Genomic DNA, 72089 nt, shown 5'->3' on the forward strand with positions numbered 1-72089 from the left:
AACTAAGGTCCTCGGCTTCTGCGGCACATGATTGAAAGAATAATGCCTAACCACAAATAACTTGTGTGACATTATTAGTTCAACATGACCTCCACCAAGTGAATGGACTCGCAAGTCAACTGGCTAAGGAATACTCCACACCAGTCAACAAGACTATGCCATTCTCCTATCCTAGAGTGCACTCGAGTTCGGGTATAGAACTCATCTCACAGATCACCAAAGCAAACAACAATTGTATATCAAGCAATTCACACATTACAATCAATACAGTGATCCCAAATTGTACAAAAATATGTCATATAACAAATAACAGTATAGCACAACAAAGGTGAAAAGTAGGCACTACCGCCAAGGATGTGTCTTGTCCCCAGCAGAGTCGCCACTTTTCTGTAGCGGTGTATTCGTCGCTATATGATTTATCGATTAAACCATAAGCAAAGCATACAATGAATTTTCGAGTCGCCACCGCACTTTTATTTATCCAAAGGACTGGCTAAAAAGCGAACAAAAGCCTAAGAAGTTTTACACGTAGAAAACTAATAAAAAGATCAGAGAGTCTGGGTAAGAGGTAAATTACGCAATGGGAAGGTGTTAGGCACCCACTACGTCCTAGGTACTCCTAGGGAGCCCTTTTCACACTTGTTGTAGTAAATTGTTATTTGTTATGACATAAACATTGTGCAAACATGATTGGGATGATGAGAAAAGAATATACAATTTTATTATTGGGTTTGAACGGATGAACCCGCTGCCTACGTACCTTCCATCAAAGGTAAGGATCAAAACGCCGTAGTTCGGCTAAAAGATTTCCAAAAGTGGGTGGATTCAATTTTAAACACAAGCACTGAGGCTTTTCATTATCAATGGGAGAAAACTCGACCAAAACCAACATCCACCATGTGAGGATAGCTTCGACGCACTAGAGGGGTTAACCCTGTTTTCAGTACGGAAGTCTTACTGTCGACTCACTAAGGATAGGTAAGATTTACATCAACCGCAATGATAATTGAAACCTATGGCTAATGCATGAAAAGATTAATGGACAAAGCCAAAACAAGTGAATGGGTGAAGTTAATTGATTGTGATTATGAAAGTGGAGTCAAAGTATAATTAAGATTGATTCAAAGGAAGTGTTATGAAATGGGGTTTGAAAAAGGTCAAGGACTTGGGTCCAGGTTTTTTAATTTGAAAACATGAAGAAGTTTGCGCAACATCTATGTCAAGTTTGAGTTCAAAGTGTGAAAAGGTTTAGGACATAATGGGGATGAATGAATGAGGATGGATTGTAAAACTTCTCAGGAGGTTCACCTCTTGAAATCATATAGGAGATGATTCAAGTGTGTCCTTTGGAATGGAAATAAGAAATAATAACATAAACAAACAAATGATACCGGATGCCACTCAATGGTCTTACTCCAATCTCACAAACAAAAAGCGGATACCGGATACCAATAGATGGATTTACACCAATCTCCTAAAACAGAAATGGATATCAGAGGCCACTCAATGGACTTACACTAATCTCCTAACAAAATGAAACTTGGATACCGGATGCCAATCTGTCTGGACTTATACCAATATCCAACATATGATCATAGGAAAGCAAATGCCAACTTACAGGGACTTACAATTGCATCCTCACAAACAAAAGCAAGACATGGATGTCAGATGCCAATCTGTCTGGGCTTACTCTAACCTCCTCAGTATGGTCCTAGGAATACAAATGCCAACTTGCAGGGACTTACAGTTGTATCCTCACATACAAACAAACAAAGCAACATATGATCATGGGAAAGCAAATGCCAACTTACAGGGACTTACAATTGCATCCTCACATACAATCAAATGCATCAAGCAAAGATAAGATGAGTGGCCAAGGTGATGGTCTTATACTCACTTCCATATCATAGGAGCAATGGCCAATGAATGGTCTTACAATTATCCTCAATGGGCAAACAACAATGATAATGTCACAAAGGCAAATGAGATGATTATGTATTGATGAGCAATAAATGATGATAAATGCATAGAGCATGCAAGCAAACATGTGCATATGAAGCAAGTGATCAATCAATGAAAGCATTCAGCACACACTATAACCAAACAAGGAGGCTCATACAAGAGGGTTAGGCACTGAGGCCAACTGGAATAGGGTCAAAAGTTGCTCTTAACCTTGCCATTGAGAGGCTAAGGTGAAGCAGATGAAAGGATATGAGGGGTGTGCCTCATTGCTCTTATCCCTGATCAGGGAGAGCATTTAAATATCAGAAAGTGTGGGAGTTCAGAAAGTAGGAACTCTCTCCACATTATTGACTCGATTGATCTTGGGTTTTGATCTCAATGCTACAACCATGTAATGGGAGCAAGGAGAAGACTCACAGAATAGTAGGGGATAGGTTGCTTATCCCTTTGGTCTACCAATTGCCTTATTTGAAGGACTTTTCCTGCTTGGGACAAATATAAACACACACAAGCATTGCCTCTTAAGGAGGACTTCAGACAGTTGCCTGGCCAAATAACAGGCCAGGTCTTCCAGACTACATGAAGAAAAGGAATTATACCTCAAAGCAAATTGCTATTAAAGCAAAGCAAAGCAAGTTCAAAGAACTTAAGCAACTAATGGTACCTGAAATAGTCAAACAAATCAGTACACAGTTCAACAGTTTAAATCAGAAGGAGATAGAAACCAAAAGTCAAAACAAACAGGCAAATGTGCAAAGCACAAGACTCAAATCATATGAGTCAAGCCACCTACAAAACAAAGGGTTAGCTCATGATAAACAATCAAGCTTAATCAAATTGGATTGTTCTCTTTGAAGCATTGTTGCTTAACCTGAAACAAATGAACTCAACATAAGCCAAGAGACCACTAGGACAAGCCTAGGGTCAAAAACAAATGAGAAAGTCAAAACAGCAAATGAAAGTCAACCAAAATCAAGTTCAAACATTTAAGAAGCAAACTCAATTGGTCCCACATTCATATCATTCATCATCATGATTTCATAAGCAAAGGAAGTCAAAGCATGGCAAATGAAAGCTCATAAAAGTCAACAGCAAGACTTAGCTCAAAAGCAATCATAATCAATTCCAAAAATCAGCAAATAATTCATGCTCAATAACAATCCATAACATGACATGCATATAAAATTTCAGCTCAATTGGATCATGGGAAGATAGCCAATTAAAATCAGGAAGTCAAAACAATTTCAAGTATGCACAAAAAGGTCAACCAAACATGTATCAACTTCAAAAAATCATAACTAAATGAAAACAGATGATAAATGAATGGGATCAACACCAATGCAAAGCTCAAGATGTCTAGTATGCACATGTAAAATTTCATGATCATCCAATAAAGTATGAGAATTTCACAAAGGAAATGGCAAGATGTATCACACAAGTCAACATTTTGGTCAAACAGGGGATAAAATCTCAAACAATTTGGAAATGCCATAATTAATTCCAGGAAAAATCACAAGTCAACTAGACATATAAGAGAAGGTTCATGCAAAATTTCACATTAATTGGAGGTCAGGAAGCATGTCAACAAAAATCATGAAATTGCATATCATTGGTGTGACACAAATTGTCACACCCTACTTCAAAAATTCATATCTCACAAACCACATGTGATAAATTCAAGAACTCTACATCAAAACAAACATGAATGAGTGCAGATTAACCACAAAAAATTTCAGGGTCATTGGATACATCCTCATCATTTCACAAAAGGATTGGCAAAAGGTACAAAATGTGCATACATGTCAAGAAACCCAATACCATTTAAAATCCAGCCAACCAAAAATTCAGCAAAAATCATGATAAAAAAGTAGACATTCATGTGAATATGATGAAAAAAATTTCATGAATTTTGGAGTTGAAATGAGTGAATTAGGAATTTTGTAAGTTGAGTAACAATTTGGAACAAAATGAACAAAGTAACATGGTTCAATGGTCAAAGTGTTGACCGAGTGGCAATTTTGTGAATACCACACACACTAATCCAAACGCACCGTTTAGGGCCACGAAATAGAATGTTTTGATTGGCTGGTTCTCAATGAAACAGTAACATACACAGAAGTAACCAAACGCGTTTTGAAAAAAGAAACCCTAGGGCTTGTTACAGCAGCTGCATCATCTTCATGTTCATCAACATCAAACGAATTTCACACAACATCACACAAGCAACATGGCAGTGATATAGTGAACTTCATGCAACATTAAACATCAGCAAACAAACACAGTTCATGCAAATTTCTGAGCAAATCCTAGGGTTTATCTACTGTAACTTCATCTTCAACATTTAAACATGAAAAATCAATTCACCCAGAAATCATGGATATGCATACCAATAGAGTCAGCAAACAACATACAACAAGAATGTAGCATTCATTTTCGCTAAATCATTTCAAGCAAAACAAATCGAGCAAAAGTATGTTTGGTCACAAAATTTGAAATCCAGATTTATCATGCATAACACAACCATTTTAAGTGAGACAAGTTGCAATGGATTCAGCATCAAAAGACCTACCAGAAACATCTCATGATTTTGGAAAAAGAGAGGGTCGAAATCTTACTTGGATTTGAAGCAAATGGCAAAACAGTGATGGATTGATGATGCAAGCTTGAAACAGGTCCCCCTTATGCTTTGAAATGATGAATACTTGAAGCTATTTGGCTCAGCAAGGCTTGGAAATGTTCAGATCAAGTTTCACCATTGTAGTGCCTTGGAGAGAAACAGAACGTGGAAAGCCTTACAGTAGGAGGATGGAGCTTGAAATGGTCTCCAAATGATGTCCAGATGATGGAACAATGAAGAGAGGCTCGAGGGTTTTGAGAGTTTTGCTCAGGAATTCCAAATCGTGAAAATGCCAAATTGAGAGAATGAGAGTTTTTCTGTCGTGCAAGGCTGCTAGCTAGGTTTAGAATGACAGAAAACTTCCTTTATATTTGCTGTTTAGCATTGGTTAATGAAGTGTTAAGTTTTGTTAACTCAAAATGAAGCCAAATGCCAAATTGCTAATTTTCAACATAAGCACATGGAGGGTGTAAGGTCCTGCACGAATTGGGCCTCAAGCAAGTTTCAAATATCAATTAAAACAAGTTCCAAATGGCCAAATGTGCTGAAAATGTTTAATTCCAAAAGTCAACTTTTTCCACACTTGAAATTTAATGAAGTCAAGTCCAAAAATGGCATTTTGCATGGTGAGGTTTTGGTGCATGAAATTTACATTTTTGGAAAGAGGAGGTAAAATGTGGTTTGTAGGAAAAAACCCCATCAAAATTGGCCAAATGGTTCATGAGATATGGCCTTTTGAAGTTCAAAAATTTGTGAAAATGAATTGATCATATCTTGCCAACCATACATGGGAATTGAGTGTTCTTGGACTTTTTGGAAATGGGAGAACAAGATCTTCAACTTTCATGTTGGGCAAAAATTCATTTGGAGCTTGTATCATGATGTAAGTTTAAGATCAAGAAGTTTCCATTTTTGGTAGTTAAAATTACAGGTCCAGTTTCTATTTTTGGAAATTTTCTGATTGGCTTCAAATTCTTCAATGATGTTGATTGCCATGATATATGAGGCCTATTGGGACATGAATAAGCTCTCTCAAACCAAATCCATCCATCAAAACCATAAAATTAACCACAGTTGACCAAGTTTGACTTTCTAGGGTTTTTGACTGATGGTGCATGAACTGATGACTTCTGAACATCCAACCCTTGACTTAAACACTTCAAATGGACCCCCAAGTCATGTGAACATGTTGGACCAACCCTAGGGCCTTGGCTCCTTGAGAAACACACTTGCTTGCTTGGTTGACTGATCTCCTGATCAGTTTGACCTAATTTCTTGATTTGCTTGCACTTGAGGCAAAAGAGGCAATGCAATGCTATGCAATGGACCATGTTATGCTATGACCTAATATGAGAATGTATGTACAATGATAGGTGCAAATTTGAGGTGCTACACATTGTTTTGAAACAAAGCACCTTTCGTTTGAGAAAAGGTTTAAGAGTCAATCGCACGGCGGAGAGAAAAATAAATTGATTGGTTTGATGTGTTTTGAATAATGGCGAGATCTTGGATGAGCAAGATATCCATCTCGAATCCTAGTCTCAGGAGTGTGTGGTATCCACCACGTTCCATTTCCATCTTATTTGCAAAGAGTGTTTAATAAGGATTAAGTGTTTTGAATTTGATTGAGAAAGGATTGAAGAAACCGCATCGACAATTTTGGATGATGGCGAGAGCTAAGATAGGCGAGGCATCCACCTCGAATCTTAGTCTCAGGAGTGCGTGGTATCCACCACGTTCCATTTCCATCTTTATTAAAAAAGTATTAAATAGGAATTAAATATTTTGGGTTTTATTATGAAAATGACTTGACATTGGATTAAGCATTGATGGACGTTAAAGATAAATTTTTGAATGAATGTTTGAGAGAAACATAATAGATAAGTTTGGATGATGGCGAGAGCTAGGGCAGGCGAGACATCCATCTCGAACCCTAGTCTCAGGAGGGCGTGGTATCCACCACGTTCCATTTCCATCTTTATTGAAAAGGTCTTGAATATGAATTAATATTTTTTGAGTTTTTATTATGAAAAATGGCTTGACGTTGGATCAAGCATTTGATGAAGGTTTGAAAGAAATGGAATAGAATGGGAAGAAGAAATGGATTGATTTGTTTATTGAGAAAATACTCGACGTTGGATCGAGTCTTATTTTTGATTTTTTGGAAATGGTTGATTTTATTCTTGTGTTAGTAGCTAACTAAACAGTCAATCAATAAAAGGAATAAAATAGTAAAATTATTACATGCTAGGGGAGTGGGGGTACATTTTATCGAATGGGGATTCAAAGTACTGGAATAATTAAATCGGGCCCAAACAACAAATAATGCAATGTATGAGTGTAAGTGCAAGAAAACTGTCTCATTATAAGAAGGCCCAAGAGTAAGCCACGTGAAGAAAATAAATAACACAACAAGTTATATTTACAAAACACTCAAAAATTAAGTTGAAAGAAACAATATCGGGACGTGCACGAATAAAAATCGGGATGCGAGGATGTGAATCAAAGTCGCATAACGCAATGACGTGCAAGACAGATGGAAATTGAAAAGCAAATAAGAAATCTAGATAATGTGCTCAAAGTCGGTTTGCACATATTGACAATAATTGAAATGTCATATGTGATTAATCAAAACGCGGCGAAATAGTATCGATGTATCGATAAAAATAATCATAGATAAACAACATGGAAATTGTTGAATCCATAAATTAAAATCGATATTTAACAATTAAAATAAATAAAAGGGGTAATAAACATTAGGAATAATGAGAGGATTAAAAAGAAATGTGAAATAGAAATTAAAAAATGCTGTAAAATTAAAATATGGTGCATCCCTTTTACCAACTCCGCCAGATAGGCATCCTTGTCATATGATTTCAAGCGCTAATACATAACATAAAAAAAAACGGACCACGCCTTTTAAATAAAACACAAAGTTGAAAACACTAGCGGAACTCAAACAAATTCATCTTAACGCACATAGATCCTGTTTCTTTCCATTTTGAACATCAAAGATTTAACGGCAAGATAACCACACAAATGGAAGCTTCAAGGAAGCTAAACGGAGAAATAGAAATAGAAACTCGAAAAGGAAACTAACCGGTTGCTGTGAGATTGACCGACGGACGTAGGTAAGGTTCCGTCTGAATCGGTTTTTGATCTTCTTGTCCGCTCTTCACCACCAAGAAAAACTATGGTTTTCTTTTCTCCTTGCCGTCGACTCCTTTTTCTCTTAGTGAACAGTAACGACTCCTCTCCAAAAATTAGGGTTTTTTGTGAATAGTGATTGCTTTTTTATATATGACTCCTCTCCTCTCTGCTGTGTTGCTGTGTTTCCTCATAGTAGTGGGAAATGTCTGTACGGAAGACGTTTGGAATTTTGTCCTTATTCCAGCTTGTGGTCCCTCTCCTCACGTCAACCTTTGTGTTAGTAACAATTGCATTTACCACTGTGAATTTTTGAAAATGTTTTAATTACACCTCAACTAACTGTGTGCTAAACCAATGTTGCAGGGCCTGTTCGGGCACGATATCGTTAACTTGGCTTCACTATGGTAGCCTTTGATATAATGCTTTCTGCATCAGCAATGGGATCTGCAGAGCTCAACCTCAACTTCTGAGCTACATCAGCCAGCGAGATGCGAGAATATGATATACTGATGTTGCGCAAACAAGTCCTAATGACATTATGACGCAGTCGAACAATCAAATTATTGGTCCCGTCTGTCTTGAAAGTGGTAGCATACTTCTCTGCAACATTCCGAAACAGCTCTAAATCACCAATCCTCACAGCATTGGTAAGTTCAAAGTATGGCCTCAAAGCTTTCTCCATTCCTTTCTGCACGAAGACAGTCTTCTCAGGAATTTCTCCTAACAGTAAATGAACTATAATGGCCCACTTGTTAACAATGAATTCGAAAACCCTGTGCTGCAACTGGTGCTTTACGAGCAGCCTGCAGGAGAGACTCATTTGCATCGGTATACTCCAACTGAATAGTCCGAATTTTCCCAAGGTAGAAGAGATAGCGACAAAACTGCTGGTTTGAATGTGCCTCCAATCGCGGAGCCTTAGACCTCAGCTTCTCTGCTTGATCATATAGGTTGTAGTGGAGGTAGTTACGTAGTAACAGATTAAGAAGTGTTTCCTGACCAAGTTCATCATGGCGCAGGGTAGCAATTCTGTGCACTGAAAGAGGTTTCCACGAATTTCAGCAAGATCTCCAGTAAGCTCATAGCTATATGAGTAATAAAAGTACAGTCTTGAGGCTATAACATCAACAGTTCTTCTATTCAAGTTCTTGAGCCGGTCAATGCTAGCTGAGGAACAGGCTTTGGCCTCTTCATATCGTTTCTGATCAATAAGAAAAAGAAGCAAAAGGAAGTAACAGTAGATTTCTAGCTCAGGCAACAAGTGTTTGGCTAGGGTTTGAATAGCTGCAGATGTTGCAGAATCCACTTCCATCTCATGATCATCAACCTTGGGATTGGGAAGATAAGAAGATAACCTAGAATGAGACTCAGAAGCTGTAGGAAGAACGTGATCGATGAACGATGAGAGAACCGGAGCTGTGAGTTTGGACCTCAAAGCAATAGTAAGGCGCACGGCACGAGAAATTCTGCGAACTTCCTTAGAGTTTGAACCAGTTTCAATGATTGATGCTATTTCCTTGAAATGATGCAATGTAGAAGGAATAGCTGCGGAAACGGAGTGAGAAGGTGTAGGGTGAGCACCAAAAGCTGAAATCATATTGAAGGGCTCATTGTCTTTGTCAATTGCATCAATGTTCATTCGTTCTTCCATAGTTAAACTTTCAACGGTTGCCAACAAACTCCATATATTTGTAAGTTGCACCGGCCACAGATATTTCACCAATAATTTACAGAATTAAATCCTTTGCAAGCAAATAAATTGGCATTCCTCCATCCAATACAAATCTCAGAGTTGGAGGCATCGCACTACTCTTTCTAGCATTATTCATAGCAATTTCATGAGCAATCTTCTGCATCTTAATGAGCTTGGCATAAACTCCATTTTCACCTTTGGAGAAAAGCTCGTCATGAGTCCCAATTTCAAAAGCACTTCCTTGTTGAATCACATCTATGAGGTCAGTTTTGTGAATTGTGGAAAGACAATGCGCAATTACAAGAGTTATTCTGCCAATCATAAATCGGTCAAGTTCTTCTTGCACCAGCTTTTTTATGACCAGTCACTGCAGCATTATAAGTTTCCACCGTTACTGCTCCTTCCTCGGCATATCTTACGGCTTCCCGGCATAGATTACTGTACCTCAATGTCAGAGACTCCTGACTATGTAATTCAGCAATACGATCATCTGATCCAGCACTACTTTTTGCAGTTTTTGTCCACCGTCTTAAGATATAATGGGATGGTAATGTAAGTACATTTGTCATAGTGAAAACAGTTAAAATGTGCCTGCAAAGAAGGCCCGAATGCTCAAACATTTGGCAAGTACAGTTAGCTCTCAATTCAGCATGGTTGAATGCAACAGTATATGCCTTGTCAACGTCCTCAAATTTTGCTCGATGATTTCCTCAACTGAATAATTATCTTCACCTCTAGGCTTCTTGCTTCCACTGAATTGGGCTTCGTGACTAACACAGACGGTCAAGACAACAAAAAGTAGACGGGAAGAGAGCTCTACAGAAGCACACGATTCTAGAAAAAGTGAATGAACCATAGTGCGAAGTTCTGCCACAGCAAGGTTTTTAGAGGCTGAACCAATGCCAAAGAGGTAACTTGCTTTTCTGTTTTGTTCTCTACTGGATTCGGGTGGAAATGTTCTCTGAAGAATGGCTTCCACTGTAGCAGCAAATATTTTCATGAGACATGCTTCTGACGGGCTTCCACGAGGAAGATATTCCAAGACCTTAAGTAAAGGTATATACAAATTCCACGACAGTATGGGCGGTTGGAGGAGGAAGCAATAGTGCAGGAAAAGCAGCCGCTGTTAAAATAGCAGTTCCATTGCGAGCAACTTCATCATCACAAACACTTAATATAACACCAGCGCCATTAGCAACAGCCCATCTTGGAGTCGAAGGCACGAGTTGAGGATGTTTCCCAGAACCACGGGAAGAGGCAGTTGACGGAGGCTTGAGTTCTCCAGCAGCATATTTGCCCATAACACCACTGCACCACCGGAAATAGTCACTTCTAATGCCTACAGGGGCAGCCAACAACATATCGGTAATCCAGGGGGACAGGGGCCTAATAGGTTTTTTCTCTTGTGCCAAAGCACTGTACCCATTAAGAGGCTCACTAGTTGTTGCAAGGTTGCCACTACTCGATTGCCTTTCCATTTTGTAAATGGGGCAATTGTAGTGAGTTAAAATACGCAAAATTTCACCACATGCCAGAGCCCACTGTTCTGAATATTCGTTCTCATTTTTAGGGCAGACTAAAGATATCAAAGAAGCAAATGGAGGACTAGTCTTATCATAGACTAGTGTGCCGTCGATAATACATGAAATAATTGGAAGTACAACTGCATGCCCATGCTCTGGATGATGAAGGACAAATGTTGCCAAAACATCATCAAAGAGGAGAATTTCCTTCGACGGGTAACGGTTGCGGATCAACTCAGCAATATCGTCGGCAAATTGCTCTGATGTAAACTGAATCAAGTACTTAACATATGCAGCAATTTGATCCTTCTTTTGCTGACCATCTTGTGGTGGAAGCCAAAATAGTGAGGAAAATTGAAGACGATCAATCCATCTTTCACTAGTAGCAGCCATAGTAGAAGCCATCAAAAGCTTCCAAATCTCAAACTATTCCCTTCTTGTTTTGCTTCTGATTATATATGAAAAGCAATTTTATCCCCAATCCATCCAAAACATGCTACCAATCAAGTAAGAAAATAATATAATTCACCATTCCAATCCCTATATTTAGAGCTAATTTCTGGAGAAATAATGAAATTCCTGAATTAGGAGGGTTAAGAGATGTAATAGTGGAGATGAGAATACTTGCGATTGTTCGAGGGTTCCATTGATTTCTTGTGCTGTTGTTGCTGCAGTTGCTGTTGAAATCGTTCCGCCTGCTGCTGCTGATGATGAAGCCGCTCAGCCTGCTGATGATGATGAAGCCGCTCAGCCTGCTGATGATGATGAAGTCGTTCAGCCTGCTGCTGATGATGAAGTCGTTCCTTCTCTTGATCATCAACTGAAGTCTTGGAAGTGGATGAAGAAAGTTGGGTTACATTTTTATCATGAACATCAGTAGTTCCACTGCGTCTTGGCATGGAACCGTCACTACCGGGCTGATGCCAACTTCTAAGCATCAATGTGAAAAACATGAAGACTAGGATCGCAACTTCCCCAAGAATCTCATCCGACATACCGTTAAAATTGTTGTCGAAAAACCAACAGTTCTTCATATTAGCATTATCCGGAACTGAACTGGAAGTTTAAACGGTGGTGGCGGTAGAGTGAATAATGAAGAGATGAGGAAGCAATTATCTACTGCTTCACTTGATTGATGATGCTGAACTATTTGCTCTATGAATGTCAAGATCCATTTGACAGAGTTTCTCTGTTCAATGATTCTCAGTGTCAAGCTACCAAGGATGCTGGTGTTATTGCTGGTCTTAATATCATGCGAATCATCAATGAGCCCCCTGCTGTTATTCTCAAACTTAGAAAACGCTTTTAGCTTGACCACCTTTCTTGCAGCATCAGCAGTGGAAAAATCCAGAGATAAATCCTTTGTTGAGACTGGTTTTGCGGTGTGCGAAGAAAATGAAACACGACGAGCCTTGCTATACACAGTAAAGGCAGTCTCTTTTAAAATAACAAGCTCACTCACTGATGGACTTGTGACTCTGAAAATGGCATCGACTGTAACTATCTGCAAGACCAATTTAGGAATACTAAACCCAGAAAGCACAGGGATATTAGACCCTGAAGCTTCATCAACAGTTGCCAAGCCACTCAATGCCTTTACAACCTGACTATGCAAGCTAGATCTTCTCTCTCTATCTGACTGTTGGATAAATTCTTGTTTGACAGCAACACTGTCCAATGAATCTGTCAGACTTGGCAAACTAACAATGGGAGTTGCATTCCCTGAATTTAGTTTAACAGATATTCTAGAGGGTTCCTCAACATGCTTCTGAACATTAGATGAAGAAAGACAAAGATCAGGTGAATTCACGTATTTATACTGCTGCCCATGCAGCAGACCTGGAGAAGTAATGAAATCATTGTTCTGACTCTCTTTGCATGCTTGCGTTACAGATATAACACTTATTGGTGCTGACAAATTCTGTGCAGGTATTACAGAAGGATTTTTGGGTTGGTGAAAAGCAACATCCTCAACAGGTTGAACATTGATATCTATAATCTGATGCCCTTCAGAGCTACCCCCACCAAGGGGAATATTCAAGTTCAGGCCTTGAAAGCTATCATAGAATGAGTCCTTGAGAGAAGCATCAACCTGTATAAGGACCCAAACCCGTTGGCCAAATTTATGTCTGGAGAGAGATGCCATCCTCCAGTATGATATGTATCTACCAGGTGACTGGGGTGCGATAAAATCAACTGCAATGTCAAGCTCCATCTCCGCGGATATACCAGAATCGGGAACCTCCAAGTCAACAGAATGTGATTCACTTAATTTGTCCCCTCCAAGTTGAGTTCCCTTGGGCCACGCTATTGTGCCATTGTTGCGCATCTGCCAGATCTTCGTGAACGGAGTAGATGGAGCCATCATTGTACCATCTATAACATTGACATCCAAAATGAACCGACTATCTAGCCTTGGCCTTGCATGCTTCCCAGCTATTTTTAAAACATGCGGTGGTATCTTTGGTATTTTCCAGCTGCAAATAGCACTCTGACAACAGACCAAATACATAAGCAAGGCGAAGTTTGTTGCAAATTTCATCTTGACATGAGCTGAACTGAGTTGGTTTTTGAATTACAGGGGCTAACTTCTGGCAGGATAGCAGTGTAGATCAGTGGTATGCTGCTGAAGTAGTCAAAATGCGACTTTTGCATTGCAGGAGGTTCATGGAGCAAGGGTGACGGATCAAACTGCTAGGTTCCTGATGCATTACTTGGCAGATTGATGTGTGGTTTGTGCCGCTTTCGAGTTTTAACTGAGGCCTGTAAGCACAATGGTCAGTTCAGGAATTTAACCGTTTTGAAATGACTTTGGTGGGTCTTAGTATGACGGTAACCGCACATATATAATCCTGTATGATATTACTAAACACTTCCAAACTCCTTTGCTTTGTCAATAAGACCAGCCCTTCCAAAGAAATGGACCATACAGGAATAATGCTCAATCCTTGGATTTATTTGCATAGACTTCTATCATTTTTCTGAATAGCAATTGTCCTTGTGCTACAAAACCAGAATGAATGCAAGCTATTAAAACTGCTACCATTGTTACATGATCTGGTTTAATATTATTATTCAACTGATGTACAATTTATTTTGCTTGTTTGGAAACCAAAACCTGCAGGTTTGAGGCCTGTTTAGATGCCGGCTATCAATGAGTGAAGGTCCTTCATCTAAAGAGATGCAAGTAACAACAACAAGCTAAATCATCCATGGCTTATCTTTTTGGAAATGGAAGGTTAGAAGGATCCTATCAAAGTAAGTAACATCGAGTGCTGCAGTGAGAGGTGAAAAGTCATAATGAGCATTGACTTTAAGCATCCATTGAACAGTTTCACGACGAGGTTGAGAGAGAGAAACAAAATCCACGGCCTTTTCTCAGATCCTCGTAATATGTTTCTTGTTGTTTCTCAAGTATTTGATACATAAACGAAATCTGGAAATGAGAACATGTATGACTGTAGTGATACTAACATGAATATGATGATTTCTATAAATGATGATCTTGATGTAATTTGAAAACCATAATCATATTTGTGAAATCCAACCAATTCATTTATCCGTTCTACGTAACCACTTTTGATTTCTCTAAAGTCAGCACAAGGAGATTGATATGCAAGAAAGAGGATGGTAACAACGAAGTTGTACATCCTTAAATACCTAAAGACTTGATTTCCTTTCTTTAGTATTTTTAGCCTCATTCGGTAGAAAACTAGAGCAAAACCAAGATAGCCAAAATGCAGCATGTCATATTCAAGAGTTCTTGTAATCAAAATTAATGAAAGAACGAAACCTAACAAGTGACAATAACCATAAAGCCTCAAGTGGTCAAGAATTATCCAATATCCCCTTGTTTCAAAAGAAAAAACACCCTCAGTACAGGTGTAGACTTCCGTTGCGACAGTATTTTCTGATATATATATCTAATCCATTGAGAGTAGATGCTTGATTCCAGCGACGACCATGATTGGCCCCTCTTGAAAAACTCACATGATAATGACTCTCCCTTAAGACATGGTAAGTCACTCTAATCCAAACACAATAATCCTTGAATTTTCTTGATTACCAACGACGCGGAATGTGCCTATGTATCTAAATATGTTAACAGCTGAACTTCGCCTTGAGTGCGCAAAATACAACAAGGTGCAACAATAACATAAGAGGAGACCACTTGATGCTCACGAAAACAAAAGGGGGGACCATGTTAGAGGAAACAAAATCGTGAGGAACAAAGAAAATGAATGAAATAATGATATGAATATCAGGGTCAAAATCGGGGTGTGACACACCTCAATCGATTGGCTAGTTCAGAAAAGTATTTCCAATTGATTGGCTTAATGCCCCATTCGTTTGTATAGTTTTAAAAAACTTTTAAAAGAAAGTGGATAGTTTCTAAATATCTTGGCTTGACTTTAAAAACATTTTTAACAGATTAAAAAATCTTTAAAAGGACTTTTGAGTGTGTGTCTGTGTGAGAGAGAGACAGAGAGAGAGAGAGAGAGTTACCTTAGTATCTGTCGCATCTCAAAAAATATGACCTTACGAGCGCATCGCACGCTCGCGGATGACTAGCAGAGTCGCCACTGAATTTTATTTATTCTAAGGAAAGAGAAAATAATGATAAAACCCTAAGGAAAAAGGATAAAATGACCATTGCGACCAATGCGGGTTCAGGAGTCGGTTATGGGAGAGAAATGTATTAGCACCCTTCGCATCCGTTGTACTCAACAGGAACCTCCTTATAGCTAGGGTTAAATGTTTGCTTAAGGAATGTTTGCACTTGTCTTGTTTATTAAAAATATTAAAAAAAAGATATTTATAAAAGAAAGGGGGAAAAGTTACTTTTTTAATTAGTGTGCTTGACAAGGTTTCAAAATTCTGTGCCTACGTTTTCTCACAGTGAGATGAGAAAATAAAAGCTCCGTAGTTTGTGTAAAAAATGTTTGTGGGTTGATTAAGTTTAGAAAATAATGTTAAATCGCATTTTAGAGGTTAAACATATGTCTGCATGCTCACGCGATAGATGCTTAGGTGTTTGTTTGTATTCACGTTAAATGGATCAGACCATCCTTTTATGAAAAAGAGTTTGATTTTAGATGCACAAGGATAAAAAGGACTTGATGAACTGTGATTTATTTTATGTAATGAAGAAAAGAATGATCGACTTGGGCCAAGCGTACTCTATGCCTTCAATCACTCAAATGAACGAATGTGCATTCGTTCATTTTTTATCCTAAGCTATTGTGAAAAGGTGTTTGCGGTAGACAAATGATAATTAAAACAAAAGTGTTCGCTAAGCCCTAGATCATGAACGGGTGAATGTACATTCACTCATTCTTCCGTATTTAATTAGAAGTATTTTAGGAATTTAATTTAAAATAAAAGAATTATTTTTTATCTTATTTATAAACTTTATTTTTATTAATTTTTGTTATTTAAGAAAATAAATTAAACAAACTAAAAAATGATTTTTTTTTGGCATTTTTATTATGATAATTAAAAACTAACTTAAGTTAAATTAGTGGAAAGAAAAGACTAATAATTAAAATCCAAAAAATTACTATTTTTTTGATAAACATTATTTTTATTATTTTTTTGTTTTTGTATTTTTCTAATAATAATATTTAGATTAAAAATAAAATAATAAAATAAATTACATAGTTAAATAAACGAAAAATCCATGGGATGCATATAGCAATAGGCTTAGAGTCCAATCTAAAATAATTTAGACTTAATATAATATATATATATATATATATATATATATATATATTATATATATAATATTATATATATATATATATATATATATATATATATATATATATATATATATATTAAAAAAAATCATAAACAATAATAACAACAATACTAATAATTTCGATTGAAATACACGAAATTTAAAAAGAAAAAAAGTACTTAAATAAACACACTTAATGTTTGAATATGTATTGTAATAAACAATAATAATAATGATAATAATAATAGTAATAAAAAAATTTAGAAATGTGTATTGTAATATTAATAAATAAACATATAAATAATAAAATGAGAAAATCTACATCTAATAGAGAATATCACGTGCAACAGTAGTAGTGGAATTGTCTATATCAAGCAAAAAAGCAAAGCATATACCAAAATATTATAAATAAGTTAGTAAGCATACCAAGTCTTTTATTTCAACACAGTATTCTTTTCGATGTAGAATTGTGGATGATTTATTGTGTTTTTTGTGTGGTGTTTTATTGTTTGTTCCATTCAAACCCAATTAGTCCCAAATTTATACTAGTAAATTTGGTTAAATGAAAAAGAAATGAAAACCAAATATAATCAAGAGAAAATAATTAATATTATTTGAGGAGATATTTTTCAAATCGAAAAAGATTTGTACCAATACCTTCCAAATCAAATTGATTATTTCTTTATCATTAAGATGTAAAACAAAAATAAAAATAAAATAAAAACAAATAAAATATTTGTGTATTTTCATAATTAAAACAAAAAATGAGATAAATGACTAAATAATTATTTTTTGGATTAAAAACGAAAAAAATGAAAAATGAAATTAAAACTATAAAAAAAAGTCAACATTTGACTCTTGTTGACTTTTGGCATTTAATAAATATAATTCAAAGAAATGTAGTGGGGTTTGGAACTCATGACCTAGCACTTGACATCCTTACCTAACTACCAAATGAACTAACTCACACTTTTGAATTTGTTTTCTTTTTTAAAATGATAAAAAAATAAAAGATAATAAAAAACAAGTGGGAAAATTTTATGGTACGACAACTGCCCCTATTTAATTACCTTCAATCTGAGGACATGAGTGACGACAATTCTCATGTGATCGTGGTGGGAGATAATTAAATATTAAAGGATCCAAAATTTTGTCCATGAAAAGGAATATGGAAGAAAATAAACTAGTCAGGATAGGGTAAAAGATTGTCCCCTTTCCGAGGGTCAGTGCTTAGATAGAACACAAAGAGATCGTCGTTGAAGGTTGGTGCTTAGATCGAAACATAAAGAGATTTTCGCCTTACCAAGGGTTGGTGCTTAGATCAAAACCAAAGGATATCTTCATCGGATACCGGTGCTTAGATCGAAACAAAAGGAGATTGTCACCGAAGATCGATGCTTAGATCGAAACAAAATGAGACCATTGTCGAAGACCGGTGCTTAGATCAAAACAAAAGGAGATCGTCACCGGAGAACGGTGCTTAGATCGAAACAAAAGGGGATCATAATTGGATATCGGTACTTAGATCGAAACAAAAGGAGATCGTCGCTAGAGACCGATGCTTAGATCGCAACAAAAGGAGATCGTCATCAAAGACCAGTGCTTAGATCAAACAAGAGGAGATTGTTGCCGGAGACCGATGCTTAGATAAAAACAAAAGGAGATCTTTGTCGGACACTGGTGCTTAGATTGAAACATAAAGCGATCGTCGCCTTCCCGAGGGTCGGTGCTTAGATCGAACAAAAGAAGATCATCGCTGGAGTCTGGTGCTTAGATTGAAACAAAGGAGATCATTGTCAGAGATTGATGTTTAGATCAAACAAGAAGAGATCATCGCCAAAGACCGATGCTTAGATCGAAACAAAAAGAGATTGTCATAGAAGGTTAGAGCTTATATAGAACATAAAGAGATCATCATCGAAGATTGGTGCTTAGATCGAACATAAAGAGATTATCGCTAGAGATCGGTGCTTAGATCAAACATAAAGAGATTACTGCTGAAGATCAGTGCTTAGATCAAGACAAAAGGAGATCGTCTCTGGAGACTGGTGCTTAGATCTAAACAAAAGGAGATCGTCGCCAAAGACCGCTGCTTAGATAAAAAATAAAAGGGTATCTTCACTGGAGACTGGTGCTTAGATCAAACATAAAGGGGATCATTATCGGAGATTGGTGCTTAGATCAAAGACAAGTTGTCGCTAACTAGAAAGTCGATAAAAAAACCTTTTAGGTTTTTCAGGCCGACCTATTGATATAAACATGAATACATTTATAATATTTAAACTGTATTTTGTAATTGGAATTAAAATAATAAAAGTAAATCTTAGTTATCTTGAAAAATTTATGAAAATAAGTTGGAAAAAACTTATGAATAATGTCATAATTTATTATCGTAAGTTATTTTCATAAGTACTCTCAAACAAGTAGTATCACAAAACTTATGTTAATAGGTAAACTCGAATTATTCAATGAAAATAAATATTTAGTCTCATTGATATTATAATTTGTTAGTCTATTTAACATTAGATGAATTTCTTATTTACAAATGTTCAAATGAAGTCGGCTTTTAAGGAGGATAGTAGGCTAATCACACCTTCAAAAAAGTCAGAATCAGACCTAAAAATAAGCATATGATAGACTACAGACCAGACTTAGGCTTTGAATATTTTAACAAGACATACTCAGGCTTGACAAATACTAACTCGGCTCAACCTATTCCCACCCATACTTGAGATGTACTTAAGTTTGGTCACCATCATCAGAGAGTTGGAAAACTATTACCACCGGCTTCACCAACTTCACTAGTCATTGGGTTTATCGTCATCAAAATTTTAGATTATCAACAAATCATTAACTTCATACTTATAAGTACGTAGATACATAATTTATTATATGCCATGGATAAAAAGCAATGCCTTAGTGTAGGATGCATTCATAAAGATTTAGGATCATCCTTTCATGATTATTCTCTATGTATCAACAATAACAAAACTACCAAGAACCCACAAATGTTGATTCAAACAGAGCAAATTTTAGAAACAAGAAACATATGAGAGAGAAAAAATAAAATTAAAAATTTAGATGAAATAGTAACTATGTATCACTTTGTTTAATTTAATAGACAAGGATATACAATAAGGTACTGGAAATTACCAAAATAACGTAAATGGGAATCTCAATGCAAACTATATCTAACATTTATTATAATCTAGTTTAAAGATCCAAGAAAAGGAAGACAAGATACAACAAATTTTCATAGATTCAAATACGTCATCAACATGATTCTCCTAAGGAAATCCTTAGATTATGAAGAATTCATAGCTTGTTGTTAAAAGTTGGGCCAAATATCTAAATCCCTTCGATTAAGATTTCATACTCATTTGTCTTTATGGGTTAAAGTATGAGATTTTCCTTTGCATTGCCTAGTCGATTAACTAATAGATTAGATCATTTAATTGGTATGTACATTATTTCTAAAATTACATTATTTTTTGTTCCGGAAATAGAGAGCTCCTCAATCATTTCAAATCATCTAGAAAAGGTGATAAAACCTCACTTTTCATTTCTCTCATAATCTCTCTAAATTATTTATACTTTTCTCACGTATTTTAGTCATATTTCTTTGAGAGCATTCTTGATTTTAGTGAGAAATTGTATTTTGGGTGAGGGCTTAATTGTATATTTACCAAGAGTACATTTTTCGCTTGAGTAAATCCTTCTTCCTTAGGAAGTGATCATTTTGGTTAGGAGATAAACCATTTTAAAATCTCTTGTTTGTTTTGGGGGGATTAATATAATTTTTGTTTGGTAAGTGAGCTTTGCCATTAAAGAAAAGCTCTTTTTCGAGTTTGTGAAAATCAACCAATGAAAGATATTCACACCCGTTCTTGAGTTCAACTTGGTCAAAAGATCTACTGATTCGACATTAACATGGTATAAAATGTCACTTGATTTCTGAGTTCACCCTAATTAAAAGCTTATACCACAATAAAAATATCGGTTCGATTCATGGTCAACCTGTATAAAACCTCGGTTCAGTTTAGAGGATAGGCAACTCAAAACTCCATCTTGTTTGAGATTAGCCGGTGCAAAATCCCTATTAGGCTTAGAGAGTAACCGTGGTTCTTTTTGGGGCGTTTTTTTTTTGTATTTACTAAAGGACATTTCACAACGATCATAGGTAACAATCATAGTGAAAGGTACTTGGAGTGAAATTGTTCAAATACCAACTCCAACAATTTTTCATTTATCGTGACATAATGGGCTTGACCTTTTATATCACCACGATTGTTATAATCAACCATGGTATAAGTTTCAATTATTTCATCATAGTTCATGTTTTCAACCGTGGTAAAATATGTTACCTATTTATATATAAGCAAAATTATCTCTCGCTTCAGTACATTACAGTCGTCTCTCTCAAAATAAAACCCTAACACCTCTTTCACCCGTCTCTCTCAAAACAAAACCCTAAACATCTCTCTCACCTACCTCTCTCATATGGAAACCCCAATCGTATCCAGCCAACTCGTCTTCTTCAAGGTACTCCTTTGTTTGATCAAATCTTAGCAAATGGCTACTTTACAGGTTCGTCTTCATTATGGTTTATGTTACAAAATTTGTTTATCTATTATTATTTATGTTTCAATAACTTATTTCATTATATTTTAACTTTCTGCTTTTTTTGACTTGTAGGTAGGGATGCTTTTTTCAATAACGAGGATGCAACTAAAGTAAGCGGTGCAAACTTGTATGAAAGATCCAGAGTAACATCCATCCAAAATAGACACAAGTTTGCAGCTCTAACTTCAACTTCATCCTTATTTCATTGTGGATACCATTATGGGACATGTAAATTTCTGAAACATTCTTCGTGTATGTTGTTTCTGGTTTGTTGTTGATGAATATTATTGATGAACATTGTTGTTAATATTTGTTTAAAAAATGAGTTTATTTTATATTATGTGGTTTGAGTGTTTTTCCAATCCCTTACCGAATATATAACTTTTCACATTGCATTAGAAAATCATAATATGATAGATAAAGTTATATTAGAAAACAAGTACGCGATCAATTCTTGACAAAAATTCTTTAATTTGTTATCTACATATTGTTCTTTAACTGTTAGAACTTTATTTAATGATTGTACATCTTCAACCTCTCATCTCTCCACCTATAACTTTGTTTGCAAAGTAAATAATATTTTGCAAAATGGACTAGAGATGAAGGAAGGAGCGGTTGAAGATCTACAATTATTAAACAAAGTTCTAACTGTTAAAGATCAAAATACGGATAAGGAGTTGAAGAACTCTTGTCAAGCATTTAACGTGAACTTGTTTTTCTAATATAACTTAATTTGTCATATTATAATATTCTAGATTAGATTGAAAGGTTATATGTTTAGTGAGCATTGGCGAAGTAAGCATTCCACATAATTTATAATAAAATTTGTTGTATATATCACAATAGTTGTTTATACCAACTGTTGCTAAATATTATGCATTGGAGAATATCACAACGGTTGTTTAAACTAACCATTATGGGAGAACGCACGTTACATAGCTTATAATCACGGTCATACGACTGTGGTGGAAAACATCGTGCATACAATCAAAATTACCTCACAACGGTTGGTTCAACATGGTAGTATCTCTTTTCCAACCGTTGTGATAGGTGTTTTCCGTAATAGTGAAAAACTCTCAAGAAAATCGGATACTCTCAAGATAAGTTCTTGGGAAGAGAAGTATGTCACTTCATTAGACCGAACCTCTATAATTTTTTTGTTTTATTCTCTCCTCCCTTATATCTTTTATATTCCACTAAATTTCTTTACTCACCATGTTGAGTTGTGAGAAACTATATCAAGATCTGTTTATCCCTACTCACCATGTTAATGGTGAAGTAGTAGATAAATCAGTTATTTTTTAATCGAAGAAGAAAAAGAAAGTTTGAAATTGTTTTTTAAACTAAAAGTTTCTCAGTCGTATCTTTAGATGAAAATCAAATTTTCTATGTCCTTAATCGTAATTTTGCCAAGGAAATGTGCGACACTCTTGAAATGATCTATGATGTTTCTCCAAGTATCAAACAAGAGAGAATGAACACACAAGGCAAAGAAGATAAATAATTCCTTCATAAATTCCTTGCAGCCTTTAGAAATTTTGGAAATAATGTTAGAACCTTTGTTACTAATAAATATCTAAGGCTTAAGTATTAAAATCAGAAAAGTTATCCAATCCTTAAATTTAGAGATGAGAATGTTTACAATTAAAAAAAAACAAGGAAGAAATCATTAAGAAACTGAATGAGAAGCATCTCTAGCAATCTCATCAAATAAATCCCGTGAAAAAGAAAAATGAACTCCAATAATCTCCTTCGAAATAGTAGTCTCGATAGTAGAACAATCCTTAGAAGATTCAACATCAAATAGAGGAATTTCATCAATAAGAGAATATGAAGTACCATCTAGTGAAAAATTCGAAAGAACAAAGGAGAATTAAATCTCAACGAATAATACATTCGTAGATTTAACATCTAAAAGAAATCTTGAAGAGTCAACCTCTAGTAAAAGTTCTGGCCTTCCCTTTCCAAGTATCACATTACTGGGAGGGATAATCTTGGACCAAGATATCACCTTGTCCGACAGAGACGAGAGAGAAAATGGTACCAACCTTGAACATGTTAAGAAGCCAGTTCCATCTTATCCCCCTTGGGGAGACTCTGGACGAATGATAAATCTGATGTCGAAACAATAGCACCAGCCTCATCAAGAGTGCGGCCAGGAAGAAAAGATGTCATATATTTTTATAAAAGGAGTCACCTCCACGGAAGCATCATCCTCAATAACACGAGTTCATTTTGAAGAAGACTCAATCCGAGGAGACCGTTGTTCCTCCTCCCTGGCCTTCTTGGTCGAAACTTGAGGTTGGGTTGATTCCTCCACTATCAGAGTAGCCTCTGCACCCATAATTTGATTCCTCCTGATATTCACAATAGCCGAATACCTCGAGCATCTGCAAGGCTATAAAACATGGTTAACTTGCTTATTTTAACCATACTATCTTCAAAGCACAATCACACGTGTAAAAAAAAGAGCATGAAAGTCCCCCCTCCCACCAAAGATCTTCCTTCTATCCTCTTGGCTAACTACGCTTAACATAGCATTCACCTTTTTCTCACATCAGTATAAGACATCTCACCAGGCCTGTGTTGGACTTGAGACTTCACACACAAGATGGGGGTAAATTGTGTGGATTGGAAAAACTTGTTTTTAGAAGCTTTTGTGAAATAAAATCAGAGTTAAACACATTTTGAAAAACTTAGCAGCAGAAAAAATAAAAGTCAGAAAATAAATTGCGTATTTAAAGAGTTTAAGGGAAAAGAAGGACATCCAGAATTATAGAGGTTATGTCAAAACAAAAGGACATAGTCCTCTCCCAAAGAATTGATCTTGAGAGTTTCCAATAATACTTTGAGAGCTTTTAACAAGTGTCATCCCAAATTTTTTAGCTAAGAGAAAAGTCAACAAAGTGATGGTCATAGCTATGTTGATATTACTAAAGTGTCTAAAGCTTAAACCAAAAGCTACGACATACTGATTATATCGATCGGGAAATTTGATTAACCTTTAAGAGAAGTCGAAGCTGAGAACAGTTTAGAGGAGTCTCTGGAATAGATCCACAAGATTAGGATCACCCTCTATTTCAAACATGTTCAGAATCTTGAAAGATCACATAACAGTGCATTGACATAATGTCAAAGTCGATATTTTTAAGGGTTAAGGACTTATGACATTTTCAAGTCCAAAGAGTGTAATATTAAGATATCTCAAGATTTGACAAGAGGGGTTAAAGTGTTCAGAAGCAACCCCACATAGTAGGACACACGACAAACATGTAGCCAATTGTCATACCCCAATTTTGTCCCTACCCCGATACAATTTTTATCTGATTCATGACCCTACTGCACATGCATACATTCATTATTTCAAAAAATAATAAATTTGGGTAACCGGTTACCCTAATCAGGGTAACCGATTACCCAGACCAAAAACTTATTTTTTTGGCCATTTTGGGACTGTGTAACCGATTACCCTAATTAGGGTAACCGATTACACCTGCGCAGACAGCAGAAATAGCTTTGTTTTTTTACACAGAGGACCTTTTGGTTCACCCACTTCAAACCCTTTGCTTCCCCTATAAATAGAGCATTATCCCCACTCATTTTTCAAGCTTGAAAGCCACAAAACCTCTGTCCAAATCACATTTCAAGCTCCCTCTTTTCAACCTAAACCCTAACTCACCCAAACCCTCTTTTCTTCTTTGAACAACCCAACCACCATGTAAAAATCCACAATCTCCACACAACAAAAATAGTAGCAAACTTGTAACCTTCACTTACATAATCATTCACCATCACCATATAAACATACACCTTCATTCTTTTCCATTTTCCTACCACAACAACCATAGCCACCCTCTTCCAAGCTTTTTGCTTCATTCTCAAACCCAAACACAACAATAACCTAGTTTTGACACCACACTCTTGGTAATATTTTAGACTCAAACTCCTTAACATTTTTTGGTTTTGTTTTATGTTTGAAAATGATTTTTTACTCTTGGGTTGTGTTTTGAGAGAGATTTGAGTCAACTTTGAGACAAGTGTTTTTTTTTGTGGGTTTACACCCTTTTGGGGATTTTTTGCTCTTACTACTTTTTATCCACCATTTTCAATCAAACTTTGTTTCTTGTTATCATTTACATTTATGTGGTTGATGAGTTCTATTAGATCATGACCATGGTTGTTTAGAGTTGACTAAATCTTCAATACTTCAAATCTATTAATGGTTGATCAATAGATCATTCATGATACTTTGTGACATTGATAGATTGCCTCTATTTCAACCATGCTTGGGTCATTTGATACATAGATGAAACCATTTCCTTTACATTTTTTCTTGTTATCATTTAATTTTTATTGTTGACTTGTTGTTACATTTATTTGGTTGATGAGTTCTATTAGATCATGACCATGGTTGTTTAGAGTTGATAAAACCTTCAATGTTTCAAACCTATTAATGATTGATCAATAGATCCTTCATGATACTTTGAGGCATTGATAGGTTGCCTCTATTTCAACCATGTTTGGGTCATTTGATACATAGATGAAACCATTTTCTTTATATTAACTTGTTATTCTATTTGCTTATTGTTATTCTACATACCACTAACTACTAACTACTAACTCCTAACTCCTAACATTTATATTATTGCACTTTAATTCCTTGCAATTTATTTTATTGTTACTAACCATTAACTACTAACTTCTAACATTTATATTATTGCACTTTATTTCCTTGCAATTTATTTTATTGTTCATTTACATTCACTAACCATTATTATTGTGATATTGTCATTCCTTATCTTGTGATTTACTTTTATGTCATTACCTTATCTTGTGATTTACTTTTATGTAATTACCTTGTAATTTACATTCAAGTACTCGTTATCATCATCATTGTACAAACTCATCATGTATATTTATTTACTTGTTATTTATTTTATCATCATCATACATTAAAAATAACAAAAACATGATAAAATGGTAAGACCAAAAATATTCACTCCATTCTTAATCAACTTGGACTTAGAGGATTTTATCTTAGGACCTTTGCTTGGAGGCCTTTTCATTACTCTTTGTGACACTTTGTAAACAATTGGATTCTCACCCGTAACTTGCATGCATGCTTGTAAGACCATTATCCTTTATTTAGCATATGTCACTTTTGCACACAAAAGGCTTTCTCTTGGGCTACCTTACAATGAGACTCTTTATTTTCTTGTTGGTTACTTTACATTCACGTTGCATGAGCTAAAATTCATAAGCAATCTCATTTCGAGACCATTTTCATAATTCAATTCATATGCACATGTAAATACAAACCTCGGCCAATCTCGAGTACGCCTTTTCCAAATCAATTCAAAACACCCTTGTAAGTCAATCGCTTTTAAAGCATCGCCATCAACCTCACATAGCTTACTCTTGGGCTTTCTTACAATGAGACCTATTCGATTTTTATCGAGTAGAAGAGCAATGCACTAAATAAATTCACTTCATTCAAAACACAAATCTAAAACCTCGATCCAACGTCGAGTATTTTCTCTCAAACTCAATTGAAATACCCTGACTAAATCAAAACATTTTTTTACAATAAGTTGAATGAAAAAGGAGTTGACTTTGAGTTTTCAACTTCACTCCTCAATTGGACGAATACGAGTTTTTTTACTCGGTCAGTCGAACAATTGTCATTTTTCGCCAAACATACAACTCAATCAAATCATTTTCTTAAAAAAAAAAACTATACGAAAAAGGAGATGGTTTTGAGCTTTCAATTCCTCTTCTCAAATGCTTGGATATGAGTTGTCTTACTCAGTCATTCGAGTATTTGTCGTTCATGCTAAAATACGTCAACCATATGCAAACTTATTTTCGTAAATACTCAGATGAAACAGAGAGTGGTTTAGAGTCTTCTATTCCCTTTCTCAGTTATTAGGATACGAGTTGTCTTACTCGACTATCTGAGTAATCGTCATCCAACCAAAAATATCTCAACACATCAAACCTATCTTTTCTCACCCTCGTGCGATCATAACCAATCAAACAAAACACCCAACATATTAATTCAACTTGTCACCTCCGTGTGATCAAAACTCTTATAAAAAAGAACACTATTTAATCCTTTCTGATGCGCACAACAAACTAATGTTTAAGCCTCCGCCGAGTGTAGACAAGCCAACGTTTAGCCTTTAGGATGCGATTTAAACAGTTGTTCATTAAAAAACACCAACCAACCGTAGTTCCACGAACTACGAATGTTCTGACTTCCTTATTCCACCATAAGGATACGTAGGCACAAGATTGCGAGATCTTGGCGAGCACACTAAAAAAAACCTCCATTTTCCCCCCTTCTGAGGTTTCCATCCATCTCTTTTCAATATATTTATAACCCGAAGAAAACAAACAACACATGCTAACACTCAAATCGCAAATTAGAACTAAAAGGTTCCCGTTGAGTACAACGGGCGTGAGGGGTGCTAATTGAAGGAGAATTGCGACCCAAAGCGCAGCGGAAATTAAATTTTTCTCCTTTAGAGATCCTTACGAATGGTCATGATCAGTGATAGAATATTTACCTCTTGTGACGGTTGAAACCTTTGGTGCAGATCTCTTGTGACGATCAAAACCTTTGATGCAGATCCACGAAACGATCACGAACGTTGAACGATGACAACGTCTCTACTCAGTCCATACGAACGGATTCCTTCAATCTCAGTGCTAGCTGGTACGAATGAAGGCTTTGAGTGAGTGAGAGAGAGAGATAGAAAACGAAAATAATGCAACCGCTAATTTTTGCTTCTGCACAAGGGTTCTATTTATAGAACCACTTGTGTGGGCTTCAAGCTAAAAGCCCACTTAAGTGTATTTTGGCCCATATCTTATAATATGCCCAAAGTCACTTAAGCCCATGGTACCGTACCATATTTCGTATTCTACTCAAGTACACCGTACCTTACGATGTTCCATAACTCACTTAAGGGCACCGTACCTTACGGTATTCCTTAGTTACTCTATCTCTCATCAATCCGTCCTTTGTGTGTGACCCTGTAGGTTTTCGCGGCGTTGGCAATTATATTAAATCATGTATTTAACATAATAAACAGTGAGCGGTATCTAGCAACACATCACTGCTACCCAAGACACGAAAATGTCATGTGATCTGACAATTCCTTCTGTGATAATACTTATGTGTATAATTACCCTTTTGCCCTTATGTCTATATTGAACACAAGGCATAGACCGTGTCATCCTTGTCCAGTTCAATATTGGGCCCATAGACATTTATCCTATTATGCAGGATGGGCAAATTCCATCTAGGTCACTCATGTCCCTCAGCATGCTTCGTGGAGTACCCATCGACTGTCTTTATGGTTATCCAGTTACGGACAACGTTGGATCAGCAATAAAGCACTCGACTCCACATCTAGGATCCATAGTGGTTTCAGGTCGAAGAGTGGAATACACTATTATCACCATGAGAATAACTTATGACACTTTGCATAACTTTCTATATAGTGTTCTCACAGCGGGTCAATCCGGTATAAATATTACTCCTAATATTCATACCTATGTTTAAGACTTGATAACTCTTTATCCATGATCCATGAGATGTGATCATCAGTCTACAAACATAATAGTCTTAATGCTTTAATGTTATCCCACTTCACACTAAAGCTCGACTACGGATACTTTAGGAATAGTGTCCTTATGTTTAATGTGTTCTCATGATTAAGTCGCACTTAATACATTAAACGGACTATCTATTCCAGGGACTTTATTAATCAATCATAATAAAGAGAATGCCTTTTATTATTCGATACAAGTACCAAAATGTATTGGCCTCTAGGGCTTACACCAACACTAATACCTTCCCCTTGCGTAATCAACTCTCGAACCCGAATATGGTTGCGATGACCATTATTTCATTTTTAAAAAGGTTTTATCGATATTTTCCTATTCCTTCATTGGGATAAATAAAGTTCGGTGGTGACTCTGTTCGAACATTTTTTCCGCGACCATCGCGAGGAATCGTATTTTTCGAGATGCGACACCAATAACTGCCATTGAAAATTATTTTAGGACTAGTATATAATGCAAGCTTATACATTATAGTCGAGTGAAACAGTTTATGAGAAATGTGAGTCTGCGTCCACCTTTTAATCTTTATGCAAATCTTTTGTTTTTCAAAGCATTTACATTAAGTGTCATTTACTTTCTTTATCCAAAGTATACTTCTTGCATTCAATTTATCACAATCCAAACATTTAAAAACAAATCACATACAATTTTCACTATAACTTTCCTTCGCACATACTGTCTTTGATATTTTTCGAGTTAATATCTTAAGTAAACTAAATTCGTGATTGTTTACTAAAAACACCAGCAAACAATAGGAAAGACTCATGATCCCCCTTATACAAGAAATGTTTGTTGAACTTCAACCAAAATATACAAGATGATGGATGTGTGTGTTTGCGTCTTTTTTCAGAATAAGCTTGAGAGTGAAGGAGCCAATCTCCCTTCCCAAACAGTGGATTGAAGCAGTTAGTCTTCTTTCCACAAACAAGGACCTTGGAGCGGTTAGTCTTCATGTTCCAAAACCTTTGAGCTCAATACCTTGGTTTTACACGGGTTAACCAAAAACCTGAGAGATTTTAGCATCGGGTTGATCTCATACCTATGAAGCTTTTAATATCAGGCTAAGCTTCAACCTATTTGGGTTTTAACATCGGGTTGACCAAGAACTTATGAGATTTTATACAGGCTGATCTCCAAGCTAAATTAGGATTGGAATATCCAATCCCAAATAGAAGTTTTTACGGGTTTAACTTTAACCTAAATAAATCCCTAATTGGACAATATTCAACCGAGGTATACACAAAAGGTTCCCTTGGTGAATTTTACAATTCTACCCATTCCAGAATTACAAAAATAATTTCACTCATAAAAGGAATTATTTCACAAAAGAACTTAGGCTAAAAACATAGTAAGATAAATTTAAAGAAATGTTTATTATATATATATATATATATATAATATATATATATATATATATATATATATATATATATATATATATATATAGAGAGAGAGAGATAGAGAGGAGAGAGAGAGAGAGAGAGAGAGAGAGAGAGAGAGAGAGATGAAAGTGTCAAAACATGATTCTGGATGATTTGATATGAGAAATGGAATCTCTATTTATAGGATTGAGGTTGGCTCAAAAAGGAAATTTCAATAAAAGCATTTTGTGACAATCTAATTGATTATCACTTATTCCTAATTGATTAGAAGATGAAAATATCAGGCAAAGCTTCAACCTATTTGGGTTTTAACATCGGGTTGACCAAGAACTTATGAGATTTTATACAGGCTGATCTTCAAGCTAAATTAGAATTGGAATATCCAATCCCAAATAGAAGTTTTTACGGGTTTAACTTTAACCTAAATAAATCCCTAATTGGACAATATTCAACCGAGGTATACACAAAAGGTTCCCTTGGTGAATTTTACAATTCTACCCATTCCAGAATTACAAAAATAATTTCACTCATAAAAGGAATTATTTCACAAAAGAACTTAGGCTAAAAACATAGTGAGATAAATTTAAAGAAATGTTTAGAGAGAGAGAGAGAGAGAGAGAGAGAGAGATATGAAAGTGTCAAAATATGATTCTGGATGATTTGATATGAGAAATGGAATCTCTATTTATAGGATTGAGGTTGGCTCAAAAAGGAAATTTGAATAAAAGCATTTTGTGACAATCTAATCGGTTATCACTTATTCCTAATTGATTAGAGGCACAATTCTACTATTCTCTTCCCTCTAGTGTTAATTTTTTTCAATATGAGGCACAATTCTAAAAATCCAAAGACATGTTCCTCTAACAAAGGAACCAGTATCATTAAGGCTATTAATAGATTTCTAGAAGCTGAGGAAAACAAGAACAAGGGAGTAGGTTTAAGTTCTTCTACAAATGGTGTGGAGTCAAATACTGGACCATCGGGTGGAGCATCTATGTCTAGGAAGAAATTTGGGATCAAGATGAATTTCTTGAAGAAGAGACCTATTCAAGCACATGAATCTGACTCAGATGTTGATGAAGACTTGGTTACCTTCATGAATTCAAGAGGATTGATGGAAGATCAAATATGAATGATGTTTTTCTTAGTTTGTTTAGCCCTCATATTTAGGCATATTTTGTTTCCTTTGATTGGGTTTGTAATGGTTTTGTTGCCAATAACGATGTATGTATGATACTTTAGAATCATGCTCAAACATATGGTCGTTTAATTGTTGATATTTATTTACTCTTGATCTTATGTGTGTATGTGCTAACATACTAACCTCTAAGCTAACGGACCTTTTAATAGTATTTTAGATATAAATAATCTTATGATTATGTTTTATAAATAAAATAGAACATCAAATAAATTAGTTATAAAATAGAATTAATATTTTAATTAATAGAATGAAATAGAATATAGTGCAGTTAGTATCACATTCCAAAATAAAAAAAAAAAAATGAATAGATGAATTTGATTCTCATTTAATATTTGATTTGAATTGACAAATATTTTGTATTAATTAAATAAATACTCCCTCTAATTTTATTTAGCAAAAAAGTCATACAAAATGATGTTAGAGTGAAAGTTAATGGCATTGCAATGGTATCATAATTCTCATACAGAATAAAATGTACTACTTACCATTAAGAAGCAATCAGCAATGGGGTAGTATCTAAACGTTTACGTAGCAAGCACCAAAGCACCAGTGGTCTAGTGGTAGAATAGTACCCTGCCACGGTACAGACCCGGGTTCGATTCCCGGCTGGTGCAATATCGAGCAGTGATGACTCTTGTGTCAATTGTGGTGATGGGTTTCATCACAAACGTCTACTTCGGTTGCGATAAATGGCACATCTGAGCTCAATTATTTTTATTGTTCTTTATCATTATTTTTATTTGTTCTTTATCAATCATCATTCACACCACAGGCCCCACACATCTACAAAGATTATATTTATTTTAACTATAAAACTTTACATCTTATATATTTATTTTAACTATAAAACTTTACATGTTATATAATTATTTTAAGTGTTACCCAACTTAAAAATTCTTTTTAAATATTAATACAGCCGTTGTAATTTTATAATCAAACAACATCTGCTTGTTCTTTGATTTTTTTTCATAAGAGTATATTAATTTGGATGGAAGAATATTTTTAGATAATTTAATTTTTTTTCACATATGTTTATATTTGTCCCTAAAATTTTCAAAAATTATAAATTTGTCTTTTTAAATAATAATTAATCCATATTTTACAAATTTTAAATTTTACGACTCACAATTTTCTAACATTTAATAAAATGTCCAATAGATGCAAGATTATAGACACAAACAATATAAATTATTAGTATTAAAATTAGTCGTTGAAGAGGGTGGGGTTCACTAAGTTGCTTTAAACTAAAGGAACACTTTATATTCAATATCTTCCGATTGGTTGTTGAGCCACGTTGGAAATTTTGGTAAGAAACTTATGAAGAGAATAACAATGATCTTGAGTTTATGTCCATCTCATTTACAATAGGAGTAATGAAGATTTTCTTTTATCACCTATTCGAAAATCTCCACCTATATGATCGTGACCCCGACCTCCGTGATCAACATAGCCCAACACTATTATTCAAGACGCTAATGGTGTTACATCATCTGAACCATCTTGTTGAGTGACATCCTTTAAGGTTACTATTTCAACCCATTTGATAAAATAGTCGACACCGACCAAAATTTAAGTAGAGGTTTGATACCTATCTGACTTGTACATTGGTATCTTATTGTAGTTGGAATATGCGTCTATAAATGACAAACGCTTTTATATGATTGGTTTTTTGACCTACTTGTCTATACTCAGGAGTGGATACAAATCTTTGGGACACGTTTTATTAAGATTTGTGTAATCGACGCACATTATCCATTTTTATGAGATTTTCTTGACTAGCGCCACATTGGACAACGACTTGTTGAATGTTTGTTCAGAAATGAAATTGGCGTCTAAAAATGTTGGATTATCTTTACTACATCATGCCTTCTTAGGATATTACAACATTCTCCTTTAGGACATGTATCAGGCACTGAGGTCAATGTTCAGTTAGTGACATGTCACACTAGGACATTCTCCTTTAACAAAGCATAACCACCATATTATGGAAGAAAAAAAAGAATAAAAATTACTAACCTATCATGATAAGGTAGAAGCACAAAGAGAATAAAATATGCTTAACTATATCAAAATTATTGAAGTGTGTGAGAAACTTCAACAAACACATAATATTATAAATTATTTGATCAAAAGAACTCAATTATTTTTCATGGAATTCGATAAAGGGTTGATACCATTTGATTAAAAAATAAAAGAATATAGTGGAATGAGAAAAAAATGGAAAGAAATAATGTTGTGATTGGATTTTATCTCCGATGATAAATAAAATCATCTCTTTTTCATGGTGGCAACCATGGCTCTCCCATGTTGAGAAGCATGGTTGAACCAAATAAAACAGAGAAATAAAAAAAATATGATTGATTTCTTTTGTATTAATTTAATGATAAGAGACTTATTATAAATAATACATTTTATATAGTCATCATGACCAACTAACAAATCTTAACTAATTTGTAACAAAACTAACTAATTAATACCTATAAAAAAATATAAAACCTAACATTACTAACTCTAGCACTATTCTAAATTTTTTTAAAGTTTCACTTAACTTGTTACATATTTTTAAGTGATTTTTTATTCATAAACAAGCAAACAATGTCGTTCACTTGTTAGCAAGGTCTTCGTTGTCCTATGCTAGTTCTCAAATTCATGATCAAATATCCTCTTATATTAAGAGTGATATTATATAAAAAGCAAGTTTATTTTTTATGATATGTTATAGATATATGTGAGATAATGCTAAAAAAATGGATGTTAGTGACTTTAAGGGGGCCTCATGATCAAGAATTCTACAAGAATTCTATGCAAGCTTTATGCATTCTTTCTCATTTGCTAACTTTACTTCTTAGTTTCCTCAACTTATATTTTTGAAGTGTGTAGTGTCTCTTCTTTTTTGTGTTTTCCAACTATAGGTCTAATTTCTTTGTAAGAGTTTTCTACCTTTATGTGTTGGACAAGTGACTTCAAGTATAAGAGAATGGGTGAATTATGGTATTTAAAATTCATTATTATTTTAGAGATTTTCTCAATTACACTTGAAATTTGGTTAGTAATTTCTTATGGATGGAGTGAATAACAATAGAACTAAAGATAGTAAAATATATAGCATAAATTAAAAAGGAGGATGGTTAGAGAGATTAGACTAGATATTGATCCAGGTTCAATCAAATATTGGCCTACTCATGTCCCCGAGAGATCTTCTTGAAATTTCTACTATAAACTTTGAGCTTATACAAGTTATTTCGACGAACCTTAATACAATCTCATTTTGAAATTTTACATGCTTATCCCCAACCATAATGAGATTTTTTTACCCAGGCTAAGCTAATGAATCATTTAGATATTTTCAAGGCTTATCTCAATAACCAAACATAACTTTTTTAGGAAAAGTTCCAAAAAACAAAACATAGATTTTATTACTGGTTTATCTCACTAACCAAACTTAATTTCTCAAGAGTATTGCACTCTCGAGAATTAAATTATTAGAACATCAAATACAATTTCTCCTCACAAGTAATCGCTCACTCAAAATCATCAAGTCAACTTAAGTGAAAGAGGTATTATTTCTAGAGAGAGAAAGATAGAAAACAAAGAGATAGATTCCAAATGAAATATAAAGCTTATTAAAATGGTGTGAAATGAAGATGAGGCGACCCTCCTTTATATGGGAGAAGGAAAATTCAAAAAAGTAAAGGATCTGTGGGTGAAATTAAAGTCCTAGCCGATTAGCTTCTTGTCCCAATCGATTGGATGACCAAATTTAACCGATTATCTTTGCCGAATAAGAAAAGATTGGATATAGAGTCATTACAAGTCATTAATATGTTTTCCTAATAGTTTGGTTAATTGTTTAAACCTTATTTAATATAATGGCTTACCGTCCCAATCGATTGGCTAGTTCAAAAAAGTATTTCAAATTAATTGACTTCATTCCCCATTTGTTTATGTAGTTTAAAAAACCTTTTAAAAGAAAGTGGGTAGTTTCTAAATCGCTTGGCTTGACTTTGAAAACATTTTTGACAGATTAAAAAGGTTTACAAGGACTTTTGTGTGTGTGTGTGAGAGAGTTACCTTAGTATTTATCGCATCTAAAAAAATTGATCTTACGAGCGCATCGCTCGCTCGCGGATGACTAGCAGAGTTACCACCGAATTTTATTTATTCCTAAGGAAATGGAAAATAGTGATAAAATCCTAAGGAAAAGGGATAACATGGCCATCGCGATCAAGACGAGTTCAGAAGTCGGTTATGCAAGGAAAATGTATTAGCACCCCTCACATCCATTATACTCAACGAGAACCTCATAATAGATAGGGTTAAATGTCTTCTTAGGGAATGTTTGCAATTGTTTTGTTTATTAAAATATATTTACAAAAGTAAAAAGATATTTACAAAAGAAAGGGGAAAAAGTTATTTTTTTAATCAGTATGCTCGCTAGGGTTTCAAAACCTTGTGCCTACATATTTTCACAGTGCAATGAGAAAATCGCAGCTTCATAGTACATACAAAAAATGTTTGTGGGTTGGTTGATTTTAGAGAATACTGTTAAGTCGTATTTTAGTGGTTAAACATATGATTGCATGTTCGCACAATGGAGACTTAGGTGTTTGTTTGTATTCGCGATAAATGGATCAGACTATCCTTTTAGGAAAAAAAATGATTTTAGATGCAAAAGGGTAAAACGGACTTGATGAGTTATAATTTATTTTATTTTATGAGAAAAAAATGATTGAATAAGACAAAGTGTACGCTAGGATCAATCACCCAAACGAACGAATGTGCATTCGACCATTTTTTATCCTAAGCTATTGTGAAAAGGTGTTTGCGATAGACAAATAATCGTTAAAATAAAGCGTTCGCTAAGCCCTCGATTAAGAACGGGTGAATATACATTCACTCATTCCTCCCTATTTAATTAGAAGTATTTTAAAAGGAATTTAATTTAAAAGAAAAGAATAATTTTTGTGTGGCTTTTTTTATAAATTTTATTTTTATTATTTTTTGTTATTTAAGAAAATAAATTAAACAAATTAAAAAATGAAAGATTTTTTTTTTTTGCATTTTTATTATGATAATAAGTAGAGGTTTGGTACCGGTTAGACGATGTGGCAGGTGATCGAGGGGGGGGGGGTGTGTGAATAGATCACCATAGAAAAATCACGAATTTTAAAATTTTTAATTGTTTTTTAAAGGCTGGCAGAAAAACGCAGTCCCGAATCGACTTCCGTCTATTCTGAACCGACTACTAGAAAACCGAACATGCGATAAACCGATGGATAATAAGATGTCGATAACAAATAAACACGCTTGGATAATCGTTTTAATGAAATTCACAAACAACACTATATTCCAATGAACTAAAACAAGCAGAACACTTTTATGAAACAATTGGTGTGTAATGTTTAATGATCCTTATTGTCAATGGAGTTGTCAAAGCAATTTTCTCAAATCAAAACACAAACAGTTTTTCAATTATGCATAATTTTTTTTTGCCAATGTAGGATCATTCAACAGAAAAATTAACACCACAATTGGATGACATATGTTCATCTTGTCCGGGCTCGAATTGAAGACTTCCACCTTCTGGAGGCGGAGGTGGAGGTTGATTAAATCCATCCATAAAGTCATTATGCCTGAATTGTTGTTGCACATTCTCACTCCGAAAACGTTCCATGATACCCGGTTGTTCTTGACAATCATCCATGAACCCCGTCATCTCATTGTAGAAGACATAATTCCAATTCATGAGATCCTCGTGCCAATTTCGATGCTCTTCATGCATCTGGACATGCTCATCATGCAAGTCGCTTTGTTGGTCGTGCCACTTCTTTTCTTGGTTATGCCACCACCTAGCTTCATCATGGCGGGTCTGATTTTGAATTTCCAGATTGTTGAACATTTCTGTCAAGTAAGTTGGAGGACCCAAAGAAGTACCTGCAAAAGCACCAGTCGAAGCGATATGAGGAACAAAAGATAGTTCAGGTGGGGGTGGAACATAATTTGTGGGAGACCAATGATTTGACACCCATCCTCCCCATCCTTGATTGTTGGTAGTTGCAACATCTTCAGCTTCAACCATGTCTTCATCAATAGGAGCAACATCTTCGTTGACTAAAATCTGAATAGTCGAGTCGTCGAAATTATGAACCCTTGTGCGAGACAACCTGGCTTTTAAATACAAACACCTTTGGTCTTTGTCCTAATGGTAGCAAATATGAGACATCGTTGCTTGGTCAAATTCTTGATTCCAGGTGATTGGAGTCATAGGAACAATAGGCAATGGCACGTTGAAATGCTTGATTATTTTCATAATCGGAGACGTATAGTTCAGTTCTGTATTCTTACCACACTCTTTCGTTGAGGCCATTCGCCTCACAAAGTAATTTGGCCAGTTAAGTAAGATGCCATTTTCAAGCACATGGATGAGATACGCCTCAACTGAGTCAATTCGAGAGTGACCACCAGAATATGGACGCAGAATATGGGATACAATCCAGTGAAGTATCCTCGATACACTTTTAATCATACCGGTAGTAATCTGCTCAGCTAGCTCAACAGGCCTCTCATATTTCAAGATGGACTGTAGGTAAAGCCTAGTAGAAAAAGACGGAGCATGCTTTTCATCATGAAATGACTGCAATACAGATGACCTTAAATCGATACCAAAAACTTTTATCCAATTCTCCACATCAAACTTATATCGATTAGTGCCAAGACGAACTGTAAATGTACAACCTTTGCAACTTTCCAAACCAACATAAAAGGCTCTAATGAAATCCTCATGATAATCATCCTTACAAGTTAAAAAAGAGCCTAATCTTTGAGCGTCAACTAAATCACATACCTCTGTTATGTGACATGTACGAGCTTCTCGCATTTCAAAGACATGCGGTTTCATAACAATTCGAGTCTTGAAGAATTCATCAAAAATAGTTTAAATTGAAGGATGTAAAATGGATAAAGCACTTGATATCCTTGGGGGAACGCCAGAAGTAGAACTGACTTCGGTTGATTTTCTATCCCTTGGTTTGATCATCTTATGAGGCATGATGATGATGAAGAAGATGATGATGATATGAAGAGAATTTGGTGAATTTGGGTATGGGATGAGGAAATGTGAAAAGAAAATTAGGGTTGTCCGTTTTTGTGAAGAAAAAGAGAGATAGATGGAAGAAAGATAGTTTTAAGAAGTGTAAATGGGCCAATGGGTCGACCCAAGACAGTTCATAGAAAAAAAATTGCGGGATGGGTCGACACATCGCAGAATGTATCGATACATGAAGCCAAAATTTTGGTTTTAAAACAGGCATGTATCGATACATACTGAACTAAAATTTTCTAAAACTTAAAAAATTATTGCATGTATCGACACATGGTAATATGGGTCGATCCAAGTCAATTCAATGATTCTGTTTTGGCTTTTCAGACGTTAATGTATCGATCCATTTGTAAAAATTTTTTTTTTTTGAAAAAAATCAGATGTAAACAGACTTTAGACGCATTGATTTCCCTTTGATGGTTTAATTTTGGCAATGAAATGCATATGCACATTCTAAAACTTAAAAAATTATTTGGGTCGATCCAAGTCAATTCAATGATTCTATTTTGGCTTTTCAGACATTGATGTATCGACCCATTTGTAAAAAAAATTTTTTTTGAAAAAAATCAGATGTAAACAGACTTGAGACACATTGATTTCCCTTTGATGGTTTAATTTTGGCAATGAAATGCATATGCATATTTAAACATGTATTAAAGTTTCTATGATGATGAAAGACTAATGATATAAGTAGTGTATAGATAACATGGGAATGCATGAAATGCAACATATGACATGTCTTATGAGCGCGTGAATATACAAGACGAAATAATTATTAATGATTCACTTTAACATGTAGATTGAAAGACTTATTAACACAATTAACTAAATTTTGGAAATGAACACATATAAGATAATTACAACTTATCAATCATATAACCATATCTCATAAAGGAACAACTTAAGTACACACATAGGTAAAGTTTACAACGAGATATAAAAAGGAACGAAGTTACCTCGTTTGATGAACGGTGAAGATGCATATTCATAAGCTTAAAGAGTTATCTATACTTTTTGACATCTACAATCTTACCATGTTCATCTTTGTCTAAGTTCCCGTTGGTAGGCATATGGGTGTTGCTAGACTTTGAGTCTTCCATTCCAAAGCGCTTTAACAACTCTCTATAGTATTTTGTTTGACACATGATTGTGCCTTTGTCGAGTTGCTTAATTTGAAGACTGAGGAAGTAGTTTAGATCCCCCATTAGACTTATCTCAAACTCACCCTACATAACCTTAGAAAATTTTAGCTTAGAACGAGTCGTCACTCCTTTGGTGATGTCTCCAAGTATATTGTCAATAGGATGGTCTCTTGAGGATTTCCAAGCCGATGGAAGATCATTCACTTCAGTCGGGCTTTCCTCTTCATCTTTTACATGACTAATATCTTCCTCCTTTTCAGTGTCCACTGTTTTGGGCTGATCATTTCCCTCAACAGCATCCTTGAGTATGTCTTCCAAAGATATACCTGTATCATCAAAAGAAGTACCTTTTTCGACATTTTTCGGACAAGACTCATCAAAAGAAACATGAATCGACTCTTCAACAATAAGTAAACATTTATTGTAAACTCTAAATGCTTGACTTGATTGAGAATATCCAAGAGAGATACCCCCATCCGCTTTTGCATCAAATTTCCCAAGATTTTCTTTACCATTATTTAAAACAAAACATTTACAACAGAGAACATAAAAATGTGACAAGTTAGGTTTTCCCCCTTTCAAAAGCTCATAAGGGGTTTTATTTAAAATGGGGCGAATCAAAATTCTATTTAAAACATAACAAGTTGTGCTAATAGCATTAGCCCTAACGTATTTTGGTAGACCGCCCTCATTGAACATAGTTCTAGCCAACTCCTCTAAAACACGGTTTTTGCGTTCCACAACGCCATTCTGTTGTGGAGTACGAGGGACTGAAAAATTATGCTCAATGTCATGCTTGTCACAATAATCAACAAAGAGGTGGTTTTGAAACTCCCCTCCATGATCACTTCAGATTGTAACTATTTTTGAATTTATTTTATTTTGGGACAGTTTTGCAAAACGTGTAAAAGCAGAAAAAGTTTCGCCTGTGCTATGTAAGAGTATAGTCCATGTAAATCTAGAATAGTCATCAACCAATACAAATACATAGTAGTTACCACCTAAACTCTTTGTCCTAGAAGGGCCAAAGAGGTTCATATGGATAAGCTCGAGGGGTCGTGAAGTAGAAATAACATTTTTAGATTTAAAGGACACCCTCGTTTGCTTTCCCATTTAACATGCGTCACATAGGTGATCTTTTGAAAATTTTATTTTTGGAAGACCGACTACTAAATCTTTAGACACAACCTTATTAAGCAAATCGAAGTTAACACGCGGTAGGCATCTATGCCAAAGCCATGTGTCGCACCTCAAAAAATGAGAACACGATGCTCGTGGAGTGTAATCGTACGCTCGCGGAATGGACTGAACAGAGTCGCCACCGAACTTTATTTATTCCCAAAATGGGAAAGGGAAAATATCGATAAAACCCCTAAAATAAAGGATAAGATATGGTCATCACAACCAATATCAGGGTTCGGGAGTCGGTTATGCAAGGGGAAGATATTAGCATCCCTCACGTCCGTTGTACTCAACGGGAACCGTTTAGTTAGTTTCGATTTGAATGTTAGCTTATGTTAGTTTCTAATCTTCTACTTATTTGGGATAGAGAAAGAGATAAGAGAAATGTTTTTTGAACTTTTTATTAATGAGAAAGGACTTAAAAATATTTTCATTATTAGGGGGAGGGGGGGGCAGAAAGGAACTAAACCTAATTTTTTTATTAATAGGCCTGACAAGATTTCGCAATCCCGCTCCTACGTATCTCCAGGTGCAATAGAGAATTCAAGGCTTACGTAGTTCTGGGTAGAAAATATTTGTTTGTTGGTCGATTTTAGCGAAAGCTATATTGTATTAATCAACGAAAAACATTGTTTTACTCAAAACAGGTGAGGAGCGGACGTATACCACAGATCGAATGGATTTATAAATCAACTTTCGAAAAAACGTCATTTATCTCAACTCAACAATTGTGGATGAAGCATTGCCTTGCATCATCTTAAGACAATATGTCTTTCATTTTTGAAAAGGTTTTGAAGATTAATCGCGTGGCGGCGAGAAAAGAGTTTGATGTGTTGGATGTATTTTATAGGTGAATGACGAACATTTGATGAGAACGAAACATAAGCCTCGGGATCAATCACTCGGGGTTCCATCGGAATGCTAGATTCCAATAGTCCTTTTTCATTCAAATTAATTGAGAAAATTGTTTGATGGACAACGAACGCTTGATAAGAATCAATTGTTCAAAGAGTTGTGCCAAAATGCTTAATCCCAACGACCCTTATTTTGTCCAAGTCAATTAAAGTGTTTTAGGGACGGAAGAAAAGAGTTAACGGTTAACCCAAAACGCGAGGCTCGGGACCAATCATTCGAGGGTTCCCACCGGAATGCCAGATTTCAATGGTTCTCTTCTTTTGAGTTGTTTTTAAAAAAAGGGTTTAATATTTTAACTTACATAATAAAACGTTTGAATCATGATAAAAAACAAATTAATCAGATTAAAAGATATAACCTGGGGTATGACCAAATTTTAAGAAATTAGTCATAAATATTTTATTCTATTAATTAATCAATATCATTACTAGATATTTATTTAATTATTTATTCGTAATATTCTAACAATAATAAATAAAACTTCAAAGAAAATGATATTATTTAAAAATAATAATTTTATAGTTATTCAAACATTTAGAAAAAATATAAAGAAATTAAGTTGGAGAAAAATACAATTATATTATTTTTATGTCTAGTAAAATAAAGTCAGAAAATAAGACCAACGTAATATTAGACATATGTATATTATTTATTTAAAAAAAATCTGATGATAAAACAAATAAATACTTTTTTTGTTCTCTTTAAAATCTAACTAAAATAATAACAAAAGAAAATAAATTAAACATAACTCCTTTTTTTAATATAATCTAAAAATAATAATAAATATAACTAAATTAACTCTTTTTATATTTTTATAACATAATTTGAAATAATAATGAAAATAACTAAATTATCTTTTTTTTAAATATATTTATGACACAATCTAAAAATAATGATGAAAATAACTAACTTAATTTTTTTTAATGATTTTTATAACATGATCAAAAACTAAAATAAAATAAATGGTAAACTTTTTTTGGAATATTTTATGACATGATCTAAAATTAAAATAAAATAAATGATAAAATCTTTTTTGGGGAATTTTTATGACATAACCTAAAATAAAAATAAAAATAAAATAAATGATAGACTCTTTTTTTGAACTTTTTATGACATGATCTAAAATTAAAAGAAAATAAATGGTAACCTCTCTTTTTGAAATTTTTATGATGGGACTGTCCTACCAGGAAGCAGGATGGGCTCACATGTGGAAGCTATTGGAACTTGCAATTTAATTTTGAATAATGGTTTTGTTTTGAAATTAGAAAAGACCTTTTATGTACCAAGTTTCTCACGAAACTTGATTTCAGTTTCTAGACTTGTACCTTTTGGATATTCCTTTAATTTTAAAGACACCTTGTTTGAATTATTTTATAATTCGGAATGTGTTGGGAATGGTATATTGTCTGATGGTCTTTATCGAATTAATTTACAAATCGAATCCATTTATAGTTCATTGCATGTTCAAACTGGCACTAAGCGGTGTAATATTAATGAGAATTCTTCTATGTTATGGCATCGGAGATTAGGACATATCTCAATAGAGAGAATTAAAAGGTTAGTAAAAGATGGGGTACTTAATACTCTAGATTTTGCTGACTTTGAAACTTGTGTTGACTGCATTAAGGGAAAGTAGACCAACATGTCTAAGAAAGGTGCCAATAGAAGTTCAAGTATATTAGAAATAATTCATACAGACATATGTTGTCCTGATATGGATGCACATGGTCAGAAATATTTCATCACTTTCATAGATGATTACTCACGATATATGAATATTTATTTGATTAACAATAAATATGAAGCATTGGATGTCTTCAAAGTCTTTAAGGCTGAAGTTGAGAACCAGTGTGGAAAACAAATAAAGATAGTGAGATCAGATCGGGGTAGTGAATACTATGGTAGATACACTAAGAGTGGCCAAGCACCTGGTCCATTTGCTAAGTTTCTTCAAGAACATGGGATTGTTGCCCAATACACCATGCCCGGTTCTCCGAACCAAAATGGTGTTGCAAAAAGAAGAAACCGAATATTATTGAACATGGTGCGGAGTATGCTTAGCAACTCTAATCTTCCTAAATCATTATGGAATGAAGCACTAAAGAAGGATGTGTATATTCTAAACTGGGTTCCATCCAAGGTTGTCCCAAAGACACCATTTGAGTTATTTAAAGGATGGAAGTCGAGTTTATGACATATGCGCGTTTGGGGATGGCCGTCTGAGGTGAGGATTTATAACCCACAAGAAAAGAAACTAGATCCGAGGACCATTAGTGGGTATTTCATTGGATATGCCGAAAGGGCTAAAGGTTATAGATTTTATTGTCCATCTCATACAACTAGGATTGTGGAGTCAAGAAATGCAAAGTTTCTTGAAAATCATTTGACTAGTGGGAGCGATCAAATCAACAATTCAATTTTTATGCATGATCATATAGAGTATGAACCTTCCACTTCAAGTAATAGATTGGTTACTATTTACAACATCCCTCAAGTTCAAATGGATGTTGATCAACCAATCATCGAGACTCCACAAGCTACTGATGATCCAGTAAATCAAGTTGGTCATCAAGATGATGAACAATTAGTTGAACAACAAGACCCACAAGAAAATGTTGATCAAACATTAAGAAGATCTACTAGGACAAGAAAATCAGCTATTCCTAATGATTACATTGTGTATCTACAAGAATCTGACTATAATGTTGGAGCTGAGAATGATCCTGAGAGCTTTAGACAAGCCATGGGTTGCAAAGAGTCAAATTTATGGTATGATGCCATGAATAATGAAATGAATTCCATGAAAAACAACGACGTATGGGATCTTGTAGAGTTACCTAATGGGGCAAAGGCCATTTGTTGTAAATGGGTCTTTAAAACCAAGAAAGATTCATTAGGCAACATTGAGAGATACAAGGCCAAACTCGTTGCTAAGGGATTTACTCGAAAGGAGGGAATCAATTACACTGATACTTTTTCTCCTGTATCTAAGAAAGATTCTCTTCGTGTCATCTTGGCATTAGTTGCACATTTTGACCTTGAGTTGCATCAAATGGATGTGAAAACAACCTTTCTTAATGATGATTTAGAGGAGTAGGTTTATATGAAACAACCTGAAGGTTTCTCTTCTAATAGTGGTGAGCATTTGGTTTGCAAGCTTAAGAGATCCATATATGGTTTAAAACAAGCCTCTCGTCAATGGTATCTTAAATTCCATGAAACGATATCTTCATTTAGGTTTATTGAAAACCCCATGGATCAATGTATATACCAGAAGGTCAGTGGGAGTAAAAATTGTTTTCTCATTTTGTATGTGGATGACATACTACTTGCAACCAATGATAAAGGTTTTCTACATGAGGTGAAACAATTCCTCTCTAAAAACTTTGATATGAAGGATATGGGTGAGGCATCTTATGTCATTGGCATTAAGATCCACAGAGATAGACTTCGAGGAATTTTGGGTCTATCACAAGAAACCTAGATCAATAAAGTTTTAGAGAAATTTAGAATGAAAGATTGTTCACCAAGTGTTGCACCCATTGTCAAGGGTGATAGATTTAATTTGAATCAATGCCCTAAGAATGATTTTGAGCGGGAACAAATGAAGAACATTCCATATGCTTCTGTTGTTGGAAGTCTTATGTATGCTCAAGTATGCACAAGGCCCGACATTGCATTTGCTGTTGGAATCTTAGAAAGATATCAGAGTAATCCGGGTATATATCACTGGAAAGCTGCAAAGAAGGTGTTGAGATATTTTAAAGGAACAAAAGACTACATGTTAATGTATAGGCAGACAGACAATCTTGATGTGATCGACTATTTAGACTCCGACTTTGATGGTTATGTTGATTCTCGCAAATCAACATTAGGATATATTCTTATGATGACTGATGGAGCTATTTCATGGAGAAGTACTAAGCAAACCTTGGTTGCTACTTCTACTATGGAAGCTGAGTTTGTCTCCTGTTTTGAGGCTACTTCTCATGGTGTATCTAAAAATGAAATAAAGAGAAGCAAAGTTGATTTAAATATTTTAAGAAACAAAAAAAGAGAATGAACGGTTAAGCCAAAATGCGTGGCTCGGGACCGATCACTCGAGGGTTCCCATCGGAATGCTGGATTCCAATGGTCTTCTTCTTTCGTATTTTATTAGAAAAAGATTTTAATATTATGTTTAATTGGGAAAATATTTGAATCAAATTGAAAGTGATTCAAACGGGTCAAAAATGCATTACTTAATATTAGACCAAAAATTAGTTCATAATATATTGACTTATTTATTTATCAATATTAATAATTAACTACTTTTTCAATTAATTATACTATTCTAAGAAATAAATAAATAAAACTAAACAAAAATAAATATCAAAATCATATTGAAACGATAATAATTTTCATTCTACTATTATTATTAAAAATATCAAACTATAAGACAAATAAGCATATAACAAAAAACAGGGGTATGAAAATAAAAACGGGTAAAGCCCTAAAAGGTAATGGACACTACGGACCTAAAAAGCCCTGCTTGAGTCTTCCACAAGTTGGGTCGGGCAAGAGTCCCATACCCTCTCCATACAACCAAAACCCTAGCGTCAGAATAGGGAAAGGAAAGGGCGAAGAAAGGCCTTGATTGTCTGGTACCCACTCCAATCGAAGTTCCAAGACATGACAATAAAACAAGTTAATTAAAAAAATCTGATATATTTTTTTTTAAAATAAAGAACCGTTCCAGCAAACCAACATACCCAAATCATCATTAAGTGTATTTTACCCTAATTAACATCTGGCCATGAATAATCATAAAGGTAGAAATAAATGGTAAATCAAAATGATGGGAAATCCAAACAAGCCCACCGCCCACGATCCTCTTTTTGAAGAAAATGTCAATAAAATAAAGTTGCCATTAATTCAACTTTATCATTTCAACCTCTCCTCTGAATCATATTCTTTTTCGAGTATTTGACCTGCCTGTCACCCCATTGAAAAGAATTTCTCAAAATGTTATTCCCTGAAATTAATTGCCCAGAATGCCACTTTTTTTGTCCTGTAGTGATACTTTAATAATAATATTCAGGGTCCTCCATCCTAGATGGCGGACGCCCCTAGAGGTGCAGTTGGGGTGCGCCATTTGGGATGGAGTGTGCATTAAAAAAAAATTGTTTTTTAATTTCAGAAAAAAGATAAAATGATTAAAATAATTTTTTAATATAAAAAATTAATTAAAATATTATCTTTAATTAAAAAATAAATATTTTTTTTAAAAAAAAATTAACTACTTTGATATATAATATTTTTCATAATTATTTAATATTAATTAGTTATATTACCTTTTGCATATAATTTGTAATAAATATATAATACTAATTAAGAATTATTATTAATAATAATTAATTAATTAAAATTTCGAAATTATATATATTTTTTGTAATATTTATTATAAATATTTAATATTACGAAATATTTCGAAATTAATTGAAAAAAAGAAAAGTTTAAAATTTTTTTAAATTAATTGTTACATAATACTTTTAATAAAAAAGAATAATTAATGATAATTACAATAACTTTATTAAAAATAAATTTATTAATCGATGATTACATATTAATTTTAGTAAACTTTATAAATGAAATAAAAAATATAATTTCATATAATATTAATTATAAACGATAATTACAATGAAAATTAGATTTAAAAACAATTAATTGCGACGTTGATTGGGATCTTCATCGACGAAATGACTACCAGTTCCACATCTTGCACGTACTCGAACGCGGTGACCACGACCTAATGGTTGTGTTGAGGTAGGTATAGTAGGGGCATTAGTTGATGAGGGATTATCAGTGGTTTGAAGAATAGGTGGTTGCTCACGAAAAATTTTAAATGCCTCAAAATTTTCAAAATCCATACTAGGAGAAAAGTTATTTAATATTTGTGTGAATGAGGTTGGGTTTGGGTTTGAAGTTTCTATGGTTGCGATGTAATAGTCGTTCACATCGGTGGTTGTTGATTGTTGATGTGTAGTAGAGTAATCAAAGTTAGGTGGTGGGATGGGTGTGTAGTTATGTGGGGGGCGTATGTATGGTTGTTGTTGGGTTTGAGAAGTGCAATGTACTGGGTTTTGTGGTGTTTGGTATGGGTAGTTATTAGGTGTTTGTTGGGTTATTGTGTGGAAGTTTGGTTGTTGGTATGAAGTGTGTTGTGTTTGGGTTTGGTAGTTTGGTTGATGGTATTGGGCGTTTTGTGTTTGTTGTTGGTAGGGTTGTGTATATTGACCTTGTGGTTCATGTTGGGTGGAAGTTGAAGTTTGTGTATAATATTGGTTGGGAGGGATTCTTGTTCGGGGGTTTCTTAATGGTGGTCGTGGTGCAGTCGACATTTGTGATGTGTTACAATGTTGGCGGGGTCAATAAGTAGTTGCTCAATTGACGTGTACTGTAATGGAAGATGTCGTAGCCAATTAATATATTCTTCGGTTGGCTTCATTTCTCCCTGAAACGTTACCCCAGTCAAACATAGTCGGTGTCTGTTTTCCCAAAGTTGTTGTTCGTTTCTATTCAACGTTGTGTAACTATAATTCCATGACTCTTGCATAGTCATGGTATGTTCTTCTTGTAGGCATTTAGGTGGATTGGGTATGTCTTGATAATACCCAAATTGCAATTTGACCCTATCTGATTGATGCATTTCAACGATCCAGAAGCACAAGATTGGTGTTGTTGCGCTCCAAATCAAATGATCATCATTCTCCAAGGGGGGGTATCCAAGATACGGCCTCCATATAAACTGTGATTGTATTAAAAGAAATACGTAAGTTTACCATTTATTGTTTGAGACATATTGTAATAAAAAAACTAGTCAAACCAAAATTATGTTTGTTGACGACATGTGATCGAGCATGACACGATACCCATCAAGGTAGTGACGAGGATTTCTAGAGCAATTTTTTTTCTTGTTGGTCGAAGCCCATCTAAAAAGTAGAGCAGCATTAAATTGAAAGATTAACATCTTATATGACACAGAGAACAGAAATGTAAAGAAATGGATTTTCATGGAAATATTAAGACTTACATTGATGCATATGGATGACTTGGAACTGCAGAAGTAATTGGTGCTATAAATGGTAATCGTGTAAATCCCCATGTTTGTAGTAGAATAACACACCCCCTCATACCATCAACATCAACGTCAACTGCTTTGCACATTTCCCTATATAGATACGCTAACACAACTGATCCCCAACTATATTCACCACACTGACCAAAATCCTGAACAAATGGTATCCACATACTATGTACATCTTTTGCCGATTTATCAGGGAATAAAGTTAGGGAGATGCACAATATAATATAAATTCTTGTGTATATAATGAGTTTGTCATGGGAGGTATTTTCAGATATTAGAGTTTCTTCTAGTATTTGTTTTAACCAAGAGATACGAACACGTCTACCTTTAATGTGATTTTCTGGAGGTTGACGGCCCAAAAACGTGGTCCATGCACTTGCACTAATCTCGGATGGTCCTACGACGACTCTCCCATTGACCCGTAGACCCAAAAGCATACTTACGTCTTCTAAGGTTATAGTGCACTCACCGGTTGGAAAGTGAAAAGTATGTGTTTCGGGTCTCCATCGTTCAAGTAGAGCATATATGAAACTTGTATCAATAAATATATCCTTCAATTTTACGATGTTTGAAAACCAGAGGTATCCAAAAAAGGTTGAATATAATGTGGGGCATCAATTAACTTATGATTTCGGGTTCTAAAAGCTCTTTCAGGTTCCACCTGATACATGTAGAGAAAAACAATAAACAAAATAACACATACATAATATATTTTTATTTGTTAAAAAAATAACAAAGCAAATGTAAAACAATTATCAGAATGATAAGTATCACTTACTAATGCTTGAATGTTATCACTAGTTCCCCTATGTTTATCACCCATCCAAAAAAAAGGAGTTTGAGACATATTGAGATTTGTGGTAAAAATGATAGAAGCAAGAGTTGTGGTAAAATTGAGATGATGATAGAGAAGTGAGTTGTGGTAAAAATGAAATCATGAAGGAGTATTTATAGATAACTTTTCATGATGTGTTCTAGTTTTCACTTTTACATAATGATACAATTTCATCTGCAGTTCTACGAAGACTTACATACAGCTCTAATGGCCCTAAGTTAATGAAATTTAAATAATTGTCAAACATTTGACGTACATCTTCATCATTACAAATTAGAATTTCTTCATACAGTAGCATGCCATTTGAATTGATGTATGGTTTTCGATAGCGCAGAGCAACAATTTCTCTCTCAAACTTGATAACACGAAGTATCTGAGTTTGGATGTCGTCAAAACCAAAGTTTTCCAATAATCTGATTGATATTGGATCAGAAATAACATTGCAAGAATCAACCGTTTTAGATGATTTTGGTTTAATAATGTATATTAAACCAATTAATAGAGCCATGTGGGTAGCTGATAGTTTTAAATTTCTCAGGTATAGATTTTATACTGTGTTTGATAAGACCAAACATGCAGTATATATACAAGTTGGTGGACAGATGCAGAAGAAAATGCCACACGCCTAGGTCCTCCAACCAAGACGGAGGACACAAACTACATGCCTAGGCCTGGACACACGCGCGCTGTCCTAGATGGCGGACCATCACGCGCACACCATTTGAGACGGAGGGCACATGCACGCGCGCCATTTGAGGCGGAGGGCACCTTCACATGCGCCATTTGAGACGGAGGGCACATGCACGCACGCCTTTTGAAATGGCGGACCCCGATGTTGCTAATGTCTTGTCACTTCGTCTCAAAAGGAATACTTTTCATATGTAGTTTAGGTCCTCCATCTCAAATGGAGGATGCATACAACGTCCAATTTCCAAACGGATCTTGTATATAATTGAAGTTTTAATTTTGAGATTAAACCATACACACAATGGCTCAAAACAATATCACAGTTCAAATCCATTATAATGGAAGTATTTTTCCAGATGTTAATGTCGGAGTCATATTTCAAAACACCAACGTTTAGCAAATCAATATACACCCCAGATCCAATTACATGCGTCTATAAGAAAGACTCGAAAACAAGCTCCAACAACAGATTACCGATATTTATTATCGATATCCGTGTTTTAATGACGGTGTTAGCATCGTGACTTATACAACAACGAAAATAGAAGACGACAATGACGTTGGGTTAATGTTCCAGTGCCATTCAACATATAATTTGTCAAATGTGATTGAGTTATACGTATGCTTAGTAGACAACGATGAGGGTGATCAATTAACCTATCCGACCCAAACTTCTCAATCTCATAAGTATCAAATGAGTCAAGAGACTATAATGTCGTTGACACCAGTTCCAAAGACTATATTGTCGTTGACACCAGTTCCAGATGAGGATGTCGGGGATGATAGTGACTATGAAGAAGCGAGGTACGTAGAAACGCAGAATCTTTTTAGTGGAGAAAGTGACAACTCAGACAACGATATCCCCGTGGTGCATCAAGATCAAGTGCAAGATCTGTACAATCCACCACTACACATGAGAAATCCAACATACTCAGTTGACGAAGATGCATCAATTTTCGAAACCACAGAGCCACTACAGATAGAGGGGGGTTGCTTGGTATGGAATTTAATAGCAAAGAGGAATGTGTATTCGCCATTCGCCAATTTCACATCAGAAACTGTCTTGATTATTCCGTTTATAAGTCTGATTCTAAACGACTCATAATCAAGTGTGTTAACGAAGAATGCACCTTCAAATGCAGAGCATATGTAGGGAAGGGGAGTGGTAATTGGGTGATCACTAAGGTTAGCGGTCCGCACACATGCATGTCTTCCACAATGTCTCAAGATCATAGAAAACTTGACTCTAATCTAATATGTAACAGTATCAAGTCTCTAATCAACAGTGATGCCTCACTGAAAGTGAAACACATCATCGCTCATATTCGGGAGACATTCAACTACACAATCTCTTACAAAAAGGCATGGATTTCAAAGAATAAGGCTATCGCTGCTATTTATGGAAACTGGGAGACTTCATACAACAACCTGCCGCAATGGTTGTTGGTCATGAAAACATTTCTACCAGGTACTATAATAGAACTCGAGACCCTTCCTATATTTTCAAATGAAGGGACTCAAATCAGTGGTGCTAGAGTTTTTCACCGCCTTTTTTGGGCTTTCCAACCATGCATCAAGGGTTTTGCATTCTGCAAACCGGTGGTTCAAGTAGATGGCACATGGTTATATGGAAAGTACAGGGGAACTTTGTTAATGGCTGTGGCACAAGACGGAAATAGGAACATATTTCCAATAGCTTTTGCATTGGTAGAGGGTGAAACCGAAGAAGCGTGGAGTTTTTTCTTGAGAAATCTTAGAATGCATGTGACACCACAACCCAACCTATGTTTGATATCAGATCGACATCAGTCAATAAAGAGTGCCTATAATAACCCGGATAATGGCTGGCAACACCCTCCCTCCTCACACGTCTATTGCATCAGACACATAGCTCAAAATTTCATGAGGGAATTCCGAGACAAGGAACTTCAGAAAAAAATTATTAACATGGGTACCTTCCAAAAAATATCTTTGTTACCATATCTTAAATTAACTTCTACATACTAATTTAGTTTTCCTTTTCATTTTCAGGGTATGCATTAAATGAGGCAACATATGAATACTACAGGGGAGAGATACGTAAGGTTAACATAGAAGCGTTGCAATGGATAGACAATATTCCAAGAGAAAAATGGACAAGATCATTTGATGGAGGGAAACATTGGGGTCATATGACTACCAACCTCGCAGAATCGATGAACTCAGTTTTAAAATCCACACGCAACCTACCTATTACCGCTTTGGTAAAATCAACATATTATCGAATGGGCACACTGTTTAGGAAAAGAGGACATGATTGGACTAAAATGTTGGGTTCTGGAAAACTGTTCACTGAAAACTGCATGAAGGGAATTAAGGAGGAAGTAATCAAATCAAATAGCCACACAGTCATGCAATTTGATCGTGAGAGATTCTGCTACCTGGTCCATGAGACTGTTCATCATAGTGACGGCAGACCGACTACCCATTACAACGTCGACCTTCAGAATCTTACGTGTGAGTGTGGAAGATTCCAAACGTTTCATGTCCCTTGCTCACATGTTATTGCAGCGTGTTCAAGCCTAAGACAAGACTATTCTGTGCATATAGCTGACGTGTTCAAAGTTGTAAACGTATTTAAGGTCTACGAGGAAAGTTTCATCGGGATCCCGACCGAAACAAGTTGGCCATAATATGAAGGTGACACGCTATTCCACAACGACCGCATGCGGAGAAACAAGAAAGGTCGCCCAAACAGTTGTCGGATTAGAACTGAAATGGACAACGCTGAAAAAGAAAAAAGGAGGTGTGGTATTTGTCGAGAAATAAGACATATGCGCAGAAAATGTCCAACCAGGCCTGACCCTTCTACTTAGTTATGTCTGAAGTTTTAGTATATTCAATCTTCATTATCTTTCGTGTATTTCCTTTTTCCGAAAATAAATGTTATAAATATTATTTGCTAATAATATGTCACTATTTATTATTTATTTTAATTTTAGAACAATTTACTTTTAAAACAATTAATTAATTAATTGTTATAAATATTAATTTTTAATTATTATTATATACTTATTACAAATATTAATAAATTTACTTTTAATAAATTTATTGTAAGTATCATTAAAAATATTCATTTTTCTATTAAAAAAATTGAAACTTCTCTTTTTTTAAATTAATTTCGAAATATTATGTAATATTAAATATTTATAACAAATGTTACAGAAAAAAAATATAATTTCGAATTTTTAATTACTTAATTATTATTAATAATGATTCTTAATTAGTATTATATATTTATTACAAATTACATGTAAAAGTAAATATAACTAATTAATATTAAATAATTATGAAAAATATTATATATCAAAATAGTTAATTTTTTTTTAAAATATATTTTATTTTTTATTAAATATAATATTTTATTTAATTTTTAATATTAAAAAGTTATTATAAACATTTAATATATTTTCTGAAATTAAAAAACAAAAACAATTTTTTTTTAATGCACACTCCATCCTAGATGGCGCACCCCAACTGCACCTCTGGGGGCGTCCGCCATCTAGGATGGAGGACCCTGTCAAATATTATTTTAATCCCACTACAGGACAAAAAAAGTGGCATCCTGGGAAATTTTTTTCACCGAATGGCATTTTGAGAAAAAAAAATCACGGGTGTGGCATCTTGGGCTCTTCTTTTTCTCCCTCAACTAAATTTCTCTATACTCTCTTCCCTTCTTTGACTCACTCACACCAAAAACACAATATATCAAGCAAAAGAAGGAGAAAAAAACACATAAAGGAAATCGATGAACACATGGTATTCATCTCCTCGCGATTTCCAGATCGTATCCACCTGTACTTGGATTTAAACTCAACACAACAAGAAACTAAACCTTAGATCCAAATCTCAACACCAAACTTCTAAAAAAAATCCATCATAGATATCTACCCAGACCCTAACATAAACCATAAATCCTCATTCCCAATAGCGATTTGGTTACAACAACAGATCACATCACGTAGTTTTAAAGGAATTTAAAGATACAATAAGAGAAATGAAATCGTGAAAAAGGAAACACCAACCATAGGAAAACTGCTTCGATTCACCTCAGGTTTGTCTCCTAATTTTCTCCTTCTCGTTCCCGCTTCAAGCTTTTCCACTCTTCTATGCGCTTTTTCTATGAATGTTAGGGTAGGAATGAGGTCTAAACTCATCCAAATAGAGATTTGATATGAAGCTCTATTGAACAAGCATGAGAGATTTGAAATTTATGTTTTTTGTTATATAATGGATTTTGTAGGGTTGTGGGTTACTGTCTTTGATATGAGTATGAGAAAATAATGGTTGCCTAGGTTTTTTTTGTTGATTTGTTATGTGTTTGAATCAATATGATGGCCGCCCTCAGATCCCCCTTCATATTGAAGAAAATAAATTAGGATTGTTTGAATATAAAAATATTTTTTGTTTTGATTTAATTTCTGATGAAGTTCCTACTTAATTGCTCATCTTATGTTTCTCTGTTATAACCTTTTTGCTCTTGACTTTTTGAAATATGTTTTGCTTAGAAAAATAAGTTAATTGCACTATTATGTGACTACTGCAGCAACAAGATAAGAATCTGTCCAAGTCAAAGAGAGCAAAGTTCAGGTTGTGTAGAGGAATAAAAGAGACAAACTAGCTCGTAGTCATTGTGTTACTAATACACTTGAAGAGCCCCTTTGATTTTGTAATAGTTACTATAAAAATGCAAATTGTGTGTAATAAAGGCTTGGTGATGTAATATAAATCCCTATATATTTTTTTAGTTTTTTTATGATGTAAAAAGAAAATAATCTAAAGTGTAAATAAAATTTTACTTCTAAAAAAATAATAATTAAAAACATAATTATAAATGTGACAAGAAACTTTTTTTTAAATGAAATAAATAAATTTAAATTATATATTTTTTTTAGAAATTTACTTCAATTTAAAAATGTAAAATAAATTTGATTATTATCATGAGCTATTTTTTAAAAACACACATAATTTTTTTTAATAAGATATAATAAACACAAAAGAAAAAATTAACAAAACAAAAAAATCAATTAAGACTTAATTTATTTTTGAAAAGAATGTAAAAACAAAAGTCCAAAACTAAACCTTTAATGCGAAATGCAAATTAAATTTTTAATCATCCATATTCAATGTAATACAAATGATTATGTAGTATATGTATGGATGAATGAAATAGCGATGTAGTTCAAATTGATTAAAATCAACTTATAAAAAATCAAAACAAAGACCTTAAGTTGTCAAATTAACAATGGTTGAGTGAATTTCTACACCAAATGCTGGCTATGGATATGTAATGAATGGAGGTTTGTACGAATTGGTCAAATTGAATAAATCGATCAAAGTGAACATTAATGATGACTTATATATGCGAAATGAAATCTTTACGACCAGATGAAACAGTCATAAGGAATCAGTTCGAATGATGAGATGCAGATGAATTAAATGACTGCATAAAGATGGTATGCGAGTGAATGACTTAGTTGCAGATGAATGAATGTCAATGGGTAAATGCATATGAATTACTTTAGGTGGGACAAAATTTAGGGTATGACACCATGAATCATCATTCAAGGCGTCTATGATAAAATAAATCACGCACAAGAAAAGTAGGCTCGTTTTGAAAAAGAGTTGTATCATTCTTCCTTATTGGAAACTTGTTTTCAAGCATAAAATTCCCTAGACTATCAAACCAATAACTAGGAGCTTGTTTTATATCGTATAAAGCCATTTCTATTTTGAAAACATGAGTAAGAAGAGTTTTACGAGACTGGGACAATGGTCAACATGCACTCCCAAATATTGTTTATCTCAAAATGACTTAACCTTTCTTGCATATTAAAATACTAATGTTCTTTGATGATAGCTTCATCAATTTCCTTTGGCTCAATTTGTGAAACAAAACCCACAAGGATATGTACCTTGCTAAGGGAGTGTTGGGATGTAATTCCCTTAGAAATTTCTCATTTAACATTTTTAATGGGATGATCCTTAATGGTCATACACTCTAATAGTAGACATTAATTATCTAAGTTGACTTCTTGAGTCTCCCCATTCAGGACTTCCTATTGTCTTTGATATTTTTCTTTCCCTTAATTATCATATTCTAAAGATGTTCTTTCAAGGATACTTGCACAATTAACAATCTCTACTTCTACCTAATAGGGGTTAGTTCACCAAAGGTAATAATGTGTATGAGTTTTTATATATTGATGGTCTTTTTGAAAGGAAGTTAAAAAGATATTTACATTAAGGTTTTTAAAGACCACACATACAGAAAAATTAAACATACTATATTACCTTTGTTACACAAGATACTTAATACTAAGTAACTTGTGAAATAAATTTTTAATCAATTAGAACAAATAAAGGATAAGAATAGGGATCTTACAAAAAATCAAAGATTCAATGATTTTGTGTTGTTGCTATTATACGAAGAGATTTATTCCCTCGTAGGAGTGGAATAATAGAACATATTTATTTCTTAAGTTGTGTAACTTGAATAAGAAATGTCGGCATCATCATTTACATCACAATTTGACTTTTCTACCTTTGGTACCCAAATATTTTTTGGTCCTTTTATGTTAGTGAAATATATATTATGAGAAACCATCTTTCTCTTTTTACGTTCCCATTTCTCTTTATAAAAGTATGAAGGAGGATGTTCTTCTTTTCTCTCATGGTGTTTCTTAATGAAACATAACATGACAATATGACCTTATTTATTACAATAGTTGCATTTTAAGGTCTTGCAATGAAATGTGGACTTAGTATTGCAATTGTTACTAAAGCTTTTACTGTTATTCTTAGGTCCATAACCAAGACCAAACTCATTCCTAACAAAAGATCATCAATTTTGTCTCTTCCATTAGTTTCAAGTGGCCTAACAAAAGGGAGCTTTTACGCTATTTGGTTTTCTAACAAAAGATTCAATCTGCTTCTTTCTTTAGTGAATTTATCTAGTATATTTTGAAGATTATCAATTTTGTTTTTCAAAATGTTGCATTTCTCACACTTGATAGATTCATCTAACACTTCATGGGAGCGGTAGTGATGACAACTTCCGCCTTCAAACTGCGTTGTACATTTTCTTTATCACCTTTGGTCCAATCATTTTCAGGTTTCTTTTCTACAACACCGTTAACTTTGTATGCAGGAACAAATGTATATTTCTTCATAGCCTTCCAAATACTACGATTCATCCCTTCTATGAAAAATTTCATTTTCTCTTTCCACAAACTATACCCCTATCCATTAAAGTATCGAGGTTTGTTTATTGAACAACTTGAAGTTATTTTTACTCCTAGGACGATTAGTCTTTAATATGAGTTAGACTCTGATGCCACTTGTTGAACAAGTGACTTCATGCATAAGAAGGGGATGAAATAAAGCTTTGTAAAATGGTGTGAAATAAATAAGAGGCACACCTCTTTTATATGGGAGATAGAAAAGCAAATAAAAGTAAAATATCCATGGGCGAAATTAAAGTTTCAATCAATTGGCTTCTTGCCCCAATCGATTGGATGACCGAATTTAATCGATTACCTTTTCCCAATATGGAAATATTGGATAGAGAGTCATTACAAGTCATTAAGATGTTGTCATAATAGTTTGGTTAATTGTTTAAACCTTCTCCAAATGATTGGCTTAATACCCCCATTGATTGGCCAATTCAAAAAAGTATTCCAATCGATTGGCTTAATGCGCAAAGCAATTGGGTAGTTTAAAAAAAATTAAAATAAAGTGGAAAGTTTCTTAATCTCTTGGCTCGGCCTTGAAAATATTTTTAAGAGATAAAAAAAGGGACTTTCATGTGTGTGTGTGTGTTTCTTTCTATTTTCTCTTCTTAACACTTATACAATTTTTTAAAAGAGAATCTTTGATTGTATAAAAATTAGGTGAAACATATTTTTACCTTGAGTGAACTTTTCTAAGGTTTCTTGTAGGCCAACTATTTCTTTTATTATATCACTTACATTCTCTATGCTTTAGTTATTTTTATTTTAGAAGGAGCTGATGACCTTCTCGAGGTATCTTTAAGGATTCCTTAAGACCTAGAGTTCTCTTTCTTCATATTCTTTAACTAAGTGATTTACTCATTTTAAACAAATGTGTATAGGAAGATTCGATACTTGGAGCTCTGTGTTCCTCGTAGGGTGTCCTTAATCATATTTTATTGTCTTCGTCGAAAGATGTTTTTTTTAGATTTTTCTCCGAGGTTGATGTTTCTATTGGAACAAAATTTGTTTGTCCTAAATCCCTTAGGTTTTGATGATAGCAAATTATTTAAAGAAGAATTGGGTATACTAATGTTTAGTCTAGTATGCAGAACCATAGACTAAAATCTCATATAGAACCCAAGTATTGGTTCTGACTATAAACATCTAAAGAGAAGCTTAAAGACAAAAATTTGATGGATTAGAAGATGAAGACCACGTTCTAAAGAAGTTAATGTCTGAAGGTCATAGTCTGAAGGAGTCATCCTCTGAAAACCAGACTTTGAAGAAGTGTGCTTCTGATGATCAGAACCTTAGCCAGTCAAAGTGCAAGGACCAAGGTGACTCTGATGGGTCACTATAAACCTTTGAGTCTAATTTGTCACGTGAAGACCTAAGCTTTACTTTCTTCATAGAGTTTGCTGGGATAAAAAATGATAATTCCTTTTGTAGCAAAGATTTTTCAAACTATCCTTCACCAACCCTGGCTATTTGGTGAAACATCCCAACGTATCTTTTGAAGCTTCTCAAAGGACTCTACTGTGTTGGATCTTCAACGACTCTTTTCCTTGAATATGAGTTGTGGGACATTCTAGAAGATGCCATCGATATTCCAATCAATGGAGTTGGAATGGTGTCTAAGAGAAAAACTCTCACATTAGCTCAAAAAAAGATGTATAGAAAACATCATAGAGTTAGAGGCATCTTGGTTGATGCTCTACCTCACTTAGAGTACACCAAAATCATTGACAAATATATTGTTAAGACCATTTTGAATCCCTATGTTCCACTTATGAAGGGAATCAACAAGTTAAGGAAGTTAAGGCTAAACTTCTGGTTTAGCAATATGAGTTGTTCAGAATGAAGGAGGATGAATACATTGAAACCATGTTTTATAGGTTTCAAATTCTTGTGTATGGACTTCGGGTTTTGAACAAGAGCTACACAATATATGATCATGTCAAGAAGATTCTTAGGAGTCTTCTTGTTAGATACAGACCTAAAGTGACGACTATACACGAGGCTAAACACTTAAGCACATTAAGTCTTGAAAGACTTATCAATAATCTTCAAAGCCATAAGATAGAACTCAATGGAGATGAACCTGTCAGTAAGTCAAAGCCTCTATTTTTGAAATCTGTTGCTAAGACTGCCAAGGCTCCTCAAATCTAAGAGTCTGAGGAAGCTTCTGATGTAAAAGGTTCTGAAGATGACTCAGATGATGAGGAAATCTCCTCTAACATTGAAAGGTTTCAGTATCTGGCCAAGAAGAATAAGATATTCTTTGGCAGAAGTAATGGCTTCAGAGGATCTAGTTCCAGAGAGAAGAAGGATGATAAAAAGGATGCTTCAACTGCAAGAAGCCTGGCCACTTCATGGAAGCAAGTTCTGCTTCCATGAAGTGAAAATGAAGCTCTAGAGAAATATCATATTTCTATAGTAAAGGAAGTGTCTGAAATGGCTAGAGAGAGATCATATTTCTTTATTAAAGGAAGTGTTGGATAAACCTTTTGATGAGCATAAAATGGATCTTCAAGAATTTACCATAAACGACTTCAATAAAACTAAACTTGCTTGCATGAAACCTCATTTTGTTGAAGCTCTACTCAGAAAGGACTTGACTCTTATTTTTACTTTGAACAGAAAGGGCTTGACTCTTATTTTTCTGGAGTCAAGCCCTTTCTTTAGAACCAAAATCTCTAGAGTAATTTTTAATTTGAACAAAAAGGGATTGCATCTTATTTTTCTTCAAGCTCTGCTCAGAAAGGGTTTGACTCTTATTTTGTACCTGCGTTTGAGTCAGTCAGAACCTAAACTTGCTGAGTCAAGGGTTCTGAAAAAACCAGAACCTAAGACTCTATAGTCAAAGGTTCTAAATAAGCCAAAATCTAATATATCAGGAGCTAAGGTTCTGAAAAGTTCAAAACCTAAGGCCAAGATCCATTCAAGACAATAAAATTTCAAATTAAAATTCTTGAATGATCCTAAGCCTTATCATATGAGAGCAAATGTACAAAAAAAAGAAGAAGAAAAAACTTGTTAGGACTAACCCTAAAGGACCCATAAGACTATGTGTACCTACATCTCAAATTTTTTTTGCTACATATATGCTTCAAGGGAGAATCAAAGCAGTGGTCATGGCACCTAGACATTGGCTGCTCACAACATATGACAGGAGAAAGACTTATGTTCTAAACCCTAACTCTGAAAGAGGGAGGAAATGTGGGATTTGAAGGAAACTAGAAAGAAAAGATTATTGGTATGGGTACTATTGGTAACTTTTCTATCTCAATTAATAATGTTTGTCTTGTAGATGGACTTAAACATAACCTACTGAGCATTAGTCAATTTTGTGACAGCGGTTATGAAGTCATGTTAAATAATAACAACTGCATAGTCATGAATGAATATGACAAGTCCATAATATTCAAAGGTAAGAGGAAATCAATGTTTATAAAATTAAATTTTCTGAATTGGTTGATAAAAAGGTACTTTTCCTTCTATTAGTGAGTGGTGAGAAGTGGATCTGGAACAAAAGGTCAGTTCATGCTAACTAGAGATTAATCTCTAAACTTAGCAAGTTAAAAGTTATTAAAGTATTTCCAGATCTTAATTATCACTCAGATGCTCTTTGTGGAGCATGCTTAGTAGGGAAAATTAGTAAAACTTCTTTCAAAGCTAAAAACATTATCCCTACCTCTAGACCTTTAGAATTGCTTCACATTGATTTGTTTGGTCATGTTAGTATTGCATCAATCAATGGGAAGAAATATAGACTAGTCATTATTTATGACTATAGCAGATGAACTTGGGTTAAATTCCTTAGAACTAAGGATGAATCATATGATGTGTTCATCATCTTTTACATACAAGTACAAACTTAAAAGGAATAAAAAAATTTAAGGTAAGAAGTGATCATGGTGGTGAATTTGAAAATGAGCCATTTGAACTCTTTTGTGAAAAACATAGAGTTCTCCATGATTTCATTTCTCATAGAACTCCACAACAAAATGGAGCTATAGAGAGAAAGAACAAATCTTTATAAGAAATGACCAGAACCATGATTCATGAAAACAAATTACCCAAGTACTTGTGGGAAGAAGTTGTGCATACATATGTTATGTTCAGAATAGAATATATATTAGACATATTCTAAACAAGAATTCATATGAGTTGTTCAAGGGAAGAAAGCCAAACATTTCTTATTTTCATCAGTTTAGACGTACATGTTACATCTTAAACAATAAATTTTAACTGAAGAAATTTGGTGTCAAAGCTCAGAAGGGTATCTTGTTCGGATACTTCAAATGCTCTAAGGAATACATGGTGTATAACTATGAAACCAATATGGTTGAAAAGTTAATACACATAAAATTTGATGACAAATAACTTGATAGTAAAATGTCATAGCAAGTTCAATTTTTTCCAAAAAACTGTGCATCTAAAGACACATCAGGAGCTAGAGGTCCAGAAATTAGAAGTTTAAAAGCTAACAATCCATCAGAGTTTGGATGTTCATAAGCTATAAGAACTTCAAAAGCTGGTAGTCCAGAAGTTGATCCAACCTCAGAAGCTCATCAAGATGTTGAAGAATCTGAAGAAGCACAAGATGGCTCCTCATATGCTTCACAATCCTAGAAGACCTTCAAGTACAAGTCTTCTCATCGAGAAAAGTTAATTCTTGGAAACAAAGATAGCTCTGAAAGATAAGGTATTCCTTTAGAGAAGAGCATTCAGTGTTAGGACTACTCTTCATGACTGAAATTACTTCTATTGATGAAGCACTTTCTGATGATGGCTGGATTATGGCTATACAAGAAGAGTTGAATCAGTTTCAAAGAAATTATTTATGGAATTTGGTACCCCAAACCTTTGTAGAAGAACATTATTGGAATAAAATGGGTATTTAGAAACAAGTTCAATGAGAAAAGATAAGTGTAAGAAATAAGGCTAGACTTGTATCTCAAGGCTACAATCAGCAAGAAGGTATAGATTTCTCTAAATCCTTTACACCAGTTGCAAGGTTAAAGGCAATCGGGTTACTTCTCTCTTATGCTGTTAATCATGATATTATTTTATACCAAATGGATGTTAAGAGTGCATTCTTAAATGGAGTCATTTCTAAATAAGTGTATGCCAAGAAGCCACATGAATCTGAGGATTCAATCCACCCAGATTATGTTTTCAAGAAATCACGTCATGTACTCAGACAAGCTCCTAGAACTTGGTATGAGAGACTGAGTAATTTTCTGTTAGAAAATGGATTTCATAAAGGGCAAGTAGACACTACACTTTTCAGAAAGACACCTAAGAGTGATATCTTAATTGTCCAAGCTTATGTTGATGATATTATATTTGGTTCAACCAATGTTTTTCTTTGCCAAGAACTTTCAAAGACAATGCAAGTTGAATTTGAAATGAGTATGATGGAAGAGCTGAAGTTCTTTCTTGGTATTCAAATCAATAAATGAAAAGAGAGAGTTTATGTTCATTAGACTAACTATATAAAGGAGCTTATGAAGAAGTTCAAACTTGATGATTGCAAGATCATGATCACTCATATGCATCCAACCTACAAGTTGAGCAACGAGGAAAGCAACACATAGGCCTGTCAAAAGTTGTATAAAGGTATAGTTGGCTTTCTTCTATATTTAATAGCTTTTATACCAAATATTTTATTCAGTGTCTATCTGTGTGTAAGATTTCAGTCAGATCATAGAAAGACTTACTTAACAATTGTTAAGAGAATCTTTAGGTAACTGAAGAAAACAATCAATCTAGGGTTGCTTTATAAAAAATCCCTAGATTATAAGCTAGTTGGATTCTGTGATATTGGCTATGCTGGGGATAAAATTGAGAGAAAATCCACTAGTGGAAGATGTCAATTCATAGATGAAAACCTAATATCTTGGACTAGTAAAAGATAAACAACTATTGCTTTATCTACAGTAGAAGCAAAATACATCTCAACTGCAAGTTATTGCACACAACTACTCTGGATGAAGTATCCGTTTGAAGACTATCAGATAAGTGGAAACAATATTCCAATCTTTTACGATAACTACTAAGAGACCTGTGCGTTCACACGGGTCGTGCAGTGTAGTTATAAATGGTAAATAAATATAATATAGTGATGTATATAAATTTACTATACAAATTAACAAAAAATAAGTTTCAAATTATGATTATGATGTAAAAATATAATAATAAATTATTAAATAGATTTAAATTTTAAAGATTTTAAAAAATGAAATATTGAATATATAAATAAAAAAGTATTAAATGTTTTAACAAAAATAATCAATGATTTTTCAAAAAGGAATAAAGAATACTAATAAATAAATAAAGTAAAAAATAATAATTAAAAAACGTGGGGTTGGGTAGTGTAGATTATATTTTGTGTTGGCCCACATAATTAACAAAAACGGTTTGAAAATATATAGTGGGACATCGTTCCATCCACATATGTAGGCCCTAATGTTCTGATTTGAAGAAATATATTTTTTCTCGTTTATAAAAATATTTGTATTAATAATACACTTTTTCCCGTTTATAAAAATATTTATATCAATAATTCATTTTTTTCCATTTATAAAAATATTTGTAATAACAATAAAAAAAATGATGAACACACTTTTTTTTCGTTTATAAAAATATTTGTATCAACAATACACTTTTTTCCGTTTATAAAAATATTTGTATCAACAATAAAAAATTTTTTCGTTTATAAAAATATTTGTAACAAACAATGTATTTATTCCTGTTTATAAAAATAATTGTATCAACGGTAGGGTTTTTTTCAGTTTATAAAAATATTTGTAACAAACAATACACTTTTCTCGTTTATAAAAAACAATTGTATAACGCTAGACTTTTTCGTTTATAAAAATATTTGTAACAAACAACACTCTTTTTATGTTTATAAAAATAATTATATCAGCGGTAGACTTTTTCCTATTTATAAAAATAATTGTATCAACAATACACTTTTTCACGTTTATAAAAATATTTGTATGAGCAAAATACTTTTTCCTGCTTATAAAAATATTTGTATCAACGATACACTTTTTACCATTTGTATAAATATTTGTGTCAACGATACACGTTTCCCATTTGTACAAATATATGTATCAATAATACACTTTTCCCATTTATAAATATATTTGTATCAACAATAGACTTTTTCCCGTTTATAAAAATATTTTGATCAACAATACATTTTTTCCTGTTTATAAATCTCAGAACTAGTTTACAAATATAACTTCAAGTACGCGTCTCCTTCAATCAATCTCAGAACTCTCGTGATCAAAATCAGAACTCAATTGAAGTTGAAGATGCAAGAATTTTGTTGCAAGACTTTGAACACTCAAAATAGAGGAAATTTGTTTTCACTAAAAATCACACTGAAAAATATGATCATAATGATAGATGTTATGTTAGAGATGGTGACAAAAATATTTTATATGTGCTTGAGATGAAGCACACAAAATGGTTGTAAAAGGTTAGTTAGATTCGAATCAAGAGAAAAATATGATTTGAATCAAATAATCAAATAAAGTGGAATAAAAGAAATAACTTATTTTTGAAAAACTGCCAGTTGATTAGGATCATACAAGGGTGATTCAAATCAAATGTCACATGATTCAAATCATGTTTAAAATTTGATTCGAATCAAATGTCATAAAACTGACAATGAATTTTTTTAAAATAAATTGATTTGAATCGTGTACAAGTAATGATTCGAATCAATCTCGTAAAATCTCAAAATTTCAAATTTTCAAAAGCATTTTGAGATTTTACTTTTGAGTCAAAGTTCAACCAAAACACAAAATGTTTTCACTCCACTAACATATGCTATTGATCAAAGAATATTTTGGTCAAGATCAAATCTAACCAAAGTTTTATGCATTGCTAAAACGAATCAAATCAAACTCAATTCTGAGAAGTGCAATCATGAAGGAGACTCAACAAATCAAAATAAAATCAAAGATGAAAGTGATAAGACAAACAACAAAATAATCGGATATAGAAGCCCCCCTAAGTGAAGTACGGACATGCAACTACAACCTCAACCAACCATTCATAACGGCTCTAGATGTTGTGGAAGCTTATGGAGCCTCTAGTGAAGTTGGCCTCGATGTTCATGATAACAAACCTCCATTAGGAGATAAGCTAGGCCACTAAATTGGAATCAAGATGAAGTTCTTATTATTGGTTTCAGATGAGGACTTCTAGGTTGTCCAACTGGACAATAATCAAACGAGGTTGGTAAGAATATGAGTCAACCTACCAGATGAAGTAAAGGAAGGGCTACTTAAATGTTAGATAGATAACGCTGATATCTTCGTCATTATCCCCACGAGATGCATGACATAGATCCTAGTGTGACATGTCACCAACTGAACATTGACCTCAGTGTCTGATACATGTCCTAAAGGAGAATGTTGTAATATCCTAAGAAGGCATGATGTAGTAAAGACAATCCAACATTTTTAGATGCCAATTTCATTTATGAACTAACGTTCACCGAGTGGCTGTCCAATGTGGTGCTAGTCAAGAAAATCTCATAAAAATGGATAATGTGCGTCGATTACACAGATCTTAATAAAACGTGTCCCAAAGATTTGTATCCACTCCTGAGTATAGACAAGTAGGCCAAAAAACCAACCATATAAAAGCGTTTGTCATTTATAGACGCATATTCCAGCTACAATAAGATACCAATTTACAAGTCAGATAGGTATCAAACCTCTACTTAAATTTTGGTCGGTGTCGACTATTTTATCAAATGGGTTGAAATAGTAACCTTAAAGGATGTCACTCAACAAGATGGTTCAGATGATGTAACACCATTAGCGTCTTGAATAATAGTGTTGGGCTATGTTGATCACGGAGGTCGGGGTCACGATCATATAGGTGGAGATTTTCGAATAGGTGATAAAAGAAAATCTTCATTACTCCTATTGTAAATGAGATGGACATAAACTCAAGATCATTGTTATTCTCTTCATAAGTTTCTTACCAAAATTTCCAACGTGGCTCAACAACCAATCGGAAGATATTGAATATAAAGTGTTCCTTTAGTTTAAAGCAACTTAGTGAACCCCACCCTCTTCAACGACTAATTTTAATACTAATAATTTATATTGTTTGTGTCTATAATCTTGCATCTATTGGATATTTTATTAAATGTTAGAAAATTGTGAGTCGTAAAATTTAAAATTTGTAAAATATGGATTAATTATTATTTAAAAAGACAAATTTATAATTTTTGAAAATTTTAGGGACAAATATAAACATATGTGAAAAAAAATTAAATTATCTAAAAATATTCTTCCATCCAAATTAATATACTCTTATGAAAAAAAATCAAAGAACAAGCAGATGTTGTTTGATTAATAAAATTACAACGGCTGTATTAATATTTAAAAAGAATTTTTAAGTTGGGTAACACTTAAAATAATTATATAACATGTAAAGTTTTATAGTTAAAATAAATATATAAGATGTAAAGTTTTATAGTTAAAATAAATATAATCTTTGTAGATGTGTGGGGCCTGTGGTGTGAATGATGATTGATAAAGAACAAATAAAAATAATGATAAAGAACAAATAAAAATAATTGAGCTCAGATGTGCCATTTATCGCAACCGAAGTAGACGTTTGTGATGAAACCCATCACCACAATTGACACAAGAGTCATCACTGCTCGATATTGCACCAGCCGGGAATCGAACCCGGGTCTGTACCGTGGCAGGGTACTATTCTACCACTAGACCACTGGTGCTTTGGTGCTTGCTACGTAAACGTTTAGATACTACCCCATTGCTGATTGCTTCTTAATGGTAAGTAGTACATTTTATTCTGTATGAGAATTATGATACCATTGCAATGCCATTAACTTTCACTCTAACATCATTTTGTATGACTTTTTTGCTAAATAAAATTAGAGGGAGTATTTATTTAATTAATACAAAATATTTGTCAATTCAAATCAAATATTAAATGAGAATCAAATTCATCTATTCATTTTTTATTTTTTATTTTGGAATGTGATACTAACTGCACTATATTCTATTTCATTCTATTAATTAAAATATTAATCCTATTTTATAACTAATTTATTTGATATTCATCATTATCAATGTACGATGCCATTTTCCTACGATACATGATGACATGACTTCTAGGACAACTTAAACTCTTATATTTTGGTAGGTCTGGTGCTTTGAACTTAGGTGGAAGCACCACATTAGGAACTAGGCACAAGTCCTTAGCATCCATACCATAAGCAGAGAAATCTTCAATGACCATGATCCTCTCATCTAGTAACCGATAATTTGCTTATATGTTCTGATCTGATTAGAATATTTGTCCAATTGATTAGAAATGCGCAAACTTAAGATCTAAGTTGTCTTGAAGGTGCCTTGATTCTGTATAACGACTAGATAACTTAAACTTCCTTTTTTAGAACCTACAAATGATTATTTTCATCTTCTAATCAATTAGGAATAAGTGATAATCGATTAGATTGTCACAAAATGCTTTTATTCAAATTTCCTTTTTGAGCCAACCTCAGTCCTATAAATAGAGATTCCATTTCTCATATCCGGGGAGGTGACTCTTTTTATAAAGATATCTGACATGTTCTCTTCCCCGCTTCCCCGCACTCTTGAGGAGGTTGTTGTTATTGTTTTGACATTGAATTTATCCTTCGTCAAGAGTCTCCCCGAGGGGGATAAGATGGAACCGAGTTCTCAACATGTTCAAGGATGGTATAATTTTCTCTCTCGTCTTTGTTGGACAAGGTGATGTCTTGGCCCCATATTATACCTGCCCGTTAAGTGATACTTGGAAAGGGAAGGCTGAAACTTCTATCAGAGGTTGACTCTTCGAGATTTCTTCTAGATGTTGAATCTATGAATGTATTATTCATTGAGATTTTGTTCTCCTTTATTATTTTAAAATTTTCACTAGATGATACTCCATATTCTCTTATTGATGAGGTTCCTCTATTTGATCTTGAATTTTCTAAGGATTATTCAACTATCGGGTTTGCTCTTTCGGAGGAGATTACTGAAATTCATTTTTCTTTTTCACGGGATTTATTTGATGAGATTGCTAGGGATGATTCTATATTTGAGTTCATACCTTTATCATTTTAACATTTGAATCAACTCATTCAGTTTCTCAATGATTTCTCCCTTCTTGGATTTTTTCTAAAAATTGTAAACATTTTTATCTCTAAATTTAAGGATTGGATCATTTTTATGATTCCAATACTTAATTCTTTGATATTTATTATTCATCTTCTTCGCCTCGTGTGTTCATTCTCTCTTGTTAGATACTTGGAGAAACATCATAGATCATTTCAAGAGTGTCGCACATTTCCTTGGCGGAATTATAATTAAGGACATAGAAAAATTGATTTTCATCTAAAGACATGACTTAGAAATTTTTAGTTTAAAAAACAATTTAAAACTTTCTCGTTTCCTCTTCGATTAAAAAATGAATTTATCTACTACTTCACCATTAACATGGTGAGTATGGATAAACATATCTTGATTATAGTTTCCCACACTCAAGATCAAAAATTTGAATGAATATTTTAAATCTAGTTTTTCACAATTCAAACCTATCACCAATGAATGGTGGATGTGTGTTTAGAAAAGCCCTTTTGTTAACAATAATGTTGGAAATCATCTTCCTCATGAGACAATTAGTCTTTAAACAAGAGTTAGACTCTGATGCCACTTATTGAACAAGTGACTCCATAAACAAGAGAGGGTTGAATTGTGGAGGTTTGAATGTCGTTTATTTAAACAAAATCATTTTCAAAACCAGAGCTTCAAAATATTTTAACAAAAACGTTTGAATATAGCAGCAAAAATTCCAAGTAAAGAAATTAAGTGGAAAATAAAAGATATAAGAAAGGAGAGAACGAAATGATTTTTTTATAGAGGTTCGGTCTAATAAAGTGACAAACTTCTCTTCCCAAGAACTGATCTTGAGAGTATCCAATATTTCTTGAGAACTTTTCACTACGACGAAAAACACCTATCACAATGGTTGGAAAAGGAATACCACCATGTTAAACCAACCATTATGAGGTAAGGTGTGATTGTATGTACCATGCTTTCCACCATGGTCGTGTGATCGTGGTTATAAGCTATGTAGTGCGCGATCTACTATAACGGTTAATTTAAACAACCGTTTTAATATTCCTCAATGAATAATAATTAACAACGATTGGTATAAACAACCCTTGTGATATATACAACTAAGTTTATTATAAATTATGTGGAATGCTTATTTCGCTAGTGCTCACCAAACATATAACCTATCAATTTGATCTAGAACATTATAATATGACGAATTAAGTTATATTAGAGGAACAGGTTCATGTTCAATGCATGACAAGAGTTCTTCAACTCCTTATCCACATTTTTCTCTTTAACAGTTAGAACTTTGTTTAATGATTGTAGATCTTCAACCGTCCCTTCCTTCACCTCTAGTTCATTTTGAAAAATATTATTTACTTTGAAAATAAAGTTGGAGGTGGAGGTATGGGTGGTTGAAGATCTACGATCATTAAATAAAGTTCTAACAGTTAAAAAACAATATGCAGATAACAAATTAAAGAATTTTTGTCAAGAATTGAAGGTGCGCTTGTTTTCTAATATAACTTTATCTATCATATTATAATTTTCTAATGCAATATGAAGAATTATATATTTGGTAAGAGATTGAAAAACACTTAAATCACATAATATATAATAAACACGTCTTTTAAACAAACATTAACAACAACAATCATCAATAATATTCATCAACAATAAACCATAAACGACATCCACGAAGAATGTTTCAGAAACTTACATGTCCCATAATGGCATCCACAATGAAATAAGGATGAAACTGAAGTTAGATCTACAAACTTGTGCCTATTTTGAATGGATGTCGTTCTGGATCTTTCACTCAAATTTGCAACGCTCACTTTAGATGTGTCCTCATTATTGAAACAAGCATCCCCACCTACAAGTCAAAAAAAGCATAAAGTTCAAACATTATGAAACAAGCTATTGAAACATAAACAATAATCGATATACAAATTTTGTAAGATAAACTATAATGAAGACGAACCTATAAAGTAGCCATTTGCTAAGAGTTGATAAAACAAAGGAATACTTGGAAGAAGACGAGTTGGCTAGATACGTTTGGGGTTTCCATATGAGAGAGATGAGTTAGAGAGATTTTAGATTTTTGTTTTGAGAGAGACAAGCGAAAGAGATGTTAGGGTTTTATTTTGAGAGAGACGATCGTAATGTACTGAAGCGAAAGATAATTCCGCTTATATATAAATAAGTAACATATTTCACCATGGTTGAAAATATGAACTGTGATGAAATGATTGAAACTTACACCATGGTTGATTATAACAACTATGATGATTAAGTGGTCAAGCCCATTATATCAAGATAAATGGAAAATTATTGGAGTTGGTATTCAAACCATTTCAGTCTAGGTATGTTTCACTACGGTTGTTACCTATGACCATTGTGAAATGTCCTTTAGTAAATACAAAAAAATGCTCAAAAAAGAACTATTACAACAGTTAAAAGGAAGACCGTTGTAAAATTGGTGTTACGAAAGGTCTATTTTGTAATAGTGTTTAGAAAGTTAAGCCTATGTACCCCCTTATACAAGGAAATGAAGTTTCATGCTAACTTCTAATGAAACAACGAATTGAGACTCCAAGCGGCCAGTTTCTAAACTAAACAATGAGCAGAGCTTCAAGCAGTTAGTCTCTAAGCCAAATAGATATTTTGCATAGGCGGTCTCAAACCAAAATGGAGTTTTGAGTTGTCTATCCTCTAAACTGAACCGAGGTTTTATATAGGTTGACCATGAATTGAATCGAGAATTTTACCGTGTTGATCTTGAACCTACTAGGTTTTTAATCGTGCTAAACTTAGAAATCAAGTGAGATTTTATACCATTTTAATCTCGAACCAATAGATCTTTTGATTGAGATGAACTCAATAATTATTGTGAATATTTTTTACTGGTTGATTTTCACAAACTCGAAAAAGAATTTTTCTTTTATGGCAGAGCTAACGAACCGAACAGAAAGTTATATTAATCCCCCAAAAACAAACAAAGAGGTTTTTAAATGGTTTATCTCCCAACCAAAATGATCACTTCCTAAGGAATAATGTTTTACTCAAGAGAAAAATATACTCTTGGTAAATATACAATTAAGCCCTCATACAAAATACAATTTCTCACTAAACTCAAGAACACTCTCAAAGAAATATGGCTAAAATATG

The 72089-nt window shown here is 33.9% G+C and overlaps 2 protein-coding genes, 1 long non-coding RNA gene, 4 other non-coding genes and 2 pseudogenes across 7 annotated transcripts; 4 read left to right on the forward strand and 5 right to left on the reverse strand.

The window, feature by feature from the left end:
- Window positions 1-8092: 8092 nt before the first annotated feature.
- On the reverse strand, window positions 8093-9954 carry LOC127100321 (probable 26S proteasome non-ATPase regulatory subunit 3; annotated as a pseudogene).
- Window positions 9955-10047: 93 nt separating this feature from the next.
- LOC127100322 (protein GIGANTEA-like) lies at window positions 10048-11583 on the reverse strand (annotated as a pseudogene).
- A 20483-nt stretch (window positions 11584-32066) lies between these two features.
- TRNAG-GCC (transfer RNA glycine (anticodon GCC)) lies at window positions 32067-32137 on the forward strand. The gene has a single exon. It is a non-coding gene; the product is annotated as a tRNA-Gly (tRNA).
- A 5-nt stretch (window positions 32138-32142) lies between these two features.
- On the forward strand, window positions 32143-32229 carry LOC127109629 (small nucleolar RNA snoR114). The gene has a single exon (XR_007796900.1). It is a non-coding gene; the product is annotated as a small nucleolar RNA snoR114 (small nucleolar RNA).
- Window positions 32230-48720: 16491 nt separating this feature from the next.
- Window positions 48721-49424, reverse strand: LOC127104799 (protein MAIN-LIKE 2-like). The gene is made up of 2 exons (XM_051041953.1): window positions 48934-49424; window positions 48721-48832 (listed from the first exon to the last, which is right to left on the reverse strand). The coding sequence occupies exons 1-2, from the start codon at window positions 49422-49424 to the stop codon at window positions 48721-48723; spliced, it is 603 nt and encodes a 200-aa protein (XP_050897910.1).
- A 2303-nt stretch (window positions 49425-51727) lies between these two features.
- On the forward strand, window positions 51728-53181 carry LOC127104800 (uncharacterized). The gene is made up of 2 exons (XM_051041954.1): window positions 51728-52460; window positions 52541-53181. The coding sequence occupies exons 1-2, from the start codon at window positions 51728-51730 to the stop codon at window positions 53179-53181; spliced, it is 1374 nt and encodes a 457-aa protein (XP_050897911.1).
- A 986-nt stretch (window positions 53182-54167) lies between these two features.
- Window positions 54168-55302, forward strand: LOC127100323 (uncharacterized). Its single transcript, XR_007794403.1, has 2 exons — window positions 54168-54602; window positions 55095-55302. It is a non-coding gene; the product is annotated as an uncharacterized LOC127100323 (long non-coding RNA).
- A 12081-nt stretch (window positions 55303-67383) lies between these two features.
- Window positions 67384-67470, reverse strand: LOC127109630 (small nucleolar RNA snoR114). The gene has a single exon (XR_007796901.1). It is a non-coding gene; the product is annotated as a small nucleolar RNA snoR114 (small nucleolar RNA).
- Window positions 67471-67475: 5 nt separating this feature from the next.
- Window positions 67476-67546, reverse strand: TRNAG-GCC (transfer RNA glycine (anticodon GCC)). The gene has a single exon. It is a non-coding gene; the product is annotated as a tRNA-Gly (tRNA).
- Window positions 67547-72089: the final 4543 nt, after the last annotated feature.

Source organism: Lathyrus oleraceus, chromosome 7, assembly GCF_024323335.1.
Source record: "Lathyrus oleraceus cultivar Zhongwan6 chromosome 7, CAAS_Psat_ZW6_1.0, whole genome shotgun sequence".
NCBI classification, from domain to species: domain Eukaryota; kingdom Viridiplantae; phylum Streptophyta; class Magnoliopsida; order Fabales; family Fabaceae; genus Lathyrus; species Lathyrus oleraceus.

Bases quoted from the DNA above. Each gene is read 5' to 3' on its own strand.
- LOC127104799 (XM_051041953.1), bottom strand. From the start codon at position 49,424: ATGCTTTTGGGTCTACGGGTCAATGGGAGAGTCGTCGTAGGACCATCC. The intron at 48,833-48,933 runs GTAAGTCTTAAT...TCTACTTTTTAG, and splicing joins AGTCATCCATATGCATCAAT to ATGGGCTTCGACCAACAAGA.
- LOC127104800 (XM_051041954.1), top strand. From the start codon at position 51,728: ATGTCTCAAGATCATAGAAAACTTGACTCTAATCTAATATGTAACAGT. The intron at 52,461-52,540 runs GTACCTTCCAAA...TTTCATTTTCAG, and splicing joins GAAAAAAATTATTAACATGG to GGTATGCATTAAATGAGGCA.